Source organism: Monodelphis domestica, chromosome 2, assembly GCF_027887165.1.
Source record: "Monodelphis domestica isolate mMonDom1 chromosome 2, mMonDom1.pri, whole genome shotgun sequence".
Lineage (NCBI taxonomy): Eukaryota > Metazoa > Chordata > Mammalia > Didelphimorphia > Didelphidae > Monodelphis > Monodelphis domestica.
This window is the reverse complement of record NC_077228.1, coordinates 270,305,234-270,377,322: the sequence shown is the minus strand read 5'-3', so window position 1 is coordinate 270,377,322 and position 72,089 is coordinate 270,305,234. Positions and strand designations below refer to the sequence as shown.

The following is a 72,089-nucleotide window of genomic DNA, read 5'->3' as shown; positions in this document are numbered from 1 at the left end:
TCACACGCCACCTAATACTTGTGCTACTGACTTTGGGGGTTGTGGTTGAGGAAATTCCTTTGTAAACTGGAAAATGCTTATTAATGCAAAATGATAGTAGAGTTTTACACTTGTACCTAATATCATGGAACAGTCAATTAGTATAGATCTCAATAAATATATAACCTATGTTTATAGGGATTATGAAATAGTGGGAAACGTTCTGGACTTGGAGCTGAACTAAATTCAAATCCTGGTTCTGACATTAGCTGTGTGAACACAGTAAATTCCTCTGAGGTTAATTTTCCAAATCATTAAAATGAGGATAATAATAGCAGTATTATCTACTTCACAGGATTGTTCTTCATTTTTACAATCATAGATTTAAAGCTGGACGGGATCTTGGAGGTCATCTAGTCCAAATGCCTTATACTACAGAAAAACAAACTTCTGATGTGTCTAGAGGTGAAATGACTTGCCCAAAGTCACAAAGGTAGCCAGTGTTAGAAAAGGCATTTGAGAAGGAATCTAGATTAACACTGGGCCAAAAGTCAAAGAGACCTGATTTCAAATCCAGCCTCAGGCACTTTATAGCTATAAAACCCTGGGCAAGTCACTTAATCTTCATTGCCTAGCCCTGGCCATTCTTCTGTCTTAGAACTGAAGGTAAACGAGAAAGAGAACAAGAGAGAGGAGGAGAGGAAGGAAGGAAGGAAGGAAGGAAGGGAGGAAGGAAGGAAGGAAGGAAGGAAGGAAAGAAGGGATTTGAGCCCAGGTTCTCTTATTCCAAATCCAACATTCATTTCACAAAATGCCATTTAATTCAACCACTGGTTTACTATATATGGGGTTCCATGCTAAATGCTGAAGTTTCCTCCTCACTTCTTTATACTTTCACTACCCCCAAAGTTTCCTCTAACCCTTGCTATCTTCACAATGAAAGTAAAAAGAATTTAAACTTATGAAGAAGATAGGTAACTTGAAGCAGAAATCACATCCAGACTTATTGGGCTTCATTTCAGCACCCAACCCTCACAAAGCTTACCCTAATCTCTTCTCAGAAAGATCTCCAGTTTGGGAGTAATATAAACAGCTCACCCCTTAAGGATGTGTGGTGTTTGTTTCTTCCTGAAGAAAACACAAAGTTCCTCTAATCCAAGAAGACATTACTAACCCTTGGCATCAAACAAACTCGCTCTCCTTTGGAATTGGCCCCTCCTGAGCAGACAATTGTGATGGGGCTTTGGAAGGAATGAGGGTGCTTGGTTCCCTTTCATTTTCAGACCATCTTAGTAAAATCGTAAACCTAGAGGATTCAAGTTTGACTGGTACTGTTCTCACAATTCATGCCTCCTTTCCCTAGAGAATCTCCACATGTCTATTTTAAATAACTTTTTTTCTTTTGCTCTCTCCCTCTCCCTCTTTAAGAACAACTACAAATCTTCTCTGAGAACAGCTTTTCTTTGGGGTGGAATTTAGTTCTGACAGTCAAACATTCATGAGATGGGGTGTCGGGTGAATAATGATTAAATGAATTATCTCTGCAGTGAGGCAAAGCTTAGAGCTGGGGCTGCTCACTCATTCTCTTGCTCACAGCAATGCAGTTGTTCCAAGCTTCCATTTCCTAAAGATTTGGCTGTTGCCTTTTCAAGGAGAATCGATTTTAAAAAAAAAAATGGAATAAAAGAAGCAAATTGAGGAGTGGGTGCAAGTGTAGGAAGTAGGGATAAAGTCTTCTTCATCCTACCCTATGAACTCACCCACTAGACTAGAGAGGATGTGAGCAGAAGAAGATAGACTCAACAACTGACCTCCCACAGGCTCACAGAATCTTAAAGTTAGAAGGCATATGACTGATTTTAGTCTAGTGTTCTTATTTTGCAGATCCACTAGGGAAGTGACTTGGCTAAGGTCACATAGCTAGTGAATGGCACAACTAAAACTCCATTTATAAATTTAATTTCATTTATTTTAATAAACAAAAATCTACTTTATTTTCCTCCTATCCACTCCACTGGCAAAAGAAAAAAAAGAAAAAGAAAATCCTTGTAAGAAATATGTGTAGAATTAAGCAAAACCTGGTCATGTCCAAAAAAGATGTTTCCTTCTGCACCCTGAGTTCATCATCTCTCTGTAGGAGGTGAGTGGTATGTCTCATCACCAACTCTGGAATGGGGTTGGATCACTGCACTGATCAGAATTCTTAAGTCTTTAAAAATCTTATCTTTGCAATATTTTTGTCATTGTGAAATTGTTCTTCTGGTTCTTCTCACCTTATCAGTTCATATAAGTCTTACTGAATTTCTCAGAACCCATGCCTTTTATCATGGGTTGTTTTTTTTTTTATTTTAAAAAGTATCAGTTCAGGACTTCCGGTTAAGATGGCGGCTTAGAGAAAGCTCAAGTTCAGATCTCCGGAAAACCCTTCCCAAACGATCTCAAACTATAAGCTCCTAAGGCGCCGAAATTCAAAACTATCAACAGCACAGACCCTGGGAACCCTCCTCCTGGACCTGGACCCGGATCGAAAGGTACGGCTCCCCTTAAAAGCCAGAACCCCAGATCCCTTGGACCTCAGGGGTAGGAGCGCAGAGTCCAAGGCTCCCAGAAGCCGCAGCCCGGCCAGGCTCAGAGAGCAGGGTCCTCGGAACAACAACCCTCAGGGCCTTCTATCCGAGTCCCAGTGAAAGTCACTGCCTGGAGTAAGACAGCCTCAGGGGCTGGATACTGCTATCCAAGTCTCAGTGAAAGTCCCGGCCCTCGGAGCTTGGGTTAGCTGCAGCCCATCCCCCCGCAGGCCGACGAAACAGCCTCACGGCCAGCGATTCTGAAGGCAACTTCCTGAAAGCAACGTGGTCCGACCCTTCCATTCCAGTTCCAGTGAGGCATATTCAGTTTAACCCAGGGAAAGCTCATAGAACCATCTGCCCAGGACTAAAGCCTCTGAACACCAGACAGAGACAAGAAAAGCCAATCCTCCACATTCAGAGATGGAAAACTCCACAGAAGCACAGAAGCCCCAAAATACCAAGAAAAATAAGAAGAAAGGGGCGACTTTGGACACATTCTATGGAGCCAAAATACAAAATACAGAGCAGATAGAAGATAATATAAAAGAAAATGCTCCAAAACCTTCCAAAGGAAATGGAAACTCTCCACAAACCTATGAAGAATTTGAATCAGAAATGACCAAAAAGATGGAAGCCTTCTGGGAGGAAAAGTTGGAAATAATGCAAAAGAAATTCACGCATCTACAAAACCGGTATGATGAAACTGAAAAGGAAAACCAGGCTTTAAAGGCCAGAATCAGGCAGCTGGAAGACAACGATCGTGTAAAAGAGCAAGAATTAATAAAGCAAAGCCAAAATACCAAGAAATTAGAAGAGAACATAAAATATCTCACCGACAAGGTGATAGATCTGGAAAATAGGGGGAGAAGGGATAATTTAAGAATAATTGGACTCCCAGAAAAGCCAGAAATAAACACCAAACTGGACATGGTGATACAAGATATAATCAAAGAAAATTGCCCAGAGATTCTAGAACAAGGGGGCAATACAGCCACTGACAGAGCTCACAGAACACCTTCTACACTAAACCCCCAAAAGACAACTCCCAGGAATGTAATTGTCAAATTCCAAAGCTATCAAACAAAAGAAAAAATCCTATAGGAAGCCAGAAAAAGACAATTTAGATATAAAGGAATGCCAATCAGGGTCACACAAGACCTTGCAAGTTCTACTCTGAATGATCGTAAGGCATGGAACATGATCTTCAGAAAGGCAAGAGAGCTGGGTCTCCAACCAAGAATCAGCTACCCAGCAAAACTGACTATATACTTCCAAGGGAAAGTATGGGCATTCAACAAAATAGAAGACTTCCAACTTTTTGCAAAGAAAAGACCAGAGCTCTGTGGAAAGTTTGATACCGAAAATCAAAGAGCAAGGAATACCTGAAAAGGTAAATATTAAGGAAAGGGGAAAATGTTATCTTCTTCTTTTACTCAAACTCTCTTCTATAAGGACTACATTTATATCAACCTATGTATACTAATATGTGGGGGAAATGTAATGTATAAATAGGGGGTAAAGAAAGACCAAATAGAATAATCATTCTCACACAAAGATTCATATGGGAAGGGGAGGGGAAGAAAACTCCTATAAGAAGGAGAGGAAGAGAGGGGGGGGGGGTTACTTAAACCTCAATCTCAGGGAAATCAACTCTGAGAGGGAAAAACATCCAGATCCATTGGGATCTTGAATTCTATCTTACCCAACAAGGGTAAGGAGAAGGGAAAACCAAGGTGGGGAGGGGGAGAGGGAGAACAAAAAGGGAGGGAAAGAGAGGGGGGAGGGGGAGGGAACAAAAAGGGAGGGACTAAAAAGGGAAACATCAAGGGAGGGGACAAGGGGGACTGTTTCAAAGTAAATCACTGGACTAAAAGGTAGAGCCGAAGAAGAAAAGGTTAGAATTAGGGAAGGCAATCAAAATGCCAGGGAGTCCACAAATGACAATCATAACTTTGAACGTGAATGGGATGAACTCACCCATAAAACGTAGACGAATAGCAGAATGGATTAGAATCCAAAACCCTACCATATGTTGTCTTCAAGAAACACACATGAGGCGGGTTGACACCCACAAGGTCAGAATTAAAGGATGGAGTAAGACCTTCTGGGCTTCAACTGATAGAAAGAAGGCAGGAGTGGTAATCATGATATCTGATAAAGCCAATGCAAAAATAGACCTGATTAAAAGGGATAGGGAAGGTAATTATATTTTGTTAAAAGGGACTATAGACAATGAGGAAATATCATTAATCAATATGTATGCACCAAATAATATAGCACCCAAATTTCTAATGGAGAAACTAGGAGAATTGAAGGAAGAAATAGACAATAAAACCATACTAGTGGGAGACTTAAACCAACCATTATCAAATTTAGATAAATCAAATCAAAAAATAAATAAGAAAGAGGTAAAAGAAGTGAATGAAATCTTAGAAAAATTAGAATTAATAGACATATGGAGAAAAATAAATAGGGATAAAGAGGAATACACCTTCTTCTCAGCACCACATGGCACATTCACAAAAATTGACCATACATTAGGTCACAGAAACATAGCAAACAAATGCAGAAAAGCAGAAATAATGAATGCAGCCTTCTCAGATCACAAGGCAATAAAAATAATGATTAGTAATGGTACATGGAAAACCAAATCTAAAACCAATTGGAAATTAAACAATATGATACTCCAAAACCGTTTAGTTAAAGAAGAAATCATAGAAACAATTAATAATTTCATCGAGGAAAATGACAATGGCGAAACATCCTTTCAAACCTTTTGGGATGCAGCCAAAGCGGTAATCAGAGGTAAATTCATATCCCTGAATGCTTATATTAACAAACAAGGGAGAGCAGAGATCAATCAATTGGAAATACAAATGAAAAAACTGGAAAGCGATCAAATTAAAAACCCCCAGCAGAAAACCAAATTAGAAATCCTAAAAATTAAGGGAGAAATTAATAAAATCGAAAGTGATAGAACTATTGATTTAATAAATGAGACAAGAAGCTGGTACTTTGAAAAAAACAAACAAAATAGACAAGGTACTGGTCAATCTAATTAAAAAAAGGAAGGAAGAAAAGCAAATTCACAGCATTAAAGATGAAAAGGGGGACAGCACCTCTGATGAAGAGGAAATTAAGGCAATCATTAGAAATTACTTTGCCCAATTATATGGCAATAAATACACCAATTTAGGAGAAATGGATGAATATATACAAAAATACAAACTGCCTAGACTAACAGAAGAGGAAATAGAATTCCTAAATAATCCCATATCAGAAATTGAAATCCAACAAGCCATCAAAGAACTTCCTAAGAAAAAATCCCCAGGGCCTGATGGATTCACCTGTGAATTCTATCAAACATTCAGACAACAGTTAATCCCAATACTACACAAACTATTTGACATAATAAGCAAAGAGGGAGTTCTACCAAACTCCTTTTACGACACAAACATGGTACTGATTCCAAAACCAGGCAGGTCAAAAACAGAGAAAGAAAACTATAGGCCAATCTCCCTAATGAATATAGATGCAAAAATCTTAAATAGGATACTAGCAAAAAGACTCCAGCAAGTGATCAGAAGGATCATTCACCATGATCAAGTAGGATTCATACCAGGGATGCAGGGCTGGTTCAACATTAGGAAAACCATCCACATCATTGACCACATCAACAAGCAAACTAGCAAGAACCACATGATTATTTCAATAGATGCAGAAAAAGCCTTTGATAAAATACAACACCCATTCCTATTAAAAACACTAGAAAGCATAGGAATAGAAGGGTCATTCCTAAAAATAATAAACAGTATATATCTAAAACCAACAGCTAATATCATCTGCAATGGGGATAAACTAGATGCATTCCCAATAAGATCAGGAGTGAAACAAGGATGCCCATTATCACCTCTACTATTTGACATTGTACTAGAAACACTAGCAGTAGCAATTAGAGAAGATAAAGGAATTGAAGGCATCAAAATAGGCAAGGAGGAGACCAAGTTATCACTCTTTGCGGATGACATGATGGTCTACTTAAAGAATCCTAGAGATTCAACCAAAAAGCTAATTGAAATAATCAACAACTTTAGCAAAGTTGCAGGATACAAAATAAACCCACATAAATCATCAGCTTTTCTATATATCTCCAACACAGCTCAGCAGCAAGAACTAGAAAGAGAAATCCCATTCAAAATCACCTTAGACAAAATAAAATACCTAGGAATCTACCTCCCAAGACAAACACAGGAACTATATGAACACAACTACAAAACACTCGCCACACAACTAAAACTAGACTTGAACAAATGGAAAAACATTAACTGCTCATGGATAGGACGAGCCAATATAATAAAAATGACCATCCTACTGTAATGGTGGAAATTTAGGGGAGATGGGAGAGGTTATAATATTGTAATGGTTAAGAATGTGGCTACAGGATTTATGTAATATTAAACAATGGCCGCCAAGGAATTTACTTATGAAATTCCTAAAAATGAAACACTCAAGTCAGAATGAAGTTTATGGAGGTTTAATCACACTGGGAGTAGGGAAAAGGATAGGGAGAGAAGGAGAGAAGGAGAGAAGAGAAAAAGGGAAAGGGGCTACTCAACCTCTGACCAAGGCAGAGGGAGTTTTAGGCCCAAAGGCCCAGGTGGAAAGAATCAGTCCTTAACTCACGTGACCGATCTGAAGGAAAGCTGTCTGCGGGCGTCCTCTCTGTCCAAGCTCCTAACACCAACTCTTCCTAACACCAACTGGCGTCTCCCTCTCCCCACAGGAAGTGCGCGAATTCCAGAGGCTGTTCCCTACCTCACTTCCTGTGTCTCACAAAATCCAATGGTTGGCTCTAGCTTGGCTTAGGACAGCCCAGGTGGGCAGTTAGTTATTTCTGATTTGTCATTGACTAGCACATGCCCGTGTAGTGTGGGTGTGCACAATTTTTGGGTGCTAGACCAAGATGGAGACTTTTAAAATTCACAATCCCCCCTGATGATGATTGGGAGACTAGTCTCCCCAATTGATCACTAAACATAAGCATACTGCACCCCAAAAATTTCTAACTGTAAGTGTATACAAAATTTTTTTTTATCCACTAAGAGGAAAATTATAATAGTTGTAAATATGGGAAATAGAGGAGAGAGAAAGACAGCAAACCAATGTTTTGCTGGGCGCATTGACAAAAGTCAATTAGGGGGCAGTCCCCTTTGGCATAAGAGTGTACATTCAAAAAATGTTCAATCAACCACACCCCAAGGTTCATTCTGGATCTTCCTGTAGTGAAAAGGTTTAGATATCTTTCTGCAAACAGTTCATTCTCTGGATTCAGTTAGTTAGCAAGCTTCTTCTCTGAAGATTTATCTCGAACAAAATTTAAATCTTGGATTTGATGAAATACAATCCCCCCTGAAGAAAGTGTTGAAAAAACACTGAGTCCAGCTGAGGATTCAAGTTTCAGTTGTGGGGGTGTGTGAGTTAATTCAAAAGAAAAACAAAACGATATGAAAATAAAATCAAAATCAAAAGAAGAAAAAGGGAAAAAATATAGACCTTTTATATATATATATATATATATATATATATTAAAGAAGAATTCAAAATCAGTATCAAAATCAAAAAAAAATCTATGTATACAAAATTTTAGAAAGCAAGAAAAAAAAAATTTTTTTTTTATTTTTACAGGCCCCTGTATTAGGGTCCAGTTAAGTAATTTCTAATCCCACAAGTCTGTAGGACAGAATGTAGCATAATTTTACTTCCCCATTTGCAGCCAAGGCTACAGGAAGTTGCCATACTATAGGAGAGAAAAAAGAGGACCAGATTTTTATTTTATATCTAGGGAAGTGTTATTCCCTCGTCTGATTTTACCTTCGTTCTCAGGGATGGATGGAGCCAGGATGGTAGCCAACCTTAGGTACTTGTCTGTAGGTATTTTCACGAAGAGTGTGGATACAGGGAAGGCCTACATCTTAACGTCTGTCAAGTGTCGCAACCCCGAGTCTCACACTAGGTTCAAGTCCTTAGTGTTGGCTTAGAAATGCATTAAGTCTTCCTGGATTGGTCTTTGATTTTTAGACCTGTGAGCTCTTTTGGCATTATCCAGGTTATCTCTGTGCTCCTTGTTTGATCTCGTTCCTAGAATCAGACACAAACACTAATCATAGTCCCACAACAATTATCAATAAATGGCAGGTTCCCATAGTCTAAAGCTGTTTGGGTGCGTATTAGTAATAACAGCATGTATATATATTTAAACTAATATTGTAGAATAAAAATTAATATTGATCATATGTACCTTAAGTACATAGAAATGAGAAAAAGGGAAAAAATAAAATAATGTAAAAATAATAATAATAAAATAAGGAAAAGAGAAAAAAAGAAAAAAGGAAAAAAATTAAATTTAGGAATTCAATGTGTCAAAAGCAGAATAAAACAGTTCCACTTGTCAATGTATAGTTATCTCCAATGCATGTATAGGATACAGTCAATCAGTCTCAACAGAAGATGCTCTCTTTACATGAGAACAGTGAATCCAAGAGTCCTTTTCTCCAACCTTTATAGATGTTGGAGTAGTTAACAATATTTGGAATGGTCCTTCCCAGGAAGGCTGGGTTGCTCCTGTACGCTGGAAGTTCTTTATATACACGTTGTCTCCTGGGTTCAGGTCGTGAAGTGAGAAATCTAGTGGTCCAGCTTGTACTGCAGCTCCAGATTCATGTAGCTCACGCAGTTTGTGCTGTAATTCCTGTATATAGGAAGCAATAGTAGTATCTCCCCCTAATAGCGATGTATAAGCCGGGGAGAAAGGCTTAGCCTGTATAGGCGGATGTCCAAAAAGCATCTCAAATGGTGAAATATGTAAGTCTCCTCTAGGCCTGCTTCTAAGATAAAATAGGGCCAAAGGGAGAATTTCAGGCCATTTTAAATGGGTCTCAGTGCATAATTTTCCAATCATAGTTTTAAGTTCTTTGTTCATCCTCTCAACTTGGCCTGAACTCTGGGGATGATATGGAACATGGAATTTGGGAGTTATCCCCAAGCAAGAATATATCTGGTTTAGAACAGAATCAGTAAAATGACTCCCCCTATCGGAATCAATACGTGCTGGTAGGCCAAAGCGAGGAATAATTTCTTTTAAAAGCACCTTAGCAACAAAAGCTGCTGTGGCTCGGGCTGTAGGAAATGCTTCCGGCCATCTGGTCAGTTGGTCTACTATGACCAAACAAAATTTATATTGTCCAGCCTTTGGCATCGTTATAAAATCTATCTGCAGGTGCTCAAAAGGTGTGTAAGCCAGAGGACGTCCACCAAAGGCTTTACCACGAAAGGCATGTTGGTTATATGCCTGGCAGGTAGAGCAGGATGAACACACTTTAGAGGCTATGGTAGTTATGCCAGGGGCTATCCATACTCTCTTAACAGAGTCCACGATGCCCTGGGTGCCAAAGTGGCCATTATTATGAACAGATTGGCAAATTTGGTGATAGAAACTTCTAGGGAGCAGGGGTTTTCCTTCAGATGACACCCAGACTCCATTGATCTGTTTTGCTTTGAATTTCTGTTTCCATTTTTCCACTTCCTTCTCATCATAGGAAAGTGATAAATTTGAGTCATCAGTAGTTGTTAATGTTAGAAGTAATTCAGGCCCTTCTATGGCTGCTAGCTTTGCAGCAGCATCTGCTCGGTCATTTCCCCTAGAGACAGAGTCGGTGCCACCTGTATGGGCTGAGCAATGAACTACAGCTAGGGCTTCAGGCAGCTGAAGAGCAGAAAGGACTTCATTAATAATTTCAGCATTAGCTATGGATTTTCCAGCTGAGGTTAAAAATCCTCTCTGGAGCCATAGCATCCCGACTGAGTGACAAATGCCAAAAGCATATCTAGAATCCGTATAAATTGTTGCCTTTTTATCTTTGGCAATTATACAGGCATGTTTCAGAGCTATGAGTTCAGCTCCTTGAGCGCTAATGTTAGAAGGTAATGAGGCTGACCACTCAGTGGCAAATTCTGAGACTACGGCAGCTCCACTATAGCGTATGCCATCCCTCATGAAAGAAGAACCATCAGTAAATAAGATCAGGTCTGAGTTCTTTAAGGGAGTGTCCAAGAGATCATCTCGAGGCTTTTCTGCCATGGACACTAGTGTTTCACAACTGTGTAATGGTTCTCCTGAAGTTGGTAAGTCTGGAAGCAAGGTGGCAGGATTAAGGGTTGAACAGCGTTTCAAAGTAATATTTTCATTATTTAGCAAGGTTATTTCATACCTTGTAATTCGCTGATCAGAAAATGCCTGTGTTCTCTGTCTTAGCAATAATGCTTCTACCTCATGTGGACACATAATTGTCAATGGGCATCCTAATACTAGATCAACGGTTTTTGTCACTAGTAAAGCAGTAGCAGCCACTCCTCTAAGGCATGGTGGTGCTCCTGAAGCTATTGGGTCCAACTGGGCTGAATAATAGGCAACTGGACGCTGAGAAGGCCCCAGAGTCTGAGTTAAAACGCCTGAGGCTACTCCTCTTCGCTCATGTACATACAGAGTGAATGGCTTGTTGTAATTTGGGATGCCTAGAGCAGGGGCAGATAAGATAGCCTTTTTTAGCTCTGATAGAGCTGACATGTGTTCAGGCTCTAATTTGAGGGGTTCAGGGACTGCATCCCTTGTTAGTGCTATAAGAGGTTTAGTAATTTCCCCATAGCAAGGAATCCATTGTCTGCAAAACCCTGTTGCTCCCAGAATTGCTCTTAACTGTTTTTTAGTAGTAGGAGCACTCAATTTTTGAATATTCTCAATTCGCTTGGGAGAAATAGAGCGGGCACCAGCTGTCAGAATGAACCCCAAATATTCTACTTTGGGGAGACACCACTGAACTTTATCCTTCGAGATCTTATGACCTCTTTTGTGCAATTCCAAAAGAAGGTGTTTACTATCTTCCTGACATGTTTCTGCATCCACGGAAGCCAAGAGTAGGTCATCTACATATTTTATTAATTTGCTGTTTTTAAATTTTATATTACCTGTATCTTGTCCCAAAATTTGTGCAAATAAGGTTGGACTTTCTACATAACCCTGGGGCAGCCGACTCCAGGAATATTGTATGCCATTCCAGGTGAAAGCAAAAATATGCCTCGAGTTCTCATGTATGGGTATAGAGAAGAAGGCTGAGCACAAGTCTACTACTGTAAAGTATGTAGCTGTGCTAGGAATAGAAGAAATAATAGTATTGATATTGGGAACTATGGAGTGTCTCTTTATAACGTGATTGTTCACAGCCCTCAAATCCTGTACGAATCTATAGAGGTGTTTTCCATCGGGTCCCCTTTTTGGTTTTTTAACGGGGAGGATGGGCGTGTTGTATTCAGATTTACAAGGGAAAATTATTCCTTGGTCAATTAAAGAATTTATTATTGGGGTAATGCCCTCCATTGCCTCCTTGGAAAGAGGATACTGAGGAATGCAAGGAGGTGGGCCTGATTTAGTTTTTATTTGCACGGGAGTAGCTGATTTAAGTAAGCCTACATCAGTAGAAGATGTGGCCCAAAGAGACTCTGGTATATCTGTAGGTATTTCAAAGGTGGGAGGCTCCTTTGCCTCCTGGCTCTCTGAGAGAAATACAGGGAGTAAATTTAAGGTTTCCTCGGGCACTTCTAAAGAAAGGGAGCCATCTGGGGCACACATTATTGTGGCTTGTAATTTGCATAGTAAATCTCTCCCCAGCAAATTTGTGGGAGATCCAGGCATTAAAAGAAAAGAGTGCTCAACAGTTAGGGGTCCCACGCGTACCATGCGAGGAGAAAGTTTTGGGACCTTTAACGGTTTTCCTGAAACACCTACTACATTTAAAGAGCCAATAGAATCACATTTCTCATCTGGTTTGCTTACTAGAACTGACCTAGATGCTCCAGTGTCTAAAAGACAGTCATAGTATGAATTTCCTACCTTTAAAGTGACATGAGGTTCCTTACTGTTCGGGGGGGAATATATAGGGATTATTGGCATTAAAATATCAGGGTCTGGAAAATCAAAGGTCTCATTCTTTGATTCCAGGGCCCTCACCCCCCCTTCACACCTTCATAAAGATGCTTGGGCAGTTTTTTGGGACCCTCCACGCTGTTGGGGTTGTTCACCCTGAGTGTAGCGTGGTCGAGCTCCATTTCTTATATATTGTTGTTGGGCATTTCTTTTGGTAGTATCATTTTCTGTATTTTGAGCATCGTCATTTTGATTGGCATTGTGGTTCCTATATTTATTATTCCTAAAGGTGTTATTATTTCTTGTTTCCCGTAGTCTGCTCCTACAGACTATCATTGCATGGCCTCTCTTCCCACAGAAGAGGCATATTAAGGGGTTTGTTAATGATCTATCTGTGGATTCCTGCAAAGGGGCCATGGTTTCTCCCTTACTTTTCAATTGTTCCTTTAAAATTTCAATTTCTTTTTCTAAGTCTGATACTGATTTATTGTGTGTCTCAGGTTTTTTTGTACGATTCTTATAGGCATATGTTGCTACTTTCCTCAGTTCTTCGAGGTCCATAGACTCCCAGTTGGGACAGTTGGTTTCAAAGTAGTCTTTTACTGCTGAACAACAATTCCTAACGAATTGTCTGCGTATATGTTTAATGTCTTTTTCTCTGGACAAATCAAGGTCCATATATGTACTTCCTACGTCAATAAGTCTGTCCATAAAGTGGGAGGGGGTCTCATTAATTTCCTGCCGGGATTGTTCAAATTTTTCCCATGCATCAGGGCTATCAGAGCAGTCTCTCATGGCTTTTAATAATGCTTCTCTGGGCAGGGCTAGTTTTGTGTGATCCTGTACAATATTAGGGTTCCAGTGTGGATCTACAGTTGGCCAGTGATGAGCTCCTCTACCACTTTTCTTATTAGCTAGAGAGATGACATTATTTTTCTCTCTCTTTGTCAGAAATGTATCTAACAAATTCTCCACATCCAACCAAGAAGGGTCAAAGTTTCTGAATATATTTTCTAATTTTTCTATAACCAACTTTGGTTCTGCCTCAAATGATTGAACATTGTGCTTGAATTTTTCTAAATCATCAGGTTTAAAAGGTGTATAGTGTCTTACAGACACCAAGTTCCCTTCTTTATTAAAGGTGGGTACTTCCCTCAATGGAAATAAACTTCTGTCTAAACTATCTGGTGTTACTGTTTCTAGGCTACTTGCTCCATTTTCAATGTTAGGATTATTAGCTGTTGGAGCATGGGGGTTGGAGATTAGAGCAAGAGTGGAGGGGAGGGGAGGGGGAAGGGCTGGGGCAGGAACAGGGGGTGGGGCTGGAGCATGAGCATGGGTAGGGGGAAGGGCAGGGGGAGGATCCGGGGCAGGAACAGGGGGTGGGGCTAGAGCATGAGCATGGGTGGGGGGAAGGGCAGGGAGAGGATCCCGGGCTGAGGAGGCAGGGTAAGAGGTATGAATGGAAGGAGGAACCAGGGTGTGAGGGGCAAGAATGGCAGGGGGAGGGGCTGGGTGGTCAGGATGGGGAGGAGCTGGTTGGTGTGAAGGGGCTTCTATTTGAGCCAAATCGTTTTGGGCAGGGTTGGTCAGGGAGTCTGATAATGATGGGGAATGGAGAGTTAAATCACTCCTATTGTGGGATGTTTTTAACTCCCTATCAATGTTTTGCAGGAAGGTTCTTATCTCTCCCCATTTGTCCTGTTTAATTTCATCCAGGGAAGTTTTTATCTCTCCCCATCTTCCCTGATTAAGTTCAGCCAGGGAAGTTTTTATCTCTTGCCATGTTTCCTCCCTAACTTCATCCCGTTCCATCAATTGTTGATAAATAAGAGTAATTTCTTTTTTAATTTGTTCAATACAAGCATTTTGGTTCCGAATTCTTTGATCAGTGATAGTAATCAATTCTTTATGTTGCTGATCAATAAATGTGTGCAATTCTGTAATTCTCTGATCAGTTATAATATTCTGTTCCCTAACTTTTTGAGTAAAAATATTATTCTGTTCCTGAAGTTGCTCCCCAATAAAAGTGTGGAGTTCCCTAATACGTTGATCAGTAATATTATATTGCTCCGTGATTTGGTTTTCCATAAAAGTGTGTAATTCCTTAATTTGTTTAGTAATAGAAGGAACAAGGGAGTGTTCTCTCTTAGAGGTTAGGTATATCATTGTAAGTACAACAATTACAATCCCAAGGAAGATGAATATAATGGTCACGATGAGGTTTATAGTTTCTGAAAAATACCATCCTAGAGGAACACCTACTAAAAATCCAATGCACTTGGTCATTGAACTTATAAGCCAATTCAGAAGCAAAGCAGACATTGGTTGTAGCCACATTTTTTCTTTCTTTGAGTCAATTGCTAGGTTGCCTGTACCTTTTTTTTTTTCTTGTCTACAACCCAATACAGGTTAAGGGCCTATTGTGTTGTAAATTCTCCTTATCAAGCTTCTGGGAGGGGTTACAAAAACCCTCATACAGGAAGGTAGAAGCTATGAAAGGGCTGATTAGGAGTGAATAGACCGTAAACAAAAGGCCAAACTAAACCTCCTTCTTTTACAAAGTGGGTATGGGTGGGTCCCAGCAATCTTCTTTAGTCCTCAGGCTAAAACCGCTAGGACCATGTGCTGTCTTCCTTGAGCAAAGCCCACTTAAATTTTTAAGACTAGAAAGGCCAGGAAACAGAAAAAAATGGGTTTTAAATTAGCTCCCTAGCTGTATTCAGCTGGTTTTTTGTTTTTTTTGCTTTTTGCGGACTAGGAGCTCCTAAGAGCTCCTTCTGAGATTCCTCGTTGCTACCTGCCTCTCAATCTACTAAGCCACCTCCTTAAAGTAAAAGGAGGCGGAAATGAGAGACAAAAAAGGGAGAAGAAAAAAAATCCTGTTGACCCCAATTTAACTTAAGGGGTAAAGGGAAAAGAGAAAAGGTGTTTTATACTCACCTGTTCTGGCAGCTGTGTCTTTAAGCTAAGGTATTTGGTAACAGGACTGACGGAGCAATAAGTGGGTTGAAAAGGCAAGAAAATTCAGGAAATTTATTGAGGTTCTAGAAACCTTCCAAGCACTAAGGCAGGGCCAAGAGCCAGAGGGGGTAGCCGGGGTGGGATTTCTCCCAGGTGATAGTAAGGAGATCAGAAGACTGATAAGGTTCTTTTTCCCCGTAGTGGTTCGCCAATACTGTAATGGTGGAAATTTAGGGGAGATGGGAGAGGTTATAATATTGTAATGGTTAAGAATGTGGCTACAGGATTTATGTAATATTAAACAATGGCCGCCAAGGAATTTACTTATGAAATTCCTAAAAATGAAACACTCAAGTCAGAATGAAGTTTATGGAGGTTTAATCACACTGGGAGTAGGGAAAAGGATAGGGAGAGAAGGAGAGAAGGAGAGAAGAGAAAAAGGGAAAGGGGCTACTCAACCTCTGACCAAGGCAGAGGGAGTTTTAGGCCCAAAGGCCCAGGTGGAAAGAATCAGTCCTTAACTCACGTGACCGATCTGAAGGAAAGCTGTCTGCGGGCGTCCTCTCTGTCCAAGCTCCTAACACCAACTCTTCCTAACACCAACTGGCGTCTCCCTCTCCCCACAGGAAGTGCGCGAATTCCAGAGGCTGTTCCCTACCTCACTTCCTGTGTCTCACAAAATCCAATGGTTGGCTCTAGCTTGGCTTAGGACAGCCCAGGTGGGCAGTTAGTTATTTCTGATTTGTCATTGACTAGCACATGCCCGTGTAGTGTGGGTGTGCACAATTTTTGGGTGCTAGACCAAGATGGAGACTTTTAAAATTCACACTACCCAAACTTATTTATATATTTAGTGCCATACCCATTGAACTACCAAAATACTTCTTCACTGATTTAGAAAAAACCATAACAAAGTTCATTTGAAAGAACAAAAGATCAAGGATATCCAGGGAAATAATGAAAAAAAACACATATGATGGGGGCCTTGCAGTCCCTGACCTAAAACTATATTACAAAGCAGCAGTCATCAAAACAATTTGGTACTGGCTAAGAAACAGAAAGGAAGATCAGTGGAATAGACTGGGGGAAAGCGACCTCAGCAAGACAGTATACGATAAACCCAAAGATCCCAGCTTTTGGGACAAAAATCCACTATTCGATAAAAACTGCTGGGAAAATTGGAAGACAGTGTGGGAGAGACTAGGAATAGATCAACACCTCACACCCTACACCAAGATAAATTCAAAATGGGTGAGTGACTTAAACATAAAGAAGGAAACCATAAGTAAATTGGGTAAACATAGAATAGTATACATGTCAGACCTTTGGGAGGGGAAAGGCTTTAAAACCAAGCAAGATATAGAAAGAATCACAAAATGTAAAATAAATAATTTTGACTACATCAAACTAAAAAGCTTTTGTACAAACAAAACCAATATAACTAAAATCAGAAGGGAAACAACAAATTGGGAAAAAATCTTCATAGAAACCTCTGACAAAGGTTTAATTACTCATATTTATAATGAGCTAAATCAATTGTACAAAAAATCAAGCCATTCTCCAATTGATAAATGGGCAAGGGAAATGGATAGGCAGTTCTCAGATAAAGAAATCAAAACTATTAACAAGCACATGAAGAAGTGTTCTACATCTCTTATAATCAGAGAGATGCAAATCAAAACAACTCTGAGGTATCACCTCACACCTAGCAGATTGGCTAACATAACAGCAAAGGAAATTAATGAATGCTGGAGGGGATGTGGCAAAATAGGGACATTGATTCATTGCTGGTGGAGCTGTGAACTGATCCAACCATTCTGGAGGGCAATTTGGAACTATGCCCAAAGGGCGACAAAAGAATATCTACCCTTTGACCCAGCCATAGCACTGCTGGGACTGTACCCCAAAGAGATAATGGACACAAAGACTTGTACAAAAATATTCATAGCTGCGCTCTTTGTGGTGGCCCAAAACTGGAAAACGAGGGGATGCCCATCAATTGGGGAATGGCTGAACAAACTGTGGTATATGTTGGTGATGGAATACTATTGTGCTAAAAGGAATAATAAAGTGGAGAAGTTCCATGGAGACTGGAACAACCTCCAGGAAGTGATGCAGAGCGAGAGGAGCAGAACCAGGAGAACATTGTACACAGAGACTAATACACTGTGGTATAATCGAACGTAATGGACTTCTCCATTAGTGGCGGTGTAATGTCCCTGAACAACTTGCAGGGATCCAGGAGAAAAAAACACCATTCATAAGCAAAGGATAAACTATGGGAGTGGAAACACCGAGAAAAAGCAACTGCCTGAATACAGAGGTTGAGGGGACATGACAGAGGATAGACTCTAAATGAACACTCTAATGCAAATACTATCAACAAAGCAATGGGTTCAAATCAAGAAAACATCTAATGCCCAGTGGATTTACGCGTTGGCTATGGGGGGTGAGGGGGGGGAGGAAAAGAAAATTATCTATGTCTTTAACGAATAATGCTTGGAAATGATCAAATAAAATATATTTTTTTAAAAAAAAGTATCAGTTCAAAGACAGAAGAGTGGTAAGGGCTAGGTAATTGAGCTTAAGTGACCTGCCCAGGTCACATAGGTAGTAAGGGTCTGAGGCCAAATTTGAACCCAGGACCTCCCAACCCCAGGCCTGGCTCTCTATCCACTGAACCACCTAGCTGCTCCTCCTTTTATCATTTCTCATGTCATAAGAAAATTCCACCACAATCATAGCTTGTTATTAACTTTTTTGTTGTTTATTTCCATGTTTTTCCCACTGAACCAAAGAAGCCTCAGTTCCCCTTTCCTCACTTTCCTCTCCCATGAAGACACTTACTCTGATGATTAAGTCTATTACCCTGGGCAAGTCACATGAGCTTTCTCAGCCATGTCTGTAAAAGTAAGATATTAAACTACATGGCCTCTTTATACATCTGAAGCAGTTCCCCTAAAAGGCATATTAAGAAATCCAAAGTCTTCAGCTGGTGTGATGTGCTGTTCCATACATTCATACATGTTTTCATTCAACAAGCATTTATTTAAAGGGACAGCTAAGTGGCTGAGTAGAAATTGGATAATTTCTTGTAATATTATGTCTCGTCTTTTTTTGTTTTTGTTTTTGTTCTAGGCTTTCAAGTAGTCCAATAATTCTCTAATTGTCTCTCCTGGATCTGTTTTCCATGTCAGTTGTCTCTTTAATGAGATATTTCATGTTTCCTTCTATCTTTTCATTCTTTTGATTTTGCTTTATTTTTTTTTTTTGCTGTCTCATGAGATCATTATCTTTTGCCCAATTCTAGTCTTTAAAGACTGATTTTCAGCTATGATCTTTTGATTTTCCTTTTTGGTTTGATCCATCTTGCTTTTCACAGCTTCCAGCTGGTCAGTTCTGTTCTCTAATTTGTTTATTACTTGTTTTGATTTGTGTCTCTTTTTCCATTCGGGCAATTTTGTCTTTTAAGCTGTTATTTTCTTTTTGTATTATATTCCTTTCTTCTCCCTAATTTTCTTCCCATTTTTCCTCTATCTTTCTTACTTGGTTCTTGAACTCCTTTTTGAGTTCCTCCAGAGCTTGTGAGCAATTTCTATTTGGGGGGAGGGGTAGTTTGCATGTGTTTGTTTCTCACTCTCTTCTGTTGCTTCTGTATTTTGCTCTTTTCCTCCATAGAAATTTTCCAGGGTCAAGAGCTTTTTTTTGCTGTTGTTTACTCCTTTTGCTGCTAGAGGATTGGGATTCTTTCAGGTTAGTGGTCACGGTTATCTTGGTTTCTGACTAACAGTGCTATGCCTTGGGATTATCTTTCCTACCCTGTCAGAGGCTTGAGTGCTTTGTAATGATTGGTTTGGAAGAAATTTCTGAGTGGCTCCAAGTTTTTCCTCCTACTAAGTCACCATCTTGGCTCTGCCTTCCAATTTGAACCCAGGAAGAAAAGTCTTCTGACTCCAGAACCAATACTCTATCCACTGTATCACCTAGCAGCCCATTATTTGGGAACAAAATTGACTATTTTGATTACTCAGTGTTTGGCTTCCTTTTAGTGTTCTTTTTTATTTACATTATTATGGTTATTGTGTGTTATGCTCTTTTGGTTCTGATGACTCAACTCTGCATCAGTTTATATAAATTTTCCTTGGGACCTTAGAAGTGTGATGGGACCATTTCAAGATCATTTTGATAGAACAAAAGGGAATGGTCACCTGAATTCTGAGTCAGTCTTAATATTATAAATAGAAATAATTTGGTGGTTGATGAGTCTTCAGTTTAAGTTCCATATTTTAATTTACAAGTGAGAAAACTGAGATACTGAGTGTGAGTCAGTAAGGATTCCATAAATAGTAAGTACCTGAAGATGGATTTGAAACTAACTCATCTTGACTTCAAGTCCAAGACTGTACCCACTACTGTACATTGTACAAAAATATTCTACTAGACAATTACCATTTTTTAAGTCATTCCCTGACCAATGGATACCCACTTTGCTGCCAGTTATCCTTTCCACAAATAAATGCTGCTGACTTTCAGGTTTACATTGGACTGTTCTTTCTGTTGTTGGCCTCCTAGGGATTTATTTCCCCAAGTGGAACTGAGGAGTTGAAGGGTATTAATCAATCTATCTTTTAATTTCTACCATGGAATGTGGAATAGATATTCATTGAGAGGGGGAAGAAAGCAGGAAAGAGAAGAACTTATTCTTTAGTTCCCAAGAAGATAAATTCTCTTAGGGCTATCAGGTTGAGACCTGGGAAGGTGAGAAAATTCCTTGTAAGTTGAAATTGTGTCATTTTATTTGTATTTTTATCCCAGCAATCAGCACGGTGCCTGGTACCTGGTAGGCACTTAATAATCGTTTGCTGACTGACGTATTTTGGTGTGTGTATGTAATTGGGCACAGGAAATTTAATACCCAAGAGCCACTTTGAGGTTGTTTATTGGGAAATTCTAGTGTCCAAAGTCCAAATGTCTAGAGACAGATGGGTGTCTGAGTCATTACTAGCCAATTGTGTGATTTTTTAAAATTTTTATTTGGTCAATTTAGAACATTATTCCTTGGTTACAAGAATCATATCCTTTCTCTCCCTCCCCTTTCTAGTCTTTAAAGACTAGAATTGGGCAAGTAGAAGATAATGATCTCATGAGACAGCAAAAAAATAATAAAGCAAAATCAAAAGAATAAAAAGATAGAAGGAAACATGAAATATCTCATTAAAAAGACAACTGACATGGAAAACAGATCCAGGAGAGACAATTTGAGAATTATTGGACTACCTGAAAGCCTAGAACAAAAACAAAACAAAACAAAAAAAAAGCCTAGACATAATATTACAAGAAATTATCCAAGAAAACTGCCCTGATATTTTTGAATAAGAAGGCAAAATAGACATTAAAAGAATCTACAGGTCACCCCCTACATTAAATACCCAAAAGATAACTCCCAGGAATGTTATAACCAAATTCAAGAGCTCCTAAGCCAAGGAAAAAATACTGCAAATGGCCAGAAAGAAACAATTCAGATATCAAGGAGCCCCAGTCAGGATTATACAGGATCTGGCAGCTTCCACACTAAAAGACCACAAGGCTTGGAATATGATATTCAGGAAGGCAAAAAAAATTGAGTCTACAACCAAGAATCATCTACCCATCAAAACTAGCAATATACTTTCAAGATAAAGTATGGGCATTTAATAAAATAGAAGAGTTCCAAGTATCCCTAAAGAAAAGACCAGAATTAAACTGAATTCAAACTGGGCCTCAGATACTTACTGGCTCTTTGATCCTGGTCAAGTCATTTAACCCTGGTTGTCTCAGTTTCTTCATCTGTGAAATGAGTTGAAGAAGGAAATGGCAAACCACTCCAGTGTTTTTGCCAAGAAAATTCCAAATAGGGTCAGGAAGAGTCAGACATGACTGAAAATGACTAAACAACAACAAGAGTGTGTACGTATGTAGATGGAGGGTAGATAGATCTTGCAATGGCTGTAATATCATCAATAAAATTTTTTGAAGAGTTATACAGGTAAAACAGAGCCAGGGCAAGATACCTGTTATTCTTCTTTTTTAACCTTTATCTTCTCTTTTGTCCTAGTAATAATTCAAAAATAGAGGGATGGCAAGGGCTAGGTAATCAGGGTTAAGTGACTTGCCCAGGGTCACACAGCTAGGAAGCATATGGGGCCAGATTTGGTTTTGGTTTGGGTTTTTATAAACCCTTACTTTCTGCCTTAGAATCAATACTAAGGATCAATTCCAAGATAGAAGAGTAGTAAAGGCTGGACAATGGGAGTTATGTGACTTGCCCAGGGTCACATAGCCAGGAAGTGACTGGGGCCAGATTTGGTTTTGTTTTTGTTTTTTATAAACCCTTACCTTCTGCCTTAGAATCAATACTAAATATCAGTTCCAAGACAGAAAAGTTGTAAGGGCTGGGCAATGGGAGTTATGTGACTTGCCCAGGGCCACACAGCTAGGAAGTGTCTGAGGCCAGATTTGAATGCAATAACTCCTGCCTCTGGACTTGGCTTTTAATCCACTGAGCTACCCAGCTGCCCCTAAGGCCACACTTGAATCCAGATCCTCTTGACTCTAGGCCTGGCTCTCTATCCATTATGCCACCTAGCTTCCATAAGGCACTTATTCTTGATAATTGGTCACAAAAAAAAAACCCTCAACTTATCATAAAATAAACATTTATGTGCCATAGAAAATGGATTGTTCTGGAATTAAAATAGGCACATTTATAGAAAGTCATATTTTAAACTATGTTACACCATTCTAGCCCATTCCTGGTGTGGGACACTGGAAATCTGTCTACTTTCCCTTCCCCTAGTCCCAAGAGGAGTCAAATCAGACATGATGATGCCAACTCTGCCAGCAATGGATGGCAGAGGCCAGCAGCAATGGTTAATTGCTCCTGTGAGTAGCCTCTGGCAGCACCTCAAATCCCCAACCATCAGGTCAGAAAGATACATGGAGCCCAAAGATGGAGATTCACTATTGTAGCTGAATATGGAAGCCTAGGATTGTTTTTGTCTATATCCACCCCAGCCAATGACTGGGAATAACTTTAGCCACAAGAGTCCACAAGGAGTCCAGGCATCAAAATACCTTTAGGAAAATTATATCTCTAAGAGAAGTGTGATTTTTGTGTTAGGACTATCAAAGTGAAAAGGCCTGGGTTCAAGAGTCAACTCTGCTATATGATTCTGGGTAAATCACTTTTTTTCAGGCCTCAGTTTTTTTTGTCTATAAAATAAAAGGATTGGGCTAGATTTAATTCAATTCAATGAGCATTTGTTAAGAGTTTACTTAGGGGACAGCTAAATGGCTCAGTGAATTGAGAGTCAGTTCCAGAGAGGGGAGGTTCTGGCTTCAAATCTGATCTCAAACACTTCCTAGCTGTGTGACTGGGCAAGTCATTTAACCCATTGTCTAGCCCTTACTGATCTTCTGTGGAACCAATACACATTATTGATTCTAAAATAGAAGGTAAGGATTTTTAATTTTTAAAAAAGTTTACTTAAAAATGATCTTCAATTTCCCTTCCAATTCTCATTTTCTATTTTTTCTTTTCTTTTTTTACATGAAAGTGCAACCCTTTTTTTGGCCCTAGATTCCTTAATAATTTGTGCAAAAGTTGATACCTTTCCCAGTCTCCTTGTTCTTCAGCATTGTGCCCTCAGATCAGAAAGCTCAGTGCTGCCAGACCTGAAGGTGCCAATGAGAGGGAAGAAGTTTTGGCTTGTGTGAGAGTGACCTTTCCTCATAATTAATTTGTCACTCCCAATGCCATCTGCTGTCTTTTTCAGACCCCATCCATCATAGCCATAAAAATATTTAAAATTCAATTAAAAGGAGCCCCAGTGTCATCAACTCAAATGAGTTTTCATAAAATTATTCAGTGGAAAAAACTCCCCTCATTTGATCCATCCCTGAAAAGGTCCAGCCCTGCCAGCGGCACCCAGCACCCATGGCATCTCCCTGGATATGAAGCTATTTGGCTTCTTCTCAGAGTTTTATAACTGTTTAGGAACCACCAGCCTCGTAATAAAATGACAGTAAATAGAAAGGGAGTCGAGGAACAACTTAGCTACTGGGACATTTCCAGGAGCATTTTAACCACCTGGAGGCCTATTGATGAGTGGGACAGCAGGGATGTGATTGTGAAATTCTACTCACACTCCCAAGCTGAGCTGACGATGTCAATAGTCCATGAGGCTGAATTGAAAAGGAAAACATTTTATTGGATTGTTTCTGGTCTGTGTCACTGGTAAGCATGGAGTGAGTTCAACAAGAAAGCAGAGATTTAGGAATGTTAATTCAAGCAGTAGATGTAGCACACAAGTTGCTGCCCAAATTGGAATTTAATTCTGGATTGAATTGGGGGTAGGGAGAGGACATCCATGCAAAGTTTCCTAATATGACTTCTGTCTTCCAAGGTTCTAAGCTATGGCCCCTGCTTTCTTCTTGTTGAGTAGTTTCCATTATGTCTGATTCTTTGGGACCCCATTTGGGGTTTTCTTGGCAAAAATACTGAAGGGATTTGCCACTTCCTTCTCCAAATCATTTTACAGGTGAGGAACCTGAGGCCAACAGGATGAAGTGACTTGCCCAGGGTCTCATAGTTAGTAAATGTCTGGGGCCAGATTTGAACTCAGGAAGATGACCTCATTCCAGGTCCAAGCATTCAATGCACTATGTCAACTACCTGTCTCCCCGCTTTGTACCTCCTTCCAAATTTGTGATTTCAGAATGAGACATTTTAGTTCCAGAAGATCAAGCAAACCAACCAACCACTTTCAGACATCTAATCCCTAGACCCACTTTCACAGCCAGGATACAGTAATGGTCACTTTGTCTGACCTGCTTTTAAATATCAACATAACCATAACTCATACCTCTGTAGCATTTTGTTTTACAAAGAACTTTCTTTCCAGAAAGGAGGTGTTATCCCCATTTTACAGATGAGGAAACAGAATCTAGGAAGGGTGAAGTACCCAGGCCAGGGTCACACAGCTGGCCAATGTCAGGGTCAGGTCTGTGTCTTCTCACTCTGAGATCAGAGTTCTCTCTCTACTATACCACACCATGCGAATTCATCGTCAACCAATATTTCTGTTTGTCTTCTCCATAAAGACATCTATAACCCTGCAAAGGATATGAGGGACTTTAATAAATCAAGACTTTAGCAGGTCTCACACAGAAACACACATTTTCTCTCTCTGCCTATAGCTGTCTCTACCTGCCTGTGTCTCTCTATATGTCTCTTTGTCTCTGTTTCTCTCTCTTTGTTTCTCTCTGTCTGTCTATTGTATCCATCTATCTCTGTTTCTCAAAGTCTCTGACTCTGTGTCTTTATGTGGCTCTGCCTCTCTCTGTGGCTCTGTTTCTCTCTTTCTGTGCCTTTGTCTCTCTCTGTGTGTCTGTCTCCATCTTTCTATGGCTCTGCCTCGCTCTCTGTGTCTCTGTTTCTCTCTTTCTGTGTCTGTCTTTGTCTCTCTGTCTCTGTCTCCATATTTCTGTGGCTCTGCCTTTCTCTGTGTGTCTGTCTCCATCTTTCTGTCTGTCTTTATCTCTCTCTGTATCTGTTTCTCTTTTTCTGTGGCTTGTCTTTGTCTCTCTCTGTGTGTCTCTCTCCATCTTTCTGTGGTTCTGCCTCTCTCTGTGTCTCTGTTTCTCTCTTTCTGTGTCTGTCTTTGTCTCTCTGTATCCATCTCCATCTTTCTGTGTCTCTGCCTCTCTCTCTGTATCTCTTTTTCTTTCTTTCTGTCTTGTCTTTGCCTCTCTCTGTGTCTGTCTCCATCTTTCTGTGGCTCTGTCTCTGCCTTTCTCTATATTTCTCTGCCTTTGTCTCTTTATGTGTGAGTCTTTCCCTTACATAAACATACACATACACACACATATACAACTCCCCCCCCCAAAGCTTCTGCCAAGTTTGACTTTGCCTTGGATTGATGTGAACTATGAAGATTTAAGTTTCTTTAGTTTTTGCAGTATCGACCCCTTCATATCCTCTTGCATTTCCAAGCTGTACTGTTAGTCTCAGTTCCTCACATTCATTTGGATATTTTCATTCAACTAAACCTTGTCTCATCAGCCTGGCTAGCTCAGAGCCTCACAGAAGATGGAATAGCATCCCTTCCTGCCAAACCTTGCTGTAGAAACTATCCCCAGCTGAGGTTCACCATGCTCTGACTTTTCTTCTTAGACAGCTCCCTCCCTTTCTTCTCTTTGACCATTCATCCTCAGTGCCAAAGTTGCATGTGTCCTGCATCTCACCTGTCGATTTCTGGCTCATATTTCTAACCTCCCAACGTCTCCTTGTATTATGTTTCTGTCCTCCCCGGTGTTTGCAACATCTCCCAATTTAGTATCATCTGCAAATTTAATTAACATGCTGTTGACTCCTTGTTCCAGGCCATTAATGAAGATGTTATGGCAGTATCCGACAAACAACATTTTCAAGGTCACAAGGAAAGATGAACTAAACTATTGCCACCTCTGTGATATGGGGAAAAGAGGGTGATGGGATCCCGACATGTAATTTGAGCTATTTACTCTTTGAACTGCTTTACCCAAGCATGCTTGTGGGTCTTACTATTTTGTGTTTTTTTTTTTTTTCTGGTTAAGTCACTACATATCCATGGTAATTCCCATTTGGAAAATGAAGACGCATCAGAAAAATGCCTTGAGTTGGGGTGGGGTGGAGAGGGGGGAGGTTGGCCTTATTTCTTGCAGCAAAAAATGTTGCTTACTGAATACTTCAGATGGATTCCAAGCATATAAACACAAGCATCTACTATTACTCATGCTATCTACTCATCTCTTTTATACTAAAGTGTCAAGAAGTTAACTCTAGAACAGAAAGAACAGTGGAGCAAACAAACTAACCTTCTCAGAGAGTGGAAAGAGCACTAACGTATGAGCCAGAAGGTCTGGGTTTGAGTCCTGGGTGGCCATGGTGAATCACTGAACTTCACTAAGGCTCAACCTAATTCCATAAAAGAGAAGGACCCACCCCAAAGCAAAGTGCAAGCTCAGGTAAGTCCTGCCAGAGCAGAAAGGCTTTGATATTAGGGTACATGAAGAGAGGTAGGAATAAGGAGGCTATAGTCCCTCTGGACCCTGCTTTGAGTGGACTACATCTGCTCTGCACACCTGTTTTTGGTCCTGAACAGAAGGTTTTAGAAATATATGGATAGGCTAGAAGAGAAAAGAAAGAAGGAAGGGAAGAAAGGAAAAGAAGGAGGGAGAGACAGAAGGAAAGAGAAGAGAAAGAAGAAGGAAGAAAGGAAAGGAAAGAGAAGAAAGGGAAGGCAGGAAGGCAGGAAGGCAGGAAGGCAGGAAGGCAGGAAGGAAGGAAGGAAGGAAGGAAGGAAGGAAGGAAGGAAGGAAGGAAGGAAGGAAGGAAGGAAGGAAGGAAGGAAAGAAAATCCTTCCTGACCCCTGAGCTTTCTTTCTACCTATGATGCCACTTAACTGCAACCAGGATGGTAAATGCTTCATATAAAGTTCAACTGAATAAACTGGTATAACCAACAGGCCTCAAACCTATTAGTAAGTTAAGGAGATATCTTTTTTCTTTTTTCTTTTTTTTAAACATTATTTTATTTGGTTATTTACAAACATTATTCATTGGAAACACTGATCATTATCTTTTCCTCCCCTGGCCCCCCTCCCACCACTTCTCCCATAGCCGGCGCACAATTCCACTGGGTTTCACATGTGTTCTTGGTTCGAACCCATTTCCATGTTGTTGGTATTTGCAAAAGAGTGTTCATTTAGAGTCTCTCCTCAGTCATTTCCTCTCAGCCCCTGTAGTCAAGCAGTTGCTTTTCAATGGTGTTTTTACTCCCACAGTTTATCCTCTGCTTGTGGATAGTGTTTTTTAGATCCCTGCAGATTGTTCAGAGACATTGCATTGACACTAATGGAGAAGTCCATCACCTTCGATTGTACCACAATGTATCAGTCTCTGTGTACAATGTTCTCCTGGTTCTGCTCCTTTCGCTCTGCATCACTTCCTGGAGGTTGTTCCAGTTCCCATGGAATTCCTCCACTTTATTATTCCTTTTAGCACAATAGTATTCCATCACCAACATATACCACAATTTGTTCAGCCATTCCCCAATTGAAGGGCATCCGCTCATTTTCCAATTTTTGGCCACCACAAAGAGCACAGCTATGAATATTCTTGTACAAGTCTTTTTCAAGTTAAGGAGATATCTACCCCTAGTACATGCAGACTTCTTCCAGAAGAATTGGTGGACAAGAATAAAATTTTTTCCAGCAGACACGAAGGCAGTTGAAGCAGGTTCTATGCACTGACTAGAGCTTGGTCAGAAAGGTGGCAAGGTCATCCACTGCATCCGGGGCCATCACCAGTCATCCTGACTTTTGTCCTGCCACTGGACTTTGATGACTCTGGAAGAGAGAGTGAGGCTGAGTACTTTGAGCAACTCTGCCTCACTTAAGTCTAATTCCTGAGTGAGTCGAGACATCACCCTGTGATGTCACTGGTCCTCTTTAAAATGAAGGGCAAACCACAACAGCTGAGCATGAGCCCAGGGTTAGGCTGGTTCAGTTACCTGAGACCCAGTGCTGAAAGTCTCACCAGGAGAAGGCTGTCCATGCACTAATGAAATGGACAGAAATAGAAAGAAGTCCCCAGTGAAGCCCTCTTTTTGCTTTCACAATGGCAATGATAGAAGATGTAGTTCTGTAGTTCTCAAGACATCTACAAACATTCATTTTCCTGTTGTTGCTCTTAAGAACATTTTGTTTCTTTATGAGCCCAAAGTTGACAAGAAATATAAATTCCTAATACATTTAGCCATCATTCCCAGGAGTGCCCACAATGAGTAAGGGCAAATGGACCACCATGAAAATAACTACAGATCATAGACTGATCTCCACTGCTAAGCATGGAGAAACAAAGGACTTCTATGAAGGACTCGATTGATGTTGTTTAGTCATTTCAATTGTGTCCAGTTCTTTGTTACCCCATTTAGGATTTTCTTGGCAGATATTGGAGTGGTTTACCATTCCCTTCTCCAATTCATTTTGATGAGGAAACTGAGGCAAACAGAATGCTGTGACTTGCCCAGGGTCACACAACTAGGAAGTGCCTGTCTCAGGAAAATGAGTCCTCCTGACTCTAGGCCTGGCTCTCTATCTACTGTGCCACCTAGCTGCTATATATCATCAACATATTATTCAAGAAAAGAATAAGAAAATGCTAAAAATGGTGAGCACCTAATGATGCCACAATAAATGATGCTGGTTATGTCTTAAAAAACAGGAAACAACTGATTACAGATATAGCAGCCATTTGAGATTCCATTCTGGCCTGTCATATTGCTGAATGCTAAGAGCAAAGGTCAAAGTAAATAACAAGTCAATAGAAAGAGTAAAGATGAGAAAACATTGCATATGAGGACAGCTTTTCCAACCTGACCTGTTTAAACAAACAGGTCACTCTGGAAAGTATGGCATAGATTAAAGATTGATTCTGACAATCGTATTTAAAAAAAAAAAAAGCTTGGGGTAGCAAGGTAGCACAGGGGATAGAGCATCATGCTTGGAGTTAGGAAGACCTGGATTCAAATTTGACTTCAGATACTCCCTAGCTGTATGACCCTGCACAAATCACCTAACCCCAGTTCCCTAGCCCTTACCATTTTTCTGACTTGAATCAACACTAAGCATAGGTTCTAAGTTGGAAAGTAAAGGTTTAAAGACATTTTTTAAATTTAAACAATATACAAAACACCACAGGTAGGATACCAAAAGAGTCCCCAAAGTGCCTAATTCAGCAGCTATTCAATCTGCTTGCCAAGCAAAAAGACATGGCGGCCAAAGGCAATACTAGACGAGAATGTAAGCACATTTGTAAGATATTACAGAGGACAACTGAAGCAATGAACACTGTTGCCACACAACACAAAGCCATTGAGAAGAAAATGCAAGTACAGAGAGTTTGGAATGATATCGAACTAAGCCAGATCACTCCAAAAGTATTTGTAGATAAAACTAGAAAGAAAGAAAAAAAAGCAAATAGAAATAAAATGGAGCAGATAATGCTGGCATTTCTATAATGAATTTTTCCCTATACAACAGTGTGATAATCACAAAGAATTATAATGACATCATCTAGTTCAACCACTTCATCTTACAGATGGGGAAACTGAGGCTCAGAGAGATTCATTGATTTGCCAAAGTCACACAGAGAGCAAACATCAGAGGCAAGATGGGAACCCAAAGCCCCTGACTCCTGAGCCAGTCAGCACTCTTCTTACTATATCCAGATGCCTCATCTTTGGATTCTGCTACCTTAGTATTCTTTATAGGAAGAATGTCTACCCCAAGCATGTGAAGACTTCCCCCAATAGAATGAGCAGATGAGAACAATTTATTTCCAGCAGTCAAGAAGGCAGCTGAAGTAGACACTGTGGAGTTCTTAGAGCTTAGTCAGAAAGCTAAAGTCATTCACTGGATCCTGAGCCATACCAGTCATCGTGGCTTTTGTATTATCAAATGAGTTTCAATGATTCTGGAAGAAAGAGTGACATTGATGACTTTGTGCAAATCTGACTCATTTAAATCCTTTTCACTTGCAAGTTGAGACATTATTCCATGATGTTATTGGACCTCTTCAAAAATTCCTTTTGAAAGAGAAAGAAAGAGAGAGAGAGAGAGAGAGAGAGAGAGAGAGAGAGAGAGAGAGAGAGAGAGAGAGAGAGAGAGAGAGAGAGAGAGAGAGAGGGAGAGAGGGAGAGGGAGGGAGAGAGGGAGAGGGAGGGAGAGAGAGAGAGGGAGAGGGAGAGGGAGAGGGAGAGGGAGAGGGAGAGGGAGAGGGAGAGGGAGAGGGAGAGGGAGAGGGAGAGGGAGAGGGAGAGGGAGAGGGAGAGGGAGAGGGAGAGCGAGAGGGAGAGCGAGAGGGAGAGGGAGAGGGAGAGGGAGAGGGAGGGAGAGAGGGAGAGGGAGAGGGAGGGAGAGAGGGAGGGACAGAGGAAGGAAGGAAGGAAGGAAGGAAGGAAGGAAGGAAGGAAGGAAGGAAGGAAGGAAGGAAGGAAGGAAGGAAGGAAGGAAGGAAGGAAGGAAGGAAGGAAGGAAGGAAGGGGGAGGGAGGGAGGGATTAGAACACTGGACCTGAAGTCAGGAAGACCTGAGTTCAAATCCAACTTCAAATACTTAACAGCTATGTGATCTTTAGGCAAGTTAATCTTTGTCTGACTCAGTTTCTTCATCCATAAAATTATGGTAATCAAAGTATGTAAATCCCAAAGTGCTTATAGGTCTGAAATGAGATATTATTTACAAAGTGCTTTGTAAACCTTAAAACACTGTAAAAATACTAGCTATTATTATTCTATATTGGAATTGGTGATGGCACCTAAGAAGATGAAGCCCAGCATCTAGACTTGTTCAAAAACATATGGAAGATGATCCCTTTGGGGAAACTGGTTTCCCAATAGGATCACAGGGGGGTATATATAAATGGAGATTTTGAACCCTAGACTTCAATCCCAGAAGTCCTTGGTATTTCCCAGAATTCCCTATAATCTCACCTGAGTCTCCATGTAAGTGAGACCACAATTGGTATTTAACTGGCAGTAACACTTACCACGCTCTCTTCTCTCCCATTGCAATGATGTAAGCAAGTCAGCTAAGCACAGGGATTTTGAATTGGCTAATCAGCCATGGGCACGTGCTTTTTATTTTGTATCCTTGATTTCTAATAATCCTTAATAAACCTCATAAAATATTTAAAAAAACATATGGAAGGGGACATCTAGGTAGCTCAATGGACAGAGTACCAGGTCTGGAGATGGTAAGTCCAGAGTTCAAATCTAGCTTTGGACACTTCCTAGTTATGTGACCTTAGTCAAATCACTAACCCCAATTGCCTAGCCCTTACGATTCTTCTGCCATGAACTTGAGATTTACAATTCTGAGATAGAAGGTAAAGGTTTGGGGAAAAAAAAACACACACAGAAGAAGCCTATACTGTGGATAATACAATTTGAAAGGCACTCAGAATTCAGCTTTCAAGCCTCTCAGAGAAAGGCTAGAAAAGAATGGGGAGAAAAACATGCTAGAATATGTTCTTATAAAGAAAAACTTAGAAAAATGAAAATTTCAGGTGATTCAAAGGGCAATGAAAGATGTATGGAGACTGATGCTCATGACTAATGATGACTTGTGCTTTAGGAATGGAGTAAAAGACCTCAGGAAGGATATGAAGGACTACAAAAGGATGTGGGATGATCACACACTGAGAATGCTGAAGCAGATGGACAGTCCAAGTCCTTTGAGTTATTAAAGAACCAGAGCCTTGAGCAGGTAGGATATTCCTCCCCCAAGTGGATGATTTCACAGAGAATCAAAGAGAGAACCAAACAGGCATGGAGGAGTTTCTAGCTTTACCCATTGAGGATGGCAGGCATGTTAGTGAGATCTCAGATCTACCCAAGCATTAAAAATGAATTAAAATGAGGGTAATAAAGCTTGTACTAACCTATCTTGTAGGGTTGTTGCATGGAAAGTGCTTTGTAAACCTTAAAGTGCTATAGAAATGCCATCTGTTATTATCGTCATCATTGTTATTCATGGGATCATAAATTTGAAGTTGGAAGGAATCTTGGAGGTTACCCGGTCTGACCCCCTCATTTTACATTTTACATTTTATCTTTATTATTAATGATAAAATGATAATAACTATTCCGGTCTAAGAAGCAGCGGAGATACATGGGATATGGTAGAAATAATAATGGTAAAAACTCTGTTCTCTAGTTCTGGCTCTGCTGAGTCTGCGGGCTTCTATAAGTCTCTCTCCTGTTTGGGGCTTCAGTCTCCTTATCTGTACAATGTAAGGATTAAACTAGAAGCTAAATTTCATGGTGGATAGAGCACTGAGCTTGAAATTAGAAAGACTCATCCTCATGAGTTCAAATCTGGCTTCAGATACTTCCTAGCTGTGTGACCCTGGGCAAGACATTTCACCCTGTTTGCCTCAGTTCCTTCATCTGTCAAATGAGCTGAAGAAAGAAATGGCAAACTGCTGTAGTATCTTTGCCAAGAAAAACCTCAAATGGAGTCACAAAGAGTCAGACACACCTGAAACAACTAAACAACAAGACTAGAAATCCTGGAATCTCAAAATTCCTTGGAACCTCAGAAATCATCCAGGACAGGAGTTTCTTAATCTGGGATCCAGGAACCTCAAGGGATATCGAGATAGTTTTTAGCAGCTTCTGTGAAATTGGAATGATGAAACATCATATCTTTATTTTCACTTACCTTTGGTTTCCTTTGCAATCCTATGTTTTATATTGTGTATTTAAAAACATTTCTCTGAAATCTGATCTCAGATACTTCCTAGCTGTGTGACTCTGAGCAAGTCACTTAACCCCCAATGCCTATCTCTTAGTGCTTTTCTGCCTTAGAACCAATATACAGTATTGTACCAAAGGAAGATAAGGGTCTTTTTTTTCTCAATTACTCTGAGAATGGTTAGTCCCATGGGCTTTCTGAGAGAGAGTCCAAAGGGGTACATGATATATCAAAGGTAGGTTCCCTGATCCCATCTAACCCTTGCCCAAGTAGTAACCCTTTCTGCTGATCGCTCAGGTCATTTCCAAGGGTCTATGGGTCCATTATGAGTGAGCACTGAGTGTCCAACACACTAGCTCTGTGAACTGGCCATACCTGCAAGGGAGACTCTTCTGACTCGAACGCTTGATACAAACACAATTTGCTGATTCAATAACAAGCATTGCATCCCCCTCGCTTGTCTGCCTTACCCTATCTCATTACAAGGGACATTTCTCATTTGGGGTCCTGATTTGCCTCCATTCCACACCAAACTGCTGCTCTCACACTTTATTACAGTAAATTGCATGAATCAGAAATCCTGAATCATGAAAGAGATCCAATGATAATGCTATTCACGCCCAGAAAATTGATCGTAGGTTATTTACGGTTTCCCTCCCTACCCTTCTTCCCATCCCTCATTTCAGTTGTCTCTGCTTTGACTCTTTGCAGGCGCCCATGAATTTCTCAGACGACGACGTGTCTTGAAGAGTTTGCTGGAACAGAGCCCGGTGTAGCCTGAGTTTAGAGCAAAGGCAGAGAGAAAGAATCACGAAATGTTTGAATTTCAGAGCCTGAAAGGGTTCCATGGACCAGACACTTTAAAGGCAGGATTGTCGCTTACCTAATATCATCCAAGCAACCGAACAACAGGCATCAAAGTGTTGGGGGTTGAAAGAAAAAAGTTCTGCGTGACCCTGGGCAAGTCACTTAACCCCCATTACCTAGCCCTTATTGCTCTTCTGCCCTGGAACCAAAATAGAATATTGATCTAAGAAGGTATGGGTTTAAAAAAAAAGTGAAAGGCCCTTCTCTCAATGAGCTTATATATTGTCAAAGGAAACAAGATGAGCCCATGAGGAAATGTGAAATATATTCAATGTTAAGAGAGTGAGACCTTCATGCCCTCTCCTATGATATTTGGGGGTCTCCTCTGGGCCAGAGAGAACACAGAACCCACTTCAAATCTTTAGGCTTTTTGTCAGGAGAGACTGAGTCATCCTGGCTATTGTGGGTCCTGGAAAATAACTATGTAGTCACAAATTCCTGTACATTCTCCTTGAGCAAAATCTCTCACATCTGACTCCTTACAGTTTGCAATGCTGTCACCTTCACTCAGACTCTTATTGCCTCTTGCTAGTGCTTTAAAAGTAATTGCCTCCCAAATGCTCTCTCTTCCTCCATCCATCCTTTCCTTTCTTCAGTCCATTTCCCCCCCACAGCTACCAGAATTTTTTTAACCCCTTGCCTTCCATCTTAGAATCAATACTATGTATTGGTACCAGGGCAAAAGAGAGTGACAAGGGCTAGGTATTGGGGGTTAAGTGACTTGCCCAGGGTTACACAGCTAAGTGTCTGAGGCCAAATTTGAACCCAAGACCCTCCATGTCTAGGCTTGGCTCTCAATACACTGAGTCACCTAACTGTACTGACACACACACACCCATCCCCAGAATCATCTTAATGCAGTGGATGAATCAGGTCGCTCCCCTGTTTAAAACCCTACAGTGACTCTATTGCCCATAAAATAAAAAGTAAACTCCTTAACCTAGCATTCAAGACCCTTCACTGCCTGTCCCCAATCTATCTTAATCTAATTTTATCTCACACTATTTTTATTTCACTTACCTTATGTTTCAGCCAAACTAAGCTACTTGTTGTCTCCCCAAATGTTCTACCAGCAAAGGCACTGAGTCTCTAATCATGCTGGCCCTTAAAATACTTGCTTCCCTTTCCCTCTTTTCTCCATCCTCTTGCAATTCTTTTCAAAGCTCCAGATGGAGAAGCTCAGAATCTAACTCCTAACAAGCTTTCCTTGATTATACCAGATAGAAGAAACCCTTCTCCTCCAGGAACTCTCATGGCATCTTCTTATTACTCATTCAGTTACCAGTTTCTGATTTATATTATGCTTAATTGTGGTCCAAGCTTTATATTCTCCCTCTGGACTATAAGTTCTCTGCAGGCAAGGATTCGAGTGACCCCCACACCTAGCACATCTTAGGTGCTCCATTAGGTAGAATGAATATCGAAGAGAAAACTTTAAGGAGGCATTATTTGTGCCTCTGAACCCAGGCTATCACTGCATACTTCTCTGCACACAAGAGAGCCTTCCCTGGCTGGGTGACATTTATATGGCATTGCCCATTCACCAAGACCACCTTCAGGCCAGGGAAATGATGACCCACAAGGACAAACAAGCCAGACACAAGAGTTGGATGAAGGATACTCAACCCTAACCTCTAGAATTTCTGCCCTAAAGAAAAGTTCCAGTCATATAAACACACACACACACACACACACACACACACACACACACACACACTCAGAGAGTCAATAAGGGCTAGATTAATTCTAACTTTCCAACCAAGCATGTGTGTGACAGCCTCTACTATTAGACCACCTGCTGCTATAAACCATGGACATAGGGCAAGAAGATCTGTTTTCTGTGTAGTTATTAAGCCTTGGCTGAAAAGAGTATTTAATGCTTATTTATATTCTATACCAGGTGCTCTGGAAACTTGGAACATTGAAAGGCAAAAGGCAAGGGAGATTGGCGGGACAGCTGGCGAGGCAAGGGGCTTCAAGGGCAGTGTGTGAGATGCCATTGATGGCAAGTTATTCCCCTTTGGTTGATGTGTTATAGCCTTTCTGGAAAGAAGTAAAGGCCCAAAGAGATAATAAGGAAAAATATGTGTAAAAAATATTTATAGCTGCACTCTTTGTGGTGGCAAAAAAAAATGGAAAATGAGGTGCTGCCCTTCGATTGAGGAATGGCTGAACAAACGGTGGTATATTTTGGTGATGGAATACTATTGTGCTAAAAGGAATAATAAAGTGGAGGAATTCCATGGAGACTGGAACAACCTCCAGGAAGTGATGCAGAGTGAGAGGAGCAGAACCAGGAGACCATTATACACAAAGACCAATACACTGTGGTACAATTGAATGTAATGGACTTCTCCATTAGTGGCAATGCAAAGATCCAGGACAATTCTGAGGGACTTATGAGAAAGAACGTTATCTACATCCAGAGGAAGAACTGTGGGAGAGTAGAAACACATAAGAAAAACAACTGCTTGATCACATGGATTGATGGGGACATGATTGGGAATGTAGACTCTGGATGATCACCCTAGTGCAAACATCAATAACATGGAAATAGGTCTTGATCAATGACACATGTAAAACCCTGTGGAATTGCTCATTGGCTATGGGAGGGGGAAGGAGGAGGGGGGGAAAGAACATGAATCATGTAACCAAGGGAAAATATTCTAAATTAATTAAATAAATAAAAATAAAAACACGAGAAATCATTGGAATAATAAAGGATCTGATGCAGTCTGAAAGGAAAAATAAAAAGAAGGAGCCAAAGTAGTCACACAAGGAATGGGAATCGTTGTTGTTGTTTGGTCATTTATGGTTGTGTCTGACATTTTGTGACCCCTTTGGGAGTTTTTTTTGGCAAAGATATTGGAGTGGTTTGCCATTTCCTTCTCCAGCACATTTCACAGATGAGGAAACTGAGGGAAACAGGGTTAAAACTAGCAAGTGTCTGAGGCTAAATTTGAACTCAGGAAGATGAGTCTTCCTGACTCCAGCCCAGAGCTTTATGCATGATGACCCCATCTAGTTGCCCTATAGTGGGATTTAGCAAAAATGAATATGGAGTTTGGAATACCCAGTGTAGAATCATGGCACCTCTCTCATTCTCCATTTCCTCATCTGTAGATTGAGGAGGTTGAACTAGATGAGCTAAGAGGTCTCTCCAGCTTTAGATCTATGACACTAGAGTCACAGCCCAGAGTGATCTCCTTTTCTTCTCACTCCCTTTTCCACTTACTATGGAACATCAGAGCTGGAAAAAACCTTGAAAATCATTTGGTCTGGATCAATCATTTTATAAATGAGGAAACCAAAGCCCAGGAAAAGCACATGTCCAGCTCAAGACCTAATGTATGTATGTAATAGAACTAAAACCAGTATACAGGTTTCCTGATTCTTGATCCATTCATTAATAATAATGATGATAATGATGAAAGCTAACATTTATAAAGGATTTGCAAAATGCTTTATATATGTCATCTCATTTGATCCTCCTAGCAAACCTGTAAACCTTAAAATTTCTTAGACTTATAAATGTTGGAAATTTCACCATTGGGAAATTTCATACTTGAAAAATTTCCTACTGATAGTCTATTGGAATGTGAACCCCCTTGGCATGGGAGGTTCCTCCTCCTCCCTACTTAAGATTACTTTAGGACAGAAACCTTTTGCTGAACAATGGAAAGGGCTTTGATCTATGCTTAAGCATAGAACAGGAAGTTCTTTGAGTCATGATTGATTTTAGAATTGATACAATAGAGATACTTGGAATGACAGAACCAGGTCTTGGAACTTACAAACCTTTGAGGTAGTCGCAATTATTATCATCATTTTGCTGATAAGGAAACTGAGGCTAACAGTGGTTAAGTAATTTATCCAGAGTCACTTAGCTAATAAGTTTCTAAAGCAAGATTCAAACTTGGGTCTTTTAGACTCCAAGTCTAACACTCTATCCACTGAGTCACCTAGTTACCTATACTGTTAAGAAATAAGCACCTTGAGGGCAGCTAGCTGGCTCAGGGTATTGAGAGCCAGGCCTGGAGATGGGAGATTCTGGATTCAAATGTGGTCTCAGACACATTTGTGTGATCCTAGGCCAGTCACTTAACCCCCATTGCCTATCCCTTACCACTTTTCTGCCTTGGAACCAACATACATTATTGATTCTAAGATGGAAGGCAAAGATTTTTAAAAAAAGAAAATAAAGAGAGAGAGCACCTTATGTAATTAGCACTTTATTATATTACACATCATTTCAGAGGTGTATATCTTTGGTCCCTGGCAAAATTGTAAGTTCCTTGTTAGTAGATATCATTTTGTATAATTCTATAATTCCCCTAAAGCACATGACACTAAATTGGGCACTCCTTAGCTGTTAATATATATTCTGTGGAGTAACTGACACATTCCCACATGCTTGAGTCCTATAATCTAAAGTCCTGGGTCCAAATCAAATAAAAATGAATCCATTCAGGCCACATATTGACTCAGAAAACCACAAATTAACATTATCTATGTTATATTGCATTTTCCTTTATTTTGTTAAATATTTCCCAATTACATTTTAACCTGGTTCAGGCAGCACTTGGGAGTTGGGCTGAAGCAGCTTGCAGCCTTTGAGTTTGACGCCTTTGCTCTGCAGGAAGTACTGAGGCGCAGCACAGGGACCCCTCCATAGGTGTAGAGGATGGGTAGTTTAAGCCCCTGGGCTCACAGACAGGTTGAAAAGGATTTGAAAACTCCACTGCCCTCACCTCCCCTGTCTTGATGGAGTTTCCAACTATGAAAGGGCTTGCCTGGAGACCCTCACCAATATCATAGTTAAGTAACAAAAACCAGCTCTCAGAGAACAAAGACCCTTCTTACTCTCTCTGACCAACAGGGCAAAGTTTCAGGTGAATTACAGAATGACAGCTTTGGGTAGATTCTGGTCTGCAATTAAACTCTGATTAGTTCCTGGAAAAGAGGCCCTCCAGGGAATTCAAGGCAACCCCCTGGAGCAGCTGGCACTACCAGCTGTTTCTATGAGCTCCAAGAATTCTAGTCATCTACCTCCTCCCCTCTCCCAACCCCTGGACCCAAAAAGGGAGGGACAATAGGTAGGAGTTTCCCCAAAGGGCAGGAGGTAGTGTATATAAATATATGAGGTTCTGTCATACCAGTAAGAAGAAAAAGGACAAGACTTTGTTCTAGAAGACAGACTCCGATCTGCATTCTCTCTTCTCTCTGTAAGTAGATGAGGCAGAAAGTGGGGAGGAGGGAGAAAAGCCTTGGAAAGACCAAGAGAGAAAAGGCTGCACCAGAGTCCATATCCTTATAGTCTTGAACCATATTTAAGTACGGTTTGGGCTTCAAAGTAAAGAGGCTCAAATCTGCTGGGGAGAACATCCTGGAGACTCAATGAATGGAAGAGGGCAAAAAATACATGGGGTTGCCTGAACAAAGGGAGAGATTCAAATTGTGGCTGGTGAGCAGGAGGAAAGATGACCCAAGATAGAATGGTCAAAGGGAGAAAGCTGATCCAAGATTTAGCAGTCATAGTGTGAAGGATCATATGCTCACCGATTGAGAGCTGGTAACCCCTAAGAAAATCCAGTTCAGTGAATTGCCAAAAGTCACACAGCTCTTACATGGCAGGGAGGGAGCTAAAATGACTTAATGGATAAAGTAATAGGCTTGGAGTCAGGAATACCTGAGTTCAAATCTGTCCTCAGACACTTCCTGTCTGCATGACCCTAGAGAAGTCATTTAACTTCTGATTGTCTGATGAAAGGATCCACTGAAGAAGGAAATGGCAAACCACTCCTGCATCCTTGCTGAGAAAACTCCATGGATAGCTATGGCCCATGGGATCATGAAGAATCAGACATAACTGAACTACTGAACAATGAGATTACATGGGGAAATCCAGGATTTGAATCCCGGTCCTCTGAGGCTGGGGTTGGGGAAAGGCAGAGGGGCTTGGGGGTAGGACATCTGACCCAAAGTTAGGGGAATGTAAATTAGTACAGCAATCAATCTTTATACTGAGAGGTCTAGATTCTCAAGAAAATGAGAGGAAAGAGTCAACAAAGATCTCCAAAATGGTTGATTGCTCCAAAGAAGTGGAATATCAACAAAAAGGGAAGCAATTTGGTCACATCTGTGAGCAGACTGAATATGGTCCATGAGGAAAGGTTGCTTAAATTCAAAGAAGAACCCAGGATTTAGCATGAGTGGATTTTACTCTGGGCAGCAATGTCGTTTAGGGGAAAGATCACTATCACACAGGGGAATTACGAAGCTGAGTGAGAGAAAGTCTAGGAAGCGCCCTGAAATCCTGGGGAAGATTGGTAGTGTAGAAATTCATGGCTGTGTTATTAAAGTCTGATCCCCAACCACTGAACAGGGAAGTTTAATGCTTTATTGTACCACAAAGAGCTTTCTTTCCCCCTCTGAGGAAAGAGGAATGTAAATGAACACGGGTTACATGCTGGCAGCCAGTTGGATAAAGAAGATGAGTGGCAATTGGATTTAGCTCATTTTTATTTAAAGTTTGTATTGATTCTCATGAAGTGATTTTAGTGAAGGAAATGCTAATTCTAGAACAAAGCAGGGATCTAGATCAGAGCAACTCTGCAGAGTCAGTGGGATGCAGAGGATGTGAAATTTCCATCTCTGATGGATAGAAGACCTGAAGATACTGAGTCTTCATGGGAATTTGGTAGAAAATATTGACAAGGCTGGAAACAGCAAATCTCCATCTCCTTTTCTTCTGGCCCTCTGCTCATTTCCTTTCTCTTTTCGGTGCTCTTTATGTCTCTCCCTGGAGAGGTGTGCTACCCTTTGGTGTGCTACTCACTCCTATGCCTAACCTTCCTGAGGGCTCAGCTGGCTTTTGAGAGTGGATAACAACAGCCTGAACTGTCAGTTGTCTCACTCAGAAAGTTTCATCACTAAGCCTGATGTTCTGTCCCTCTGCCAGGGAAGTGGCTATGAGATGATGGAAAAAGCCCTGGACTTAGAGTCAAGAGACCTGAGTTTGAATCCATGCTCTACTATTTACTATCTGCCTCAGTTCAGTAGTTTTTAATCATATCCAACTCTACATGACCCCATTTGGGGTTTCTTGGCAAAGATCTTTGAGTGGTTTGCGATTTCCTTCTCTAGTACATTTTTCAGATGAGGAAACTGAGGCAAACAGGGTAAAGTGACTTGCACAGGGTCACACAGCTAGTCCAAAGCCAGATTTTAAGTTGGATCATCTGACTCTCAGCCAGGCACTCCATCTACTGTATTACCTAGCTGTCCTTACTGCCTACCTACCTATAGGCAATTCTCCCTAAGCCTTGATTTCTCATCTATAAAATGGGGATAATTAATATTTGTGCCATTTATCTTACAGAGTGTGAAGACAAAGCTTTCTTCGACTTAAGGCATAACAGATATGTGAGTTATCATTAGTATTTTTAGAAAAGTATTATAGTGAACAGAAAGCCAGTTTTAGAATCAGGAAGACCTGAGTTCAAGTCTCACCTCTTACATATATTACGTGGCCCAGGACAAGTCACTCAGCCTATCAATAATGTACTTCTCTTAGCTTTCTAAGGCTCTAAGTTGCAGAAAAGTGAATCTGTGATGGTAAAGGGAGTTTCCTCACTTGGGAATTCCCTATACCAATAAAATTACAGGTCAAGTCCCTATCATTATTATTTTTATAATTATTATTAGGAGAGAATAGTGTCTCCTCTTTTACATTACCTACTACTACATTTATACCATATAACTTTTATGAACATGGCTATTTTCACATTGTTTCCTCCATTAGAATATGAGCTCCTTGAGAGAAGGGACCTTTTTTTCCTCCTTTGTTATCCCTAGTACCTAGGACAGTGCCAGGCACAGAATTAAGTGCTTGCTAGACTGAGTGAGACAGACTATAATAGAAAGCCAAAAGTGGAAGAATGGGTATCTAGCTTCTATAGAACTAGGATTGAAATTTGTGAGACATAAGCAAGATTAGGAAGCAAAATTCGCTGAGTCTCTTTCACGTGGAAGGATAATGTTTTATGGGCATAAAAGCCTTGGATACCAGTATAGACCGATGCAGAGCCTTCCTTTATTAGCAGAAGCTCTATTAAACAAGGGCTTAGGGCCAGTGGAGGTAGGTCAGGGTCTATCTAGTCTGTTGGAGGTTCCTTATCTGGTACAGCCAAAGGGAGAGAATTCGACCTTAGATATAATGGTCAGGGGGAGAGAGATAACCCTAGCTGGAGTGTAATTACTCCTCTTCTCTACCAAGACTGCCTCTAAGATTCACCTCCGCCTACCCTGCTCCCCATGCCTGCCATTACCAACTCATTTGGGGATTTTGTGCTTCAAGCACCTGAGCTGCCCCTGGTAAGAAGTAACCAAAGAGTGATGAAAGCAGACATCCCCACCTTTCTGGGACCTGAATGCTAGGATGGGATGTAACTATGTGCCAACAAAAGGGCTACTTTCAGAGATCATTGTGATTAGACTCTATAAATCCATAGGGATCAGGGATTGTGTCTCGAGACACTGCACAGTAAACAGTTCAGCAGGCTCGTCCCCATCTCTGCCTGGGAAAGAAAAAAAGAGGACATATGTTGTAATGGACTCCAGATCTGCCAAGCCCTAGCTCTCACTGACTTCTTCAGTGACTGTGAGGAGGAGTAGTAGTAGTAGTAATAATAATAACTCACATTTGTGTAGTTTAAATATTTATTTAATATTTATGTCATTTTAATATTTTTCAAAGAGTTCTTTGCATCATAATCCAGTGTGATGGGTGATACCCCATTTTGCATGTGAAGAGATTAAGAATCAGAGAGGTGACTTGTCCAACATCACACAGCTAATAATTGCTTGAGCAAGGCACCCCAAAGTTCCCAAAGTCAGCATTCTTTCCACTATATCACATTGTTTCTGTCTCCTGAGCAAGCCATTTTCCCATTATCAATCTTGACTTCTCTCTCTGTAAAAGCAGACCTTCACTGCTGACCTTGTAGGGTTGTAATGGGATGGTGGATGTAAAATTGCTCTGCAAGTCAAGAGACTAATCCAAGATAATAAGTATATAGTGCTATGTCAATGGAAACGATTAACTGAAGGAAGCCATCCAGCAAGGCTATGTCTCTTGCTGGGCCTGCCTAGCCACTGTAAGTCTGATAGAACTCTCAATTATCCTTTCTTTAGTCTCATTCCCTACTCTAGCAATAAAATCATCTTCAGGTAAAGGAATGGATGCCAAGAACCTACCACCATCGCCATGGCCTCATCAACCTAAAGCCCAAAGGATCTTATTGTCCCCAGCAGAGTCACAATTTCTTTACTCATAATAGGGAGCATCTTCAGCCTAGGGAGACCCTCTCCCCAGGGCTCAGGTAGAACCCAATCCATCCATACTGATGCCTTGCCATGCATTTGCAGGGCTCTAAGGAATTGCAGTTGCTCGAAGGGAGGCTTTGCCAGCACTGCTGTTTCTGGATGACTGCCAAACGAGGCTCAGAAATGCATATGCTGGGAAAACGTTCATTTCAGCTCCAATGCTTTGCCCCCACCAAAGTGAAAGGGTTTCCCACCCCAGGGTCCTGAATGCTGTTCTGGGACGCAGCCCTTGGCATCCATCTGAGTGAGCCTGGGGGAACACTCTGAATTTTCTCTCTGGAGGGAATCACTGCTGTCAATTCCATCTGGATCTTTCATGAGTCAGGCAGATGGTCTCCCTGGGCTATGGGTCATTTCCTCCAAATGCCCACTGAGCCCTGACCCAGCCTATACAATCTGACAGCAAATGGTGGCACTATAGATAGAATCTTAAACCTGGAAGAGGTCTTAAGGGGTCATCTAGTACATTCTCCTGCTTTAACCAACCTGGTCAGATGGGGCAGAGTGGGAGCTGGACAAGGCAATACTTGTCCAGTGGAGGTTTTCTAAAGCTATGATGTCAAACTCAAACAGAAACAGGACCACCAAGCCATGCCTGCTAGCCTTATCCAACTTAAAAGACCATAAATTAACATTATCTTTTATTGTATTTATATTTACTTTTGTTCAATATTTCCCAGTTACATTTTAATCTGGCATCAAGTGCACTGGGGAGTATTGCTTAATGTGGGCTGCTGTGATCTGGTTTATTGTAGGGATTTACAAAAGTCAGAGGGAAGGAGGGAATTCTCTGAAGAATGCAGGATCCATCCATTCTTACTTCAATGAATAAAATCATTGAACATTAGAACAAAAGATCTTAGAAATTGTCTAGTCCAATCTTCTCATATAACAGGAGGGAACTAAGGTTTAGAGAAGAGGACTGATTTAAACAAGGTCATATTCCAAAGAAGTGGTAAAGCCTGGACCAGAACCCAGGTTTCATGCTCCCCGGTGTTCTTCCCACTGGTGCACATAGCTGCATCCAACACACATTAGGTTGCCATAGGCAAAGAGAGAGGATGGTCAGAGAGGTGGAGAATGGTTGTCTTTGATTTTTGTTAAGCTATTTTACATTTATCCCCTGGGTCTTTGGTAGGTTCTCTCAGATCTCAAAGTTGGAACAGACACCAGTCCAGTCCGATGACTGAAGGCAGATAAAGTTGCTGTTATTGTTCAGTTATTTCAGTCATGTCTGACTCTTTGTGGCCCCATCTGGGGTTTTCTTTTTTTTTTAGATTTTTGGAAATTTTTATTTAATTAGTTAATTTAGAATATTTTCCCATGGTTACAAGATTCATGTTCCTTCCCCCAACCCCCTCCCATAGCCGACATGCAATTCCACTGGGTTTTACATGTGTCATTGATCAAGATCTATTTCCATATTATTGATATTTGCACTTGGGTGATCATTTAGAGTCTATATCTCCAATCATATGCCCATCAATCCATGTGATTAAGCAGTTGTTTTTCTTCTGTGTTTCTGCTCCCACTCTTCCTCTAAATGTGGATAACATTCTTTCTCATACATCCCTCAGAATTGTCCTGGGTCATTGCATTGCTGCTAGTAGAGAAGTCCATTACATTCACTTGTACCACAGTGTATCAGTCTGTATACAATGTTCTCCTGGCTCTGCTCCTTTCACTCTGCATCACTTCCTGGAGGTCATTCCAGTCTCCATGGAATTCCTCCACTTTATTATTCCTTTGAGCACAATAGTATTCCATCACCAACAGATACCACAATTTGTTTAGCCATTCCCATTTGGGGTTTTCTTAACAAAGATACTAGAGTGGTTTGCCATTCAGCTCATTTTACAGACAAGAAAACTGAGGCAAACAGAGTTAAGTGACTGCCCAGGGTCACATAGCTAGGAAGTATGTGAGCCCGAATTTAAACTCAGGAAGGTCAATCTTCCTGACTCCGGGTCTAGTCCTTTATCCAACACGTCATCTAGCTACCCAGGAAAATACCATCCTTGTTTTTAAAATGAGGCAGTTGAGACCCAAAGAAGGGAGGTGACTAATCCAAGGACACACAACTAGTGAGGGAATGGAGTTGGACCTCAGGTCATCTGCCTCCTCATCCATCAGTCTTCTCATCCCATCCTGAAAATCTGAGTAGCAAGTTTGGGCAACTAGGTAGCATGGTGGATTGAGTGTTGGACCTGAAATGAAAGACACCTGAATTCAAATTCATCCTCTGACACTTAGTAGCTATAACTCTAGGCACACCATTTAACCCTATTTGCCTCAGTTTCCTCATCTATAAAATGAGATGAAGAAGGAAATGGTGAACCACTCAAGTAACTTTGCTAAGAAAACCCCAAACAGAGTTATGAAAAGTCAGATACAACTAAAAAGGATTGTAACAGGAACCTACTGGATTTTGGAATCCAAAGATCTGTTATTTATCTATTTATCTATTTATTTATTTATTTATTTGTTATTTTATATTTATTTATTATATATATAATATATAACATATATTATTATTTATATTTATATTATATTATTTATATAGCTGTTATATAGCTTTTATTTATTCACTGGACTCATTCCCTCATCTATAAAATGAATGGCGTGGACTAGATGCTCTTTAATATTCCATTCAGCACTCAATTTATGACCCTATGAGTAAGTTTCTTTACCTCACTGAGTATCAGTTTCTTCATCTGTAAGATGGACAGAATTAACTTTGTCCTAACTAACCCAACAGTAGTTATGAGGAATAAACTATAAATTAGAAGTGAGCTAAAATTTGCTTTGCTGCCACTCCCAAGCAACATGACCAGTTTCCTTTATTGCTTCTAGACTCCAGGATGGTGTCCAGCAAGGTTGTGGCTACGATGCTTGTGATGTACATAGCAATCATGCTTGCTGCCCAGACAGAAGGCTTTGTCCCCATTTTCACCTACAGTGATGTCCAGAGAATGCAGGTAAACTTTGGTTTGCTGCTCATTTCCCTTGATTAGGTGAAATAAACTTTTAGTCCTTACTGAAGTCTAAGAGGGTGTTAACCTTCCCCACAAGTGTACTAGTAAATGTTTAACAAGGGGCTGGGGGCAGAGGTGGGAAGCAGGGTGTAGAATGTATGCTTGACACACTTGTATGTTAAATCAGCATTATTAACATTTTCTCCATAACTTTCCTAAGTATAGACAGATCTAGACAATCAACAAAACAATAAATCAAGCCCTGAGTGGTAGCATTTGCTGATTTCTGAGAAGTAAATGTTCACACTGAACATTTAACAATTGGCTTTCTGGAGCTAGTAAGAGCTGACTCCAGGACATCTCTGGCCTTCTCCATATATAGCAGACATAATTTTATGTCATTCTCTTTGAAATGTCCATTCCAAAGAGGAGAAAAAAGAATATGAATAAATGAAACCACCCAGAATTTTATTTTGACCCAGAATTCCAACATCTTTGTGGACCAAGCTTTGCACTAGTATTATCAATAAGACATAAACAAGAGGGCAGCTGGGTGGCTCAGTGGACTGAGAGCCAGGCCTAGAGATAGGAAGCAAATGTGACTTTTTGCTGTGTGACCCTGGACAAGTCACTTATTCCCCATTCCCCAGCCCTTATTGCTCTTCTGCCTTGAAACCAGTACACCGTTTTGATTTCAAGATGGAAGGTAAGGGTTTTAAAAATAACAATAAAGCATCAGCAATGTGATTTTTCACCTTTTTCTGTCTCTGCCCATCCTCTGGAAGAAAAATAATTTAGCCACTATTTTCTGAGCATCTAGTATATACCTGGCACTACAGAAGGATGCAGAGAAAACAGGACAGAGCTCCTGCTCTCAAGAAGCTTACAGTCTACCTGGGCAGATGAGATAGAAAACTCAGGGCTCATTAAGTGACAATATCCAAACTAGTGACAGTGTGATAAATTCCAGGACAATAATAACATGGCTAGCAAGAATTATAAGAGTTCAGGGGCCAGCTCCATGGATTAAAAGTCATGCCCAGAGATGGGAGATCCTGGGTTCAAATCTGATCTCAGACACTTCCTAGGAGGATGACCCTGGGCAAGTCACCTAACCTCCATTGCCTAGCCCTTACCTCTTTCTGCCTTGGAACCAATACACAGTGTTGATTCTAAGACAGAAGGTAAGGGTTTAAAAAAAAAAGGAATTATAAGACTTCATAGGACAAAGAGAACACCCCCAAATTCTAGGAAACAGGACATGCATGGGTGGTTGAACGAGAGAAATGAATGGCATTCTAGACTAAGAAAATGTTGCTGAATGAAAAATCCCAGAGACAGAATAGGGAAAGAGCTTCCTAAAGCCCCCCAAAGTAAAAGGGCTTTTTCCTATCTACCAAACCTCAAGGCAATCAGGGCAGATCTAATGAAGATAAGACAATAGGTCCCACATGAGGAAAAGAACCCTCTATGATAGGGGCCACACATGTTTACAGAGCATTTTAAAAATTGTAAGAGGCATTATTGCACCATTGATAGATTGCAGTCAGGAAGGCCTGAAATCAAGTTCTCTGTCTCCCTCAAAGTGGCTATCCGGCTCTCACTCAGTGTGCCCCAGGCACTTCTCTAAGACTAAGTTAGGAAGGAGTGGGTGAAATGAATCAGTAGAAGAAATTTCCATGTGGAGAATTCTCTACATTGATAAAAGTCACAGACCCAGACTTTAAAAAAAAATAAAGACACAAATCAATTTTTAAATAACACTGTGAGGGAGGTAATGCAATAAGTATTATCATCCTCATTTGTAAAATGAGGAACCCGAGGCTCTTAGAGGTTAGATTGTAGAAAATCAGATCATATATTTAGAGCTGGAAGGTAATTTTGAGGTTATCCAGGTCAACTCACTCATTTTACAGATAAGGAAACTGAGGATCAGAAATGGGGAAGTTGGTTCAACCAAGGTCTAACAAATGGGATTTCAAATGAGGTCTCAATTCAGAGCCAATGATCTTTCCATTGTACAAGTGATTGGCCCGAGGCAATACACAGAAAATAAGTAGCAGAATTGGAATCTTCCCACTGTGGTCTCCTGAGTCTAAGCCTCTCCTCTCATCTCTTCCTTCCTCCTGACTTGAGCCCCTGTTTGGTGACGTCAGTGCTCCCCAAGGAGCTGAGGGCATGAACTCACGTCCCCCATTTCCTTTCCCTCCCCATGTCCTCAGTCCTCTCCCCAACTGAGCCTGAGGCTCCAACAAGGAAAGATAAACACACAAAATCAGTTGCTGCCATGGAGGCCCGGCTGCCTCCCTGCCCGAACCTCCCTTGTGGCATGTGTGAGACGGAAGGTACAAGCAGAAAGAAAGGGGAGACATTCTGCGGATCCCAGATGAAACGGCAGCTCTTTGAGGTGGCATTTAAAGCCCTTCTTTCAGGGAGGAATGAAGATGGTGAAGAGGAGCTCTGATGACTTCTTTAAGGCACTGTCACAACAAATGTTGGCCTGCTCTACTGAAGGGTAGATCAATTGCACTGGAATAGCCACATCTGAAGACATGCCTAGAGAGGAATCCTAAGAGTGTCATTAGAGAAACCAAAGGAATTATAAAAGGCTGAGATGTATCTGATCTACAGCGCTCGGGGACCTTGGGAGAAGGACACTATGCCAGATTTGGGGCTGGACTGAAACAGTCAAACTCAGTAGAACATAAAATAGCAAAACGGCAACTAAAGGACACTTTACATTAATCTGCTCTACGGTTTTTCTCCTCGTAATTGCAAGGCGCGGGGAATTTTATGAAGAAGCTGCAATCTCCTTCCTCCATAATTCATCTCTCTGTCTTGGTTCTTATAAATCACCTCCCAGGGACTCGGCACACACGGGCCACCCCCTCCCCCTCCAGCTCCCACACAGGCTGCTCTGTCTTTCTCCTGATTTTTATAGGCTCCTTGCTCAAAACACATTTTTTTTCTACTTAATATGCGCGAAAGGCGACAATTATTTTAAGCATTTTAACTTAATTAACAACAACAATCAGAGTGCAATGCATTAAATAGAATTGAATGGTGTTCTAGCACCTCTTGGCTGCTCAATCCCAAGGGCTATTTCTGAACAACTGGAATTTGTAATTGTCCTCACCCAGGATGCCTGGAGGGTGGCGAGGGTCGTGGGATGGGGTGGTTCTTTTCAGGTCCAGAGTTCCTGAGCTGACTACACATCCTGCAAAAGCCCAAGAAAGACCTTTGCTAAAGGCAGCCACTGGGCTGTTAGTGATTGGAGATGAAAGGATATGGAGAGGGGCAAGCAGTAAGGAGGGGTATCTAATGTCATGCTCTGTTGTGCCTCCTCCAGGAGAAAGAAAGGAATAAAGGGCAAAAGAAATCTCTGAGTGTGCAGCAGAGATCAGAAGAGGGCAGTCCTATGACTCTCATGGACTTCAAGAAGGAGGAAGAGAGTGAAATGATCAAGGTAAGGATCAGGCTCAGCTATCAGCCCAGTTCATCAGAAGGGATGGATCTCCTAGATGAGAAAGACTAATGAAAACAATGATTGGGGAGGTAGAAATTTGACTTTGGGCTACAAACTAACCAACTGAGTCAGAGAGATATTGTTCTCCCAGTCTAGTACTTTATCCATGAAGTACCAATTGATAAGTTTTAGAGCTGGACCTCAGAGGCAGCCATCAAAACCAACCCCATTTACAGGTGATAGAAGTGGAGCCCAGAGAAGTTCAAGATCATATAAGGAAAGATTATAGATTTAGAGATAAAATCAAAGAATCAAAGAATTTCAGAGTGAGTTGTAAGAAACCTCAGCAACCATCTAGTCCAGTGATGGTAAACCTTTTAGAGAACGAATGCCCAAACTGTACCCTCACATATATATAAGCCCCCTACCTTACCCCAGACAGGAGAGGGAGGAAGTGCTCCCATTGGGCTATTGGGCAGAGGGGCAGGTAATGTGAGAAATGTCCTCAGGCACACATGGCCCGAGGGGGAAATGAGCAGCCCCCTCCAGCACACATGCCATAGGTTCACCAACACAGATCTAGTCCAACCTATACTCCCAAAAGAATGCTTTCTACAACAACCCAACAAGTGATTGGTCACTCCATTCGAGCATAACTCATTGTTTGGAGGCTTTTCTTGACTTCAAGCCAAAATCAGCCTCTTTGTAATTTCTACCCATAGTACAGAGTTCTACCTCATAAAGCCTAGCAGAACCAGTCTACTCTTTCTTTCATACAACAGATTTTCCAGTACTTGAAAATAGATGTCATGTGCCCCTCTGAGTCTTCTTTCTTCCAGGTTAGCATCCCCAGTTCCAGGAAGATTTCTTAAAGGTTATTTAGCCCAAATCCTTCCTTTTACAAAGAAAGCAATTGTTGTAGTCCAGAAATATTAAGTCATTTGTTCCAACCAGTTCATAAAGCACCAGTAAGTGGTAGTCAGAACTCAAACTCAAGGTCCTTGGACTCCAGCTCCAGCATTGGCCTCTGCCTCCCAAAGAAAACTGGACTTCCTTCCCCTACTAGGAATTAATCACATCTCAGTCTATACCATAGCAAAGAGTCACTGTTGTACTAACAGGGGAATTCAAACACATGCTCCCTAATGCCAACTCTTGAGCTTTCCCCCACTATGCCAAATCCCTTCAGAGCAAAATCCAGTAAGACAGGTACTGAGGTGAGGATCTGGGCTATCTGAGCATCTGGTTGAGAATTGTTAAATGTCAGAACTAGAAGGACCTTAGCGGTGACCCAAAATATTCCCTCATTTGATAGAAGAGGAAACTACAGGCTAAGAGTGGGAAATAACTTGGACAAAACTATATATACCCCATCACTATTAGAATCAGGACAAGAAGCCATGTTTCCTGACTCCTTCTGGATTTCCAAAGTAGTATAATGTTCACTGCATTATTCTGTCCCTGTGAGAATAAGTTGAGAGCTAACAGATATAAACAAAGGTCAGGCTACTTGAAAATCAGGGAGTCCCAGAGCTAAAACAGATCTTAAAAACCACCTAAAGCAATGCTTTAACTTTATAAGGAAAGAAAACTGAGGCCCAGAGAAGGGGAGGGAGTCATTCAAGGTCACACAGCAAATGAGTTCTGTTTTCCAGGCAGGTACCCTCTCCCTTGCACAATAAATTGCCTATGGGATTTAACTGTGGTAGGAAGCCAGTGCAAAATAAAATTCCTGGAGGTAAGTGCCTCCCACTGCCATTTATTAATCCCACATTCTAGATGATGCATGTAGTATGCCCCAAGTCTACTTCCAATAACCAGGAAATGCATAAGAAGTGAGACATGACAACGGATAGGTTTAGGCTACAAACCCTCTCAGAGGAGTCCTCATAAGGAATTAGGGGAAATTTCTGATTCTCAGCACTGTTTCCTGGGGACATAAGTCCTTCCCTGTAGAGCTATGAGACCAATTCAGTTTATCTCAAGAGAAGTATGCATTCTAGTGTAGTAGAAATAACCCTGTGGCCTCAGACACTTCCTAGCTGTATGACCCTGGGCAGATCACTTCACCCCCATTGCCTAGCCTTTACCACCCTTATGCCTTGCACAGTATTGATTCTAAGAGGGAAAGTAAAGGGGAGAGGGATGTGGGGGGAGGGAAAGAGAGAAAGAGAGAAAGAGAGAAAGGAAGAAAGGAAGAAAGAAAGGAAGAAAGGAAGAAAGGAAGAAAGGAAGAAAGGAAGAAAGGAAGAAAGAAAGAAAGAAAGAAAGAAAGAAAGAAAGAAAGAAAGAAAGAAAGAAAGAAAGAAAGAAAGAAAGAAAGAAAGAAAGAAAGAAAGAAAGAAAGAAAGAAAGAAAGAAAGAAAGAAAGAAAGAAAGAAAGAAAGAAAGAAAGAAAGAAAGAAAGAAAGAAAGAAAGAAAGAAAGAAAGAAAGAAAGAAAGAAAGAAAGAAAGAAAGAATGAATCCTGGCTCTACCACTAACTTGCTATGTGACCTTGGACAAGTGATATCCCCTCTCTTGGCCTCCATTTGATCTTCTGTCAAATTAGAGGGTTGAAAGACCTAGGTGGTTTCTGAGGCCCCTTCCAGCCTATGATTCTAAGCTACTCCAGTTCAGGCCCACATGAATCATGGAAAATAATGTCTTTTGCCTCAGGTATCCTACCCATAAATTATCCCATTTCTACCTTCTCTCAGCCTCAGTTTCCTCACCAATAAAATGATGGGGTTGTCTAAGGTCTAAGCCTAAGGTCCCTTCTGACTCCAACAATAACGGCCTAAAGTTCCTTCCAGTTCTGACATTTTATGGTTCTGGGAGTGGGAGTCTCTCACATCCCTGGTAAAGACTGGGCTCCTCCTGTCCTCTGCTGTTGGCTGCTGTTTGGACCAGATTTGCACATCCCTTTCTGCTTTCAACCTGTCAGTCTCATTTCTGCTCAGTCCTCAGCCCAGGGCCTGCTGGGGCTGCTCCTCCTTGGCTGCATCCCTCCTAATTCTGGGCCTCTTGAGAGCCCAGCCTCTCCCCAGATATCTTCACAGAGCTCATGCTGAATCTCTGTGGGAAACTGAAGGCTCAGTTCCCTCCAGCTTCTGCTCCCTTCCCTGTATGGGAGGTGGGAAGGCAGGCAAGCACACACACATACACACACACACATATTCTCTCTCTCTCTCTCTCTCCCTCTCTCTCTCTCTCTCTCTCTCTCTCTCTCTCTCTCTCTCTCTCTCTCTCTCTCTCTCTCTGCTGCCGCCAAAGGAGGTTTATTTATCTTGTTAGTAAAATCAACAGAGTAGTTTTTCTGCTGTACCCCTAGGCAGTATGCCAGTGAGTCTGGCACCCTGATTTGAAAACACGGCACCAAAGGGGCTCTTCAATTCCAAGCTAGTCCCACAGCTACAGAAAAGAAGTGGCTACCTGGAAGCAAAACAGCAGGCCAGAGAAGACAATGCCCCCCCAAAGTAAAGGAGGAAGGGGTATGCCTAGGCCCCTGGAGCCAGGTCCTTCTTCTACCTGTAGGGCACCCAGGGGTTAACCACTCTCTCTGTGCATATTCCTTTCTTGTTAACTCTGCCTTATTTCACAGCTGACTGCTCCTGTAGAAATTGGAATAAGGATGAACTCCAGGCAGCTGGAAAAATATCGGGGCGTCCTGGAAGAGCTGCTGACTGAGGTATTGCTGTCCACCCAGAACGGTAAGGATTGGGAGTTTTTGAGGCTCTGGGCCTGTCCTCCCGCCCCTCCGCCTCCACCCCGTCAGGGCTGCTCTGGTATTTATATTCCAGAAGCAGCAGCCGAGCTGGGTTTGCTCTGCTTACGAACTGCAATTTGTTTTTCTGCTTTACACTTAAGAACATTAAGCTGTCTTCCTCCTGCCCGTGCACCCTCATCTCAGAGGGGAGCCTAATAACAGGCCGCTAGAAAGCAAATGATTGTTGCTGACGGCTGCTCCGGCAGGATGCTCAAGCTCTCGAGCTCTCCAAAGGCCCAGCTTCCACTTCTCTGGCCCCATTTTCGGGGCCCTTCTTCTGCTCAAGGGGTGGGAGATGGAGAAAGAGAAGGGAGGAAGAGCTATAAGTGGACATAACCAACCTTGCATTCCCTCCCCCTAGTTCAACCATTTTTTATTTCTTTAAACTAAACAAAACCTGGTCCAGGTGATTTCCCAGAGGTCCGGCTGTTGCCTAAATGTTGATGGGAAAGTGTGCTTTACCCCACCCATCCTGAAAATAACAACTGTGCATTCCATTTGGCCTTGCACAAGTTCAGGGCTCTGCTTGGGTGAAAATACCAGACACGTGATATCATTTGACTAATGATTTTTCACAGTTCCTAGAAAGAGAGAGGAAGCCTAGTTGGAGGGAGAAACTGAGAGGTAGACTGACTTCCCTGGACTACAGGGAGAGTTATCTTAGAGGCAGAGTTTAGATGGCAACTCCTAAAGCTTTTAAGGTTCCTTTTCCTCTAACTAGACTTGGAGGGTGCAAGACCTTTTTCTTATTTGTTTGTTTTTTTAATGTTTTAAGATTTGGGGTTGGGGGGCAACGAGGTGGCTCTATAGATTGAGAGTCAGGTCTAGAGACAGGAGGTCCTGGGTTCAAATCTGACCTCAGATATTTCCTAGCTATGTGACCCTGGACAAGCCACTTAACCCCCATTGCCTAGCCCTTACTGCTTTTCTGTCTTGGAACCAATGCACAGTATGGATTCTAAGATGGAAGGGAAACATTAAAAAAAAAGATTTTGGTTTTTTTTCCTCTGAGCACAGGCTGACAGACAAGTCAACAAATTTCTCTTGCTTTTGTTTTACAGTGAACTGACGGGCCACAGAAGAATGTGGACAAAACCCTATGTTCTAGAAACCTGACAGTAAAACTGTGGACAGGTGTCTGACCTGTTCTTGGGTTTCGATTTAAGAAGGAAACAACCCAAAACAAACCTTACTTCAATAAATAAAGTGTGAAGTTTAAGGAAATGGTGCTTTTATTTGAAATTCTTTTTCCACAGGGAAATTGGGAAATTCAGATGGTGCTTTAAAAAAAAGCTACTCAAATTGTATATACATTTACCACAAAAAGGTATTTTGTAAGCAGTACAATTTAGATGTTATTGGCTTTTAAAATGTTAACAATGAATCATGGAATGTTAGAGCTAGAAGACTTCTTAGAGGTATCCAAGACCTTCATGTTACAGAAGACAATACAGTCCAAAGAGTGAAATGACTTACCCAAAATCTTATAGCTAGTTATCAATAGGAGGGATTAGAACCCAGACCCTATGACTGTTATTCCAGTTCTTTCCGAAAAAGAGAGAGCAGGTTCAATGAGATGGAAGTATATGAGCTACCCTTAACTTTCTGTCAACCACAGGCGGGGCCCCCACCCATTCTGGCTTCACTGAATATCTGCAAAAGCAAGGTGGTAACATCTGCTTGGAGACGTGGTGGGGAAAAGGCACCAGCAAAGTAAAATTCCTAGTATTGTTAATATTACCATCATTACCTTGTGACTCTGCTATAGCATAAGCAACAAAATCACACACGGCCAACCCAGTTATTTCTGCCTTCTAAACAAAACTGGGGAGGAAATGTAATTCTAATTTAATTTAGCATTAATGAATGTTCATTTATTTATAAACCAGTTGCCTTATAGGAACTGCTGCGTTCTCATTCCATAGGTAACCTAGCAAAGAGACCCAGCGAACTGGCTCCCTATCCAATCTGATTGGAGTCTGGGCAGTGGCACATGCAGTGTGGAGCAAGAGGGCAGGCTCCTGGGGGCACCCTGAAGGGAGCCTTTCTTGGTGCCTCTCTGGATCGCTCCCTAAAGGACAAACAAAGCCTTACATAATACCCAGAGCTGGATGCTAACTTAATATACTGCACATTCGCAAACACATTTCCAATGCACATACTGATCAGTGTCAGCCCAGCTGCAGGCTCCCAGGAAATGTTGCCAAAGGCCTGATGATACCCGCTAATAAGTGGGGAAGGAGTGAGCGCTGCAGCAGGGGATGCAGTGGGGGAGAGGGGGAGAGGGCGGACCGGCTCATAAAGGAAGCACTGGGGAAAGAAGGAGTCCAAGATTCCTCATCATTGTTCAAAGTTCCAGGGCCCCGGCTCACTCCATTATCTGCAGCACACTCCGAGAAGCTCTAACACAAAATGTTCTCTGTCCCTTTTCATTTGGAAAACATTGATTTCTCCCCCCACGACCCCCAATCTCCCCCCCACATCCATCCGGAGGCAGGGAACAAGGCGGCCCCCTGCGGGCTGCCTTCTCTCTCAGGGATGCTACGCTGGCACTGAAGGCAGCAGGCTTCAGACAGGCCCCAGCGACTGCGCCCCCTCCCATCGCCAGTAGAGGGAGCCCGCCTCTGGACCCTCACCCCAGGCACTCGCTCAAAGGGCACTCAACATTTCCCGATGGGGGGTGGGGGGGTGGAGATGCAGTGTGAACACCGTAACCACTGGGGGAATTCAGACCGCTGAGCAAAATTCTGCCTGGATGATGTGCATTTTAAAAAGGGAATCTGTTTTGATTCCACAGAATCTTGAAAGGGTGGGAAAGCTTTCTATTCCAGTGAGGAGCGCCGCGCAAAACATAGCAATTCTGGCCTTCTGCAGCCCTGGCCCTCATGCTGCCTGCCTCTGATGCGGGCCTCTGTAATGAGCTGAAACAGAAAACCGGCTACAACCTGCATTTGTATGCACAGTGGCCCAGCCGCCTGTTTAGATGTGTCGGTTTCTTTCTACTCTCTTTTTCCTCCTCCTGTCACTGTTCGATTTCCCACGATCAGCTTAAATAATTCCTTTCAGCTGAAAGCTCATCCAGTTTCCAGGACAGTGGACTCGATTACTCACAGGACCTGTCCGGGGCTGGAGAAGAAGAAAGAAGAAAAACAAACCTGCGAACTCATCCAAAAGGAAATGATTGCAGAGAGAGAAGGGGGGAGGGAGGAGAGGAGAGAGGGGAGAGAGAGAGGGAGGGAGAGGGAGAGAGAGGAGAGAGAGGGAAAGGGAGAGAGAGAGGAGAGAGAGGGAGAGGGAGATAGAGACACAGAGAGGCAGAGACAAATATACAGACAGATAGAGACAGAGATCAAGACAAACAGACACAGAGAGACAAGAGATACTGGGAGACAGAGAGAAACAGAGACATAGAGACAGAGAAAGAAGAGAGACACAGAGACACCGAGAGGGAGAGAGATAGATAGACACAGAGAGAGTGACAGAGAGAGATGGAAGGAGGAAGGAAGGGAGGGAGGCCAGGGGCAGGCTTAAAACAAAAGACTAACTTCATTAGAAACCAGACAGGCTGGGGCAGTTAAGCTTAATACACTGAGAGCTAGGCCTAGAGATGGGAGGTCCTGGGTTCAAAATTGGCATCAGATACCTCCTAGCTGTGTGACCCTAGACAAGTCTCTTAACGCCCCCCCCCCCCCCCCATTGCCTAGCCATTACTGCTCTTCTGCCTTAGAAGTGTGATATTTAGAATCAGTTCCGAGAAGGAAAAGTTTTTGAGAGGAAGGAAGGAAGGAAGGAAGGAAGGAAGGAAGGAAGGAAGGAAGGAAGGAAGGAAGGAAGGAAGGAAGGAAGGAAGGAAGGAAGGAAGGAAGGAAGGAAGGAAGGAAGGAAGGAAGGAAGGAAGGAAGGAAGGAGAAAAAAGAATGGGGGAAAGGAAAGGAAAGGAAAGGAAAGGAAAGGAAAGGAAAGGAAAGGAAAGGAAAGGAAAGGAAAGGAAAGGAAAGGAAAGGAAAGGAAAGGAAAGGAAAGGAAAGGAAAGGAAAGGAAAGGAAAGGAAAGGAAAGGAAAGGAAAGGAAAGGGAAAGGGAAAGGGAAAGGGAAAGGGAAAGGGAAAGGGAAAGGGAAAGGAAAGAAAAGGAAAGGAAAGAGAAAGGAGAGGAGGGGAGGAGAGAGGAGGAGAAGAGAGGAGAGGAGAGCAGAGGAGAGGAGAGCAGAGGAGAGGAGAGGGCAGAGGAGGGGAGGGGAGGACAGGGGAGGACAGGGGAGGTGAGGAGAGGAGAGGGGAGGGGAGGAGAGGAGAAGAGAAAAGAGAAAAGAAAAGAAAAGTAGCCAGGGCAATGGCTTCCTGAGATCAAGTGTATTCTCTGCCAATACCAGTTTTCTCCAGATATTTCTCTACTATTTACTTAGCTAAATGGAATGGAATCACTATCTAAATACCTTGTAATTACAGGGTAATTACACATTATTTTGCATTCCTTTGAAATACATTTTACATTCAACCCTGGAACCTCAAGTAATTATGGGGCCACCTGAACTCCAAGTTAAAAGACAGATGATCAGGTATTTTCTTGGTAACCATATTGGTACTGATTTTATAATTACTGAGCTATGTACGTCTACTATGAAGTTTTATAACTAAAACCAAAGAGTAATTGCCTGATATCTGTACTCAGTAATTTGGTAAAATCTAATCATGGATAAAGTCTCAAAGAAAACAGATCAGAAGCATTAAGACTTTTCTGGTACACAATTTGTTATTAACATTATGTTGGAAATGTAAACATATTCCATACCTCAAAAGAAGCCTTTATCCATTGCCATCAAAGGGTTAGATTGGTCAGTTGGGAGATCTTCTAAAAGAACCACATTTCATTTTGTTTTCAGCCAGATTATAAAGAGTGGGAGATTTACCCACCCATCAACCTGTGCATTTCTCTTTGATTAATCATTTGGCATCTTGACTGAAGGGAGAGAGAGAGAGAGAGAGAGAGAGAGAGAGAGAGAGAGAGAGAGAGAGAGAGAGAGAGAGAGAGAGAGAGCGCACCCAAACTCATTCCATTTTACTGATTGGCAGCATGGTGCAATAGGCTCGGGTTTAAATTCTGTCTGTCATTAACCACCTTGTTGACTTTGGCAAGTCATTTAATCCTTCTTGCACCTCACTTTCATTATCTGAAAAATGAGTTCAACCTAAATGGCTTCTAAGGTCTCTTCTAAATCTAAGATCCAATGAATTCCCAAACTTGTTCCTCCTTCTGACTTGCCCATTTGTACATGTGGTGTCACTATTCTCCTCATCTCCTATTCACAAAACTTAGAGGTTTACTCTCTCTCATCTCTTATGTCTAATTAATTAAAAGGTCAACCTCTTTCCCCTCCTGCCTAATCTCATTGCTACCACCTTTACTTACTCAGGCCTTCATTACCACCACCCACCTCTTTAAAAAGTAAAGAAATTTAAAAAAGCCTCCTAACAGATCCTCCAACCTCCATTATTATTGTTGTTCTTAGTTGTTTCAGTTGTGTCTAACTCTTGATGACCTTTTGGGTTATTCTTGGCAAAGATACTAGTTTACCATTTTCCTCTGCAGCTCACTTTATAGATAAGGCAAAGAGGGTGAAATGACTTGCCCAGGGTCACACAAGTAGGATGTGTCTGAGGCCTATTTTGAACTCAGGAAGATGAGTCTTCCTTACTCCAAGCCTGACAGTCTATCCACTGCATCACCTAACTGTACTTCATCTCCATTATATGTCCTCTCTAATCTATATGTAATCCCACACACCCTACAAAATTCAATTAAAATAATCTTTCTTAAGAATAGATCTTGCCATACCACTTCCCTGTTCAGTAGTATTCAAAGATTTTCTATTTTCCCACCCCAATAAAAATCAGACTCCTATACCTGACATTCAAAGCCTTCCATAATCTGGTACTACTCTACCTTCTCAATCTTATCTCATTTTACTCCTAGCCCAAATCTAATTCAATCCTACAGGTATTTGTTAAGTGCCCACTATGTGCAAGTCATTATGATAAGTGCTAGGGACACAAAGACTATAAGGGGAGGGGGGGGGGGAATCTGCCCTCAAGGAGTTTACATTCTCCTTGGGGGATACAACATGTTAACATGCACATGATGATTGAGGAGGAAGACATATTATTCAAAAATATTAGGGGGTAAAAGCTTACACTAGAAAGTAGTCCATGAGTTGGATCTTGATAGAAGCTAGCGAGTCTAAGAGGCAGGAAGTATATTCCAGAAAGAGGGGATGGACTGAGCAAAGGCATAGTCCAGAAATGGAACAGGAGGTTCAAGGAAGAGCAAGGAAGCCAATCTGACTGGCAAGAAGAATAAGCAGAGAGGAATCATGAACCATAACCCTAGAAAGATAGGTTACAGCCAAATTGGGTGGGTTTTAAATACCAAACTGAGGAGTTTATATTTTATCCTGGAGGCAATGGGGAGCCACTATAGTCTTTTGAGCAGAGGAGTGGCAGTGTCCAATGGGCACTTTAGGAAGGTTATTTTGGCAACTGTGTAGAAGATGAATTAAAGAAGGAAAAGACTGTTAAGTCAAGAATCCAAATAAAAAGCTGGTGCAATAGTAAAGACAAGAAGTGACAAAGGTCTGAACTAGGAAAGTTGTCATGTAATTACAGAGAAAAGGAAAGATGTGTGAGATGTTGTAAAGGTAGAAAACACAAGGAATTGGCAATTGATTAGATATTGAAAGTGAGGAAGAAGGAAGAGTTGAGGATGACTATGGGGTCTTAAAATTGGGAGATAGTACTCTTAACCCAGAGAAGTTTGGAGGGGGATGGGCTCAGGAGGAAAGTATGCTGTCTCTTCAAAGAATGTGAGCTCTTTGAGGCAGAAGCTGTTTTATCTGTCTTTGTCAGTATGGTATCTGACACAGGGTGAGTGTTTAACAGATTCTTGTTGATTTATTGTTTATAGATGTGCTAGGTTTGAGACCCCCTAAAAGAGGTCTCGTCCACTTGGAGATGTCCAATAAAGGGTGATGTGGGACTGGCCCTAGAAAAGAGATGAGGGCTGGATACAGATATGTGGGGATCATGTGTATAGAGCCTCAAAGATCATTGAGACCATCTAGAGTGGGGAAAAACAAGAGAAAAGAGTAGGGCCAACAACAAAGCCTCAGTGGGGTTACCATATACCCTTCATACACTCTATATTCCAGTCAAACTGATTGACTCTCTCTGCCCCTTAAAATTTGTCTTATGTTCTCCTATGCCTTTGCTCAAATTGTATCTCTGTCTACGATGTCTTTCCTCCTCTTCTTTACTTACTGAGTTTCTAGCCATCCATTACCGCTCAAATCAAATGCATCTTCCTCCTCCAAGTCTCCTTGATTCCCCCAGCTATGACCATCAGTCTTTATGTAACATTTTTTTAAACCCTTATCTTCTGTCTTGGAATCAGTACTGTGTATTGGTTCCAAGGCAGAAGAGTGGTAAGGGGTGGTGTTATAAGGAAGAGAGGGTTATAGTAAGAGTTGATGGTCTGCAGAGGACAGCTGCATGAGGAAAGATTCTGGAATGTTGAAAAGGAAGAGTTGAGCTGAGAGTCTCTCTGGGGGTTTGCTGACTGCAAGCACCTGGAAGGATTTGCTGCCAAATCCCTGATGGAGTTCCGGTACTTGTCCTTGCTGTTGATACCTGTGTTTCCCTTGGAAGAAGATCTTTGAACCTGAAGCTAACCTGAAACAGCATCCAGTCATCTGCAGTTGTCAGTGAGTGGGAGGTCTGAGTCCATCTGGACTTGGGATCTTTCCCTTCGGTTCCAGGCTAACCTGCCACAGACCAACACCTCAAGTGATAATCAAAAGGGGTTTGGGTTAGTGCAGGATAGCTAGTCTTTAGGGTTTGGGATTTTAGGTGAGAGAGGAGAGGGAGATAAGAGCAGTCCAACAACTCTATGAAGACCCTTCTCACAAAGGTTTGGTACCTGGGTTGTTTAGCTAGGAACATAGTGGTAGAAATTCCCTTTTCCCTCCAAACCTCTCTTAAAGAATAAGTTACAACTTCCAGTGACTTTTGCCTACTCTGTGACTAAGTGATCTGTGTGCTAGACCCTAGACCAGGCTCTGGCCTGGGCAAGCCTGCCCTTTCATCCACAGTGCAAACATTTGTTATACTGGCCCAAAGAAGTTCATCCAATCCCATCCAATCCTATCCCCTAAATCCACTTGCCCAGGGTCACACAGCTAGAAAGTGTCTAAGGCCAGATTTGAACCCAGGAACTCCCATCTCTGGGCTGACTCCACTGAGACACCTAACTACCCCCTAACATTTCATTTTGCACAATTTATTAGAATCAATTTCTCACAAATTCTTATATATATGGGGGCAGATAGGGGGTGCAACTGATAAAGAATTGGACCTGGATTCAGAAATCAAATCTTGCCTCAGACACTATCTGTATGACTCTGTGCAAGTCACTTAATCTATCTGTCTCAGTTTCCTTATCTGTAATATGAGGATAATAATAGCATCTACCTCCCAGGGTTGTTGTCAGGACAAAGCTTTGTAAACTTTAAAGCAATACATAAATATTAGATATCATTGTTATATATAATAATTGTATATTTAGCTCAAGAGAAAAATACCTAGTGTTACTGTATATATATATATACTTATCAGTTTTAGTATCTCATCCCCCTACTAAACCAAAAGTTCCCCAGAAGCAGAGACCTCCTGTTATCTAAACTTTATATGACCCCTAGAACCTAAAACAGTGTTTTCTGAACCCAGTAGGGCCTTAATACACATTTGCTGAATGAAGGAATGAAAATTTAAAATGAAGTTAAATTGGCTCCTCACTCTAAACAAAAAATGTTCAAATGAAAGCACCTTCATTGCCTCCTGCAACCTCAAACTCGCATTGCTTCCTCATGATATAACACATATGAAGCCCCGCAAAGAAAAGCACAGATCTAAAGCTGAAGGGACCTCAGAGGTCCTCTAGTTCATTTCTCATTTTTAATGTGAAAATACTGAGGCCCAGAAAGGTTAAGGATCTTGCCCAAGATCACAAAGGTATTAAGTGGAGAAGCTAGAGTTGAATATAGCTCCCTGGACTCCAAATCCAATGTTCACCCAGACCTGGTCTTGTTCCCTAGAAAGGACTTTTGGCAACCCTTACATTCCTGAGTCCAGGAATAGCCTCTCTTCAGCTACTCAAGACACATTTCAGAATAGTACAAAAAGATGAAGGCAAGAAGAAAAAAAGCATAAAGTACTCACTATGTAACAGGCACTAAGCTGAGCACTGGGAATTCAAATACAAGCAAAAAGAAAGCTAGTCCTGGCCTCAAGGAGCTTAATTCTAATGTGGGATGAAAAGGGAGGAAAGGAGGAAAAAAAGATATTTAGTTACCTGGTACAAGGGCATGGTTCTGAAACCCAGAAGTCAGGAACATGGCCAGGAGAGCCATGTTGGCTGGTTTGGATCCCACCACAAAATGGAAGGACCAAGAGAAGCTCACTAATGGGAAAAGAAGGCAGAGGGAGTGTTCCAGGTTGAGAAGGCTAAAGGGATAACTTTATGGATGTTCCAAGGAGAGGAGAACCTAGGCATTCATCGCACTTAAAATCTCTGAGGAACAGATGAATCTGTGTGAGGGATTTTCGAAGGAAGAGAGGGAGAATGCAACTTGCTAAAAGATTTATGAGTGATATTATTATTAGACTATCCTGTGCCAGATAGAGGTCAACTTAACAGAAGCTAGTTGCACTTCTCAAAGATGGCCAGAATCTCCTTCAAGAACCCTTTCACTTCTGTCAAACATGTGACTATGATTGCTAAGTAGATTAAGAAATTGGTTTGTTTTCCCATTTTTGCTTTAAAGACATGTCCTGGCCTGAGTAGCTCACCTCACACACACACACACACACACACACACACACACACACACACACACACACACTAAAGTGAATGAAAAAGAAGAGCTGAGAGAAAGAAAATTTGTGACTTTGCAAGCCTTCCTTTGCCTTAAACTATGCATTAACATCAAAGATGGGCCTGTGCACTAAAGTAATATTGTAGACATTTGAAACCAGGCTTCAAGAACCCCTGAAGATCCTTATATCTGTTTCTGACAATGGATTGTGGCAAGAAAGACCATATTAAGGTGAAGTGCTGATACTTTCAGAATTACCAAGCAGATTAGAAGCCAAAGAGTTCAGTTCTTCCAGCAAAGCAGGTGTAATGAGACTTGGAAAGATGTGAATGAAGTGTTCACTGATAGTTAGATCAAGGAGAGTAGCAAGAAGCACACAGACTGACTGAGTAAAATGGCTAAAGGGAGCCTTGGGGACAAGCCAACGTAGTTTGGGGATTGGGGAGGCATTTCCAATTCTGAGAACATACAAAGCTGAAGCACAAGATCATGAGGAAAATGTCAAGTTTAGAGATTTGAGGGTAGGGTGGGGGGTAGGGTTAAATATTGACTTTTGATGCTCTGGTTTGAAGAAAGGGAGGATAAAATAGGTAATAAGGCTAAAATATCCCCCTTTAGGAAAACTGTGAAGGAAGGAAGGTATAGAGACACCCTACAGGAGTCCTACAACATTTATCTATGGTTAATAACCTGAGGTGGGGAGAGGAGGCTAAGGAAATGGAAGAATAATAATGACTCAAAGGCAGAAGTAGAAACACATGGGGAGTAACGCGAACTCCAAGGAAGTAAGTGGAACAAGAGAATAGGTGGGGAGTACCAACCCCTTGATACTCCTAGACAAGAGAGTCTGCTTTGGGGGCGACAGCGTCGCTAGGAAAAGAGGGGAGTCTCAACTCCTTGGTGTCTCCTATCGAAAGAGGAGGCACTGGGGCAACAATGTCCATATGGAAGAGATATAGTGAAGCAAGAGAGTAAGAGGAGAGGAGGGAACAGAGGGAGAGAGGAAGAGTAAAAGTGAGAGAGCTAGCAAGAGAGCTTGTAAGAGAGTTTCACGCTAGTTCCCCAGTATTTATTGAAGGTTTATAGGAATGTGTGTCAAAGAATAGGTAACATGATATAGGTTTTAACATTGGTTGAATTGACAATGACAAGATCAGAGAGGTGGGGATTAATCCAACTGCAGTTTGCAAATGAGTGTAGTCAGAACCCAGCAAGCCCTAATAGAACCATGCTATGTTAATGAATGTGCTCCAAGCGGAGGCAGTGTGGCCCCATCAAGACCCAGCCCATGAATTGGCCCATCCTTTGCTAGTGCCTGGGCGTGTCCCCTTCCACACAATGACCATCAAGAGATCTGACCATGTGTCTGGTAATACAATATCAACACATCAATCATACTTCCCAGATGCTAACATGCCTGGTATGCTACAAAAAGACCTGGTTGGGCAGTAGAAAGAAAACTAATGTGTTAAGAAGGACTTTCTTTGTGTCTATTACTTACACAGAGGGAGTGACCTCTCCCTAAAGCCTCCATCTCTTTTAGCTGGCTCCATACTACCAACGTCCTAGGGGCACAAACCCTTAACTCCTCTGACTTCATATACTTGAACATTTACCATCTTTTTAATTCTATTTTTACATTCTCTCTCATATCCCAGCCCTTCATTTCCACTCACATTACCACCATCCTTGTGTCTCCAATTCATTTTTCATGTAGTTACCCAAGTGGATTTCTGCATTTTTTAAAAACCCTTACTTTCTATCTTAGAATCAATACTGCATATCAGTTCTAAGGCTGAAGAGAGCTAGGCCATGAGGTTTAAGTGACTCACCCAGGGTTGAATAGCTAGAAAGTGTCTGAACCCACAGTTGAACCCAAGACCTCCTGTCTTGAGGCCTGGTTCTATCCACTGAACCACCCAACTGCTCCCCCCATCCACCTTGATTTCTTAATGCACATCACTCTAATTATGACCCTCTTCTACTCAAAAACCTTCAATAGCTCCCCACCATCTACTGAATAAAGCATAATATTCTGATCCTGGAATTCAAGCGCTTCCTTGAGCTTACTTTCACCTCTTTTTCCAGTTTTATCTCACAATTCAGAGGACCTGGTTTGAATTCTGTCTCTGATGTTTACTTCCTGTGTGACCTCAAACAAGTCATTCAATTGCTCTGGGTCTCATTTTCCTCTTTTGTAAAAATAAGGGGATTAAACTAGTAGGGGTTGAAATTACTCAACTTCCAAGAGGTTCCTACTAGTTCTAAATCTCTGATCTAAAGAAATCCATTCAGACCAAGGACTCTCTAGCCTTCTCTGTTATTCATAATATCCCAACCTATTCTCCCTCCACCCACACAATGAACTCCCACACAAATTTCTCTTAAAAACCCCTTCATTCAAGGTTCAACTTAATTACCCACTCCTTCTGGAAGCTTTCTCTGATATCCCCAGGTAGAGGTGATAGTTCCCTCCTCAAATATTCTTACACAATAGGACTGGTCCTCCTTTGTTCTTTTCTCACTATACATAAAAAGTAATATTGTTTATAGAATCGGAAGATTCAAAATTATATTATGCTACATCTAAATCTCACTGGATCATAGTTTCCTCATCTGTCAAATTTGGGGGTGAGAGAGCAGCAATAGCCTACCTGACCTCACTCTAAATCTATGACCCTACAATCCCATAATTAGGTGGGCATATGCCTTCCCCTTCCTTCCCCAAACAGAATGTAAGTTCCTTAAGTGAAATCTGTAATATATCTATTTTTGTTATTCACAGCCTTAGCACCAGCCTTGTACATGGGATTAATCTTTTTGTTTGTTTGTTTTTACTGTGAATTGAACCAGAAGAATAAAATCCAAAACACTGGGGCAGGGCCATGAGTACCAGAGAAGCAAAAGCAGCAGCAGAAGCAAATGATGGGTTGTTTCTCTGGAGAGAAAAGTTGCAAAACCACCTAGGACAGTGATAGCAAGTGATGGAGTGCCCAGCCCCACCCCTATCCTACCCCTCCAGATCCTGTGCCCCTCCCCCCATGGAGTATCCAGTGTACCCTGCCCCCACCCTTACCCCACACAGGGGAAGGGAAGAAGCATTCCCATTGGGCCACTGGGCAGAGGGACTGGGAATGTGAAGTAATGTCATCAGGCACTGTGAAGAGGTGGAGGGGAGCAGCTCCTTTTGAATCCCTCTGCCTTTCTAGTAAGGGGGGGGATGGGATCAGCTCACAGAGAGTACTCTGCATGCCATCTTTGGCACCCATGCCATAGGCTTGCCATCACTGACCTAGGATAAGGAGCCATAGTTGAAAAAGTCCTCAGATCCACCTGTAGTAAATACAGGGCTCCTGTTGGTGAAGGAACCTTTACATTAAGTTCAGAAAGGGCTTCAGATCATGTATGTCTCTTGGGCTTCAGTTGTACCAGTAGTATCATTCCTCTAAGCAGTAGCCTAAAATGAAAGAAGGCAACCTTGTATGCCCTGTGCAAGTGGTTCAGGCTCTGTATCTGGTTATTTATTTATTTACTTGGCTATCCTGAAAGTGTGTCTGATGACAGATACCATCATTCTGCCAATTGCTGTTATATTAACTTTGTTTAAGCATCATTCTCAAGCCTTTATAATACGCAAGGCTAGTATGATGCCCCAAAAGCTCATTCTTTATACACTGAACTGCACAGCTTCAAGGAATTGCATAAATGTTACCAACTCATTTGTCATGCAAACAGTGCTTTGGAAAGAAATAAAATACTATTATGTGGTATATGTGTTAGGCAATCACTATATCAAATTCATGGCATTCCATACAAACACAGGCGGAGAAAAGGAAAACAACACTTGGTGAGAGAAATCACACCACATGGGAGCAGCTAAGTCAGGAGAGATTTGGAAGCTAACAACAGAAGCCTGACCAGCCTAAGACTATAATTTTCTCTGCAATTGTGACCAGTGTTGGAGTCCCCCTGTGGTACACAAAGTAGCAGGAATATAAAGCATCTATTCTAGGTCCCTGGTCCATGGCACTGCATGATGGGACAAAGAAGAGGGAGCAGAGGATATAATGAAATTGAAGGAGAGAGGGTGAGACAAATAAAGAGGGTCATGAGGAAAATGGCAGAGGGGGCGCTGGGGGACAGGATTTTGATCAATTTGGGTTGGAAGGGTTCTTTAAAAAGTCACCTAATCTTCACCCCTCATTTTATAAATAAACATAATAGATCACAGATTTAGAGCAGGAAGAGACTTTAGGGGATATAAAGTTCAACTCCCTCATTTTATTGAGGAGGAAACAGAAGCCCAGAAAGGTTGAATAGTTTGCCTGGGGTCATACTGGTAGTGTGTAGGCCAGGAGTCACACCCAGGAAACTGAGGTAAAGTGTATTGCCACTAATGAAAGACTATTATCTTTATGCAGCATGGTAAAATGGATAAGTCTTCTATTTAAAATCAGAAAACTTTTAAGTCTTTGCTCTGCTACTTACTTTCAGCAAGTAACCATAGAATCCGAAGATTTCCAGGAACATTGTACATAACAGCAATACTAGAGGATGATTATCTGTGAAAATTTAACTACTCTCAGCAATGAAATGATCTGGGACAAACCTGAAAAACTTATGACAGGGAATGCTATTGTCAATGACATGGGCACTGTACCCCCAGAAACCCAGGAGAACTAGTATCAGGGAAACTCCCTCGATCCCTTGCATCCTCCAGACTCTGAACCTAGAAACACCCAATGACACCCCCCCCCCTCCTGAGATGTTTATCCTCCTTTGATCATCCTCTAGATTTAAGATGGACAAAGAGTTGAACCTTTATGCCTCCAGACAGACCCCAGTCAGATGACCACCTCACCCCACCAAATGCCTAAGGGCTTACCACTCTAAGTCATGTCCAGCCATGACATAGCATCTGTTGTAAAGAGTATAAAATCCCCAGAACTGATGTCCCCTGGAGGACAGCTTTTCCATCCATGCTGTCCTCATGGGGAACAGCCTTTCCATTCATGCTGTCCTCCCAGGAACTGCTCCCCATCTTGCTGTTCCACCTTGCTATCCTCCTGGCCACTCTCAACCTTACTCCCTAAATTAATTTCTCTTTTTGTTTTTAAGCTAAGTTTTAGAGTCTTGCATTCTTTTTTTTTTTTATTAAACCCTTACCTTCCATCTTAGAATCAATACTATGTATTGGCTCCAAGGCAGAAGAGTGGTAAGGGCTAGGCAATGGGGGTCAAGTGACTTGCCCAGGGTCACACAGCTGGGAAGTGGCTGAGGGCAGATTTGAACCTAGGACCTCCCGTCTCTAGGCCTGGCTCTCAATCCACTGAGCTACCCAGCTGCCCCCAGTCTTGCATTCTTGCAAAAGGTATCCTTCCCAAACCCCTGGGGTACACATCTGAACCCCATAACAGTCAACTTGGAAACCTGGCTCTCAATCCACTGAGCTACCCAGCTGCCCCCAGAGTCTTGCATTCTTGCAAAAGGTATCCTTCCCAAACCCCTGGGGTACACATCTGAACCCCATAACGGTCAACTTGGAAATCTAGAAATTTCCAGTTTATTTAGTTGGGAGGTTGAATCCCCAGGTTTTGACCTTGTTTGACCTAGGTTTCCCCCTGACGGATGGTCCTACTTCACTGGACAATAGACATCCACTTCAGGTGGGAGGCAGACCCCATCAGAAGTCAAGTAACTCTTTGGTCTCCAGAAGCCTTTCCCAGTATATCAAACCCTCCTTACTGAGGATCGAACTCAGGATCTAGACTGATGCATTACCACTGTGCCAAAGCTGAAGTGCATATCTATTGTCTGGTGAAGTGGGACCCCCCCTAGGGGGAAACCTCTCCCGTGACAAGGTCAAAACCTGGGGTTTCTAACTTCAAACTAAATAAACTGGGGACTTCTAGATTTCCATGTTGACACTATCCACCTCCAGAGAAAGACTGGCATGGGCATTGTACCCCTAGAAACTCAGGCAAACTATACCTCTGCACCTACAACAAGACCTGATTGGAATCATCTTTCATATCAGTATATTTTTTATTTTATTTTGCCCAATGACAAATATGGAAGTGTATTTTGCATGACAATAAAAAATGAAAAAAATATTTTTTAATTTAAAAAAAGATCTCCAAGTTTTTTCTTTGCTTTTTGCTTAATAGGTAAAATGAAAATTACTAGAGGGCAGCTAGGTGTTTTTTTTTTTACCAGTCAGATCTATTAAGAATGTCATCCTTAGTAGTGACATGGGCACTGTACCCCCAGAAACCCAGGCTAACTATTATCAAGGAAAACTTCTTTGCCCTTGCATCCTTGTGACTCTTAACCTAGAAACACCCAATGACCCCACCCAGGGTCCTGAGACGTTTACCCTCTTTTGTCCTCTAGATTTAAGGTGGACAAAGAAATGAATCTTTATGCCTCCAGGCAGACCCCAGTCAGATGACCACCCCATCCCACCAAATGCCTGAGGGACTAACACTCACTCTGGTCTTGTCCACACCTGGACCTAGCATCTAAAGAGTATATAAACCCCAGAACTGATGTAGTCTGGGGGACAGCCTCTCTATCCATGCTGTCCCCATGGAGGGACAGCCTTTCCTTTCATGCTGTCCTCCCAAGGAACTGCCCCCCCCCATCTTGCTATTCTACCTTGCTATCCTCCTGGCCACTCTTAACATTACTTCCTAAATTAATAAATCTCTTTTGCTTTTAAGCTAAGTTTTGGAGTCATTGCATGCTTGCAAAAGGTATCCTTCCCGAACCCAAAAGGGTATCCTTCCATGCCCATAACAGTAGGAACTATGTAGTGTAATGTGGAATCTAGAGGTCCCCGAACTTGTAGCTTGGAGGGATTTGGTGATCCCCACTTTATTTAGTTTGGAGGTAGAAATCCCAGGTTTTGACCCTGTCACAGGAGAGTTCCTCCCTGAGGGAAAGTCCTACTTCACTGGTTTTAGGCTAATAATATATACCCTGGTAGTTTGGGTAGGAATAGCTAATCCCATCAGATGTTAAGTATCTCTTGTCCAAATGGTTTCTCCCCCTAGGCTAAAATCCTTTACCAAGGTGGCCCAGCCCTGGGCTTGGTCTTTCCCTTTTGTGTCCATTGTAAAGCATCAGCCCCTTACTGTTATTCCTGTCTGGAACTCCTCTTTTTCCTTTCTTTATTAAAGTCAATCAACTGTCTCTCTTATCCTAAGCCCCCAGGTTTCACCTAGAAAGGTATTTAAACTCCTCAACTTTAATGGAGTCATCATCTAGCGTGGTGGCATTCACAGGGGTCAGTGTCCAGTGTCCACAGTGTCCGGAGTTCAATCCTTGGATTCTGTGCAGTCATGTGGCTCGAAGATCTATATCAAAGTCTACTATTGCATTGAACCCCCTTTTCCCTTAATTAAAGAGTGATTTTGACTATTTAATAGTTCTGTGTTTTTTCCCAGTCAACAGTAGCCAAGTGGATAGAGTGCCAGGCTTGGAGTTGGGAATTCTGGGTTCAAATCTGACCTCTGATTCTTCCTAGCTGTAACCTCCTACAGTTACATATTAGTATTTTTGTGGGTGGACATCTGAGAAGGATATTGGAAACTGAGGGAAAATAGATAGAGGAGAGAGAGACAAAGGAATACAGACTCAGACAAGGAGTTAAAAAATATGGGCTCCATTGTGCATGCCCCTTTGATGGAATTGAGAGGACTCTACATGTATCCCCAAACTTTTATTGGAGTATTTAGGAATGTGGAGTGGGAGGTAGCTAATGAACATGTGACATGGCATAGGTTTTAACACTGGCACAATTAACAATCACACGATCAAAGAGGAGGTTAAATAAACATGTGACTTTGTAAGGAATGTGGTCTAACAAAGTGGGAGCTAGGACCCTATGGAAAATAATGGTCCAGCTCAGGAATTCTTTTGTCCCTTGGACTGAAGATTTGGAAATGCAACAATCAAAAAGTAACCTGACCATGAGTCTGGTATATGAACACATAAGATACAATATCAATACTTTCAAGATGCTAATAAGCCTGGTATGCTACACTAGCTTTGTGACCCTAGACAAGTCACTTAATCCCCATTGCCTAACACTTACAGTTCTTTTGCCTTGGAATCAATATATAGTATTGATTCTAACACAAAAGGTAAGGGTTGCTTGTTTGGGTTTTTTTAAAGAAAAGTTATTAGGAGATGCACTAAACCTTTGATCCTATGAGTCAAAGGAGACAGACAAAAAATACAGAAACCATCAACTGTAGCAGCACTGATGACCTTCTCCAAAGCTATCCAGGGAAAGATGTTCCCTGTAGTCTGTCAAAAGCCAAGTTTGACAGGACCTACCATATTGTATTTCCTGCTGGTATAGCCTACTCCTGGGGTCACCTCCATGCCATGGTGGAAGGGCTTTAGTGGCAAATTTATCTTTGTACTCATACAAATATTTTCCAAATGATGACTGACTGAAAGGATTATGGCTTGATCTGGAGGCTAGCTTCACCTGTGTCCTGTGAATTACCCTGAAGGTATCATTAGTGACAGAATGCCTTTGCAGGTACTCAGCAACTTAGCCTTCAGGTTCTGGAGGTGAGGAGGACAAGGACAAATGAGCCAAGTTCCCCCCATACACAGCCCTTCCCACAGTCCCCAACAACCTTTCAACCTCCCCGGGGGCACAATATAAAAAAATTTTTTTTTTGTTTTAAATCTTATCTTCTGTCTTAGGTTATCTCCAAGGCAGAAGGGCAGCAAGGCTTAAGCAATTAAATGACTTGTCCAGGGTCACACTGCTTGGAATGATCTGCAGCCGCATTTGAACCCAGGATCTCCTATCTCCAGGTCTAGCTCTCCATCCACTGGGCCACTTGGTGGCCCCCAAGGATGAAATTCTAAA

The 72,089-nt window shown here is 41.6% G+C and overlaps 1 protein-coding gene across 1 annotated transcript; it reads left to right on the top strand.

Moving 5' to 3' along the window:
- Positions 1 to 38,798: 38,798 nt before the first annotated feature.
- MLN (motilin) lies at positions 38,799 to 54,467 on the top strand. Its single transcript, XM_007483690.3, has 5 exons — positions 38,799 to 38,921; positions 45,937 to 46,061; positions 49,408 to 49,524; positions 53,108 to 53,216; positions 54,334 to 54,467. Exons 2-5 carry the CDS (start codon positions 45,945 to 45,947, stop codon positions 54,339 to 54,341), a joined length of 351 nt encoding a protein of 116 aa, XP_007483752.1. The 5' UTR covers positions 38,799 to 38,921; positions 45,937 to 45,944; the 3' UTR covers positions 54,342 to 54,467.
- Positions 54,468 to 72,089: the final 17,622 nt, after the last annotated feature.

What these genes read in the sequence shown, in the direction of transcription:
- MLN (XM_007483690.3), top strand. Translation starts at nt 45,945, where the DNA reads ATGGTGTCCAGCAAGGTTGTGGCTACGATGCTTGTGATGTACATAGCA. An exon ending in GTGATGTCCAGAGAATGCAG is followed by an intron (nt 46,062 to 49,407) that starts GTAAACTTTGGT and finishes TGCCTCCTCCAG; the next exon opens with GAGAAAGAAAGGAATAAAGG. An exon ending in AAGAGAGTGAAATGATCAAG is followed by an intron (nt 49,525 to 53,107) that starts GTAAGGATCAGG and finishes CTTATTTCACAG; the next exon opens with CTGACTGCTCCTGTAGAAAT.